We start from the raw sequence: 72,089 nt of genomic DNA on the forward strand, positions 1-72,089 counted from the left end.
ATACCTCATATTATATGCAAACATTAACTCAAAAAGGATAACTAGACCTAAATGTAAAATCTAAAGCTATAAAACTAGAAGAAAACATAGAAGAAAAATTTTTGTGATCTTGGGTAAGACAAAGATTTATAGGAAATGATAAAAAAACATGATCTACAAAAGAAAAAAATGGTAAGTTAGGTTTCATCAAAATTAAAAGCTTCTGCTTTTTGAAGAACATTGTTGAGAAAATGAAGACAAGCGACACACTGGGAGAAAATATTTGCAAAATATGTATCTGATAAAGAACGTGTATCCAGGATATATGAGGAACTCTTAAAACTCAGCGACAAGGGAACAACCAAATACAAATCTTTCACTAGTGTGGTACACTTATTACAATTAATGTTCCAATATTAATACATTGTTATTAACTGTAGTCCACAATTTACCTTAAGCCTCACTCTTTGGTATGGATCTTCCATGGATTTTGACTAAAGTATAATGTATAGATCCACCATTACAGTTTCAAACAGAATAGTTTCATCTGTGCTTCACCTCTCCATCTTTCCTTTCCCTCTTCTCCTCCTCAACCCCTGGCAACCACTCTTTTTACCATCACTGTAGTTTTGCCCCAACATTACATTTTGAGCCAGAGATTTCATCACATTTTTAGGCAGATCTCTTTGTTTTTCTTAAAATGAAGAAAGAATATGTTCATGAAATTTAAGTTATTTTGCATAGTTAGGAAATGGTCACAGATTGAATTTATTCAGTTAGTTGTAGAGTTTTTTTCAAGGACCAGGTTGCATTTCCTACTCCCATTAACCTAGAGTGAATACGTCGTGGGTCAACTCAAGCTGTAGGTGGAAGAAAGGTCCTTGGGGATAAATGAGCGTCCAGATAAACCCAGAAGTACCCAAGAGGGACACGGATTTCTCTTGTCTGTCACCAAATTGCAACCAGCAATAGTGTCACTTGACCACATTCTAGCCATTTGATGGAAAATAATTTTTCCTCATAGATCAGGAGTCCACATGGGATAAGATCAAAGTTAAAAGAGAAATTCCCGTTTAACTGATGAAAGCAAGATATTTTTGCTAAGCCTCAGTTTTACGGGAAACAAAAAGAGGAGCCCATGTAGAAGCAGAGTGAATTGTGTGACTGATGGTGTGGAAGAGCATGGCCAGATGAAAGCTTAAAAACATTAATACTTTTATAGTGCTTTATAGTTTTCTAAGTGTCTGTTCTCATATGTCCTTTGATACTAGTTATCTCTATCAGATGTGTTATAATATAGCTGTGTTTTAAGAGTTTGAAAATCTGTTTCTAAGAGTAATAGAGTGATCAGAAATGACCCTATAGTGAATATATAGTGGCGTTCCTCTTCTTTGCTTTAGTGAAATGCTTGAAAGTTTACTCTTTGTGCTGATAGTGTGATTTGCTATTCAAAGACTATTTTAGTCTCAGCAGAGATGGAGTTTGCACATGCATTTTATATAACTATGGCCAACTCCCATGGGGCGGGGTGGTGGGTAAAGTATACGATTCATAGTAAGAAGTTGCTGCCTTTGAAATCACTTCCTACCATAATACTGGCCCCTTCATTACAGTGGTAATGGAGAGAAAGAAAGAAAGGAAGGAAGGAAGGAAGGAAGGAAGGAAGGAAGAAGAAAGGAAGGAAGGAAGAAAGAAAGGAAGGAAGGAAGGAAGGAAGGAAGAAAGAAGAAAGGAAGGAAGGAAGGAAGGAAGAGAAAGAAAGAAAGAAAGGAAGGAAGGAAGGAAGAAAGAAAGGAAGGAAGGAAGGAAGGAAGAAAGAAGGAAGGAAGGAAGAAAGAAAGAAAGAAAGAAAGAAAGGAAGGAAGAAAGAAAGAAAGGAAGGAAGGAAGGAAGAAAGAAGAAAGGAAGGAAGGAAGGAAGGAAGAAAGAAAGAAAGAAAGAAAAAGGAAGGAAGAAAGAAAGAAAGGAAGGAAGGAAGGAAGAAAGAAGAAAGGAAGGAAGGAAGGAAGGAAGGAAGGAAGGAAGGAAGAAAGAAAAAAACCGAAATGGCCACTTCAAGGGGAAATTAGTGCTTAGTTTCTGAGACTGCTTTAATGAATGGAAACACTGGCAGGATTTTACACTTAAATTGCAAAATGAAGAATGATAAGGCTAGTGTGTTAGATCTATCTTCTGAATGGAAAACACTTAATGCAACATGTGATGAAAAAGCATCTAATGACTGAATACAGCCCTACAGTCAAATACGGTGTCTTTGAAGAAGGGTTTAAAAAATAAATGGGTATATGTAGGTAGGCATGTGTGTGTTATATCCATTTAATCAGTTGCTACTATCATTAAGCAAAGGACCACGCTTTCTGCATGCACCCTTAGCTTGCTAAAGATACTCCAATAAAGAGAAGGCACTGTTAGAAGAAAATTTCATATTTTATTAAAAGTGTCTGATGCAGTCCAAAATGAAGAAATGGATCTTTTCCTGGAAGAGGAAAACAAGACTTAAGACAAAGCATTATAGGTTGGTCTAAGAGTCCCCATTTTTTAGAGATCTGTTGAGTCATCTTCCAAAGAACATGTTTTCTGTCCTCCCCTCCCATTTCCTCTTTCAGAAAACTGTTCCATCCTGAAATGTACTGTTCATACAGAAAGTGCACCAAATAAAAATACACAGCTCACTGCTTTCTTTCAAAGGGCATAATACAGTGTAATCACCACACAGGGCAACAGAACACGGCCAAGCGCCGCGTAAGCCCCTCCTGCAATCCTTCCTCCTTCCCTTGCCCCCCAAATTCAGTTTTCTTTTATATTATCATTTCTTTGCTTTTCTTGACAATTCTACCATCAAAGCATGCATCCCTAGACATTATAGTTTTGTTTTGCCCTTGTTTTTTTGAATTTTGTAGAAGTGGAATCATACCGTTTATATTCTTTTGTATCTATGTCCTTTCATGCAACATTTTGAATGTGAAATTTATTCTTGTGGCTGTGAGTGGTGGTCTCTCACTTTCATTCCATTGTATACATATACCACAATTTTTCCTACCCATTCTACTGTAGGTGACTCCTGTATCCGGATGGCTTTCAGTTTTTGCTTCTGTGGGCGATGCTGCCCTGAATATTCTTGTGTCTTTTTATATACGTGTGCACGTATTTCAGTTGTACGTGCCTGTGGGTGGAACTTCCGGTCACTGGTGTGCCTATATGCAAATTTGGTCATGCCAAATAGCTTTCTGGAGTGGCTTTGTCAGCTTACATCTCTGTCAGTGGCGTATGAGAGCCTTCCTCCACATGGTTGCCAATATCTCGTAGGCACAAAAATATAGTTGTTGAACTATGTTTTCAAAAGCTTCACCACAGGGTTTCCCTAGTGGCACAGTGGTTGAGAATCCGCCTGCCAAAGTTCAAGCCCTGGTCTGGGAGGATCCCCATGCCGCGGAGCAACTAGGCCCGTGAGCCACAACTACTGAGCCCGCGCGTCTGGAGCCTGTGCTCGGCCACAAGAGAGGCCGCGATAGTGAGAGGCCCACGCACCGCGAAAAAGAGTGGCCCCTGCTTGCCGCAACTAGAGAGAGCCCTCGCACAGAAACTAAGACCCAACACAGCAAAAATAAATAAATTAATTAATAAACTCCTACTCCCAACATCTTCTTTAAAACAAAAAACAAAACAAAACAAAAGCCTCACCACAATGAATGGAATAAATAGCAGGTTGAAGAGATGAAGAATGTGTTGAAAGGTCAGACCGAGAAACTCTCCCAGAAAACAGTAAAGAGATGGAAACCATGAAAGAATAGCCCAGGGATACACGAGACAGGAGGAGGATGGCCAACATCTAAAGGAGTCCCAGAAAAGAAAGAAAAAAATCAAACGGACCATTTCAGAAAGTTTGTAGAGATAATCCCTCTGAATTAAGAAAAAATTACTACTCATGCCTCAGTTTTTTGAGAAAGCCAAGCTGTTAAGAATTGAATGGGAGGGGGAAGGGTAAGTTGGGGTGAGGTGAGAGAGTGGCATGGACATATATACACTACCAAATGTCAAATAGCTAGCTAGTGGGAAGCAGCCGCATAGCACAGGGAGATCAGCTTGGTGCTTTGTGACCACCTAGAGGGGTGGGATAGGGAGGGTGGGAGGGAGACGCAAGAGGGAGGGGATATGGGGATATACGTATATGTATAGCTGATTCACTTTGTTATACAGCAGAAAGTAACACAGCACTGTAAAGCAATTATACTCCAAGATATAAACATATAAACAGCTTATAAACATATAAAGATGTTAAAAAAAAGAACTGAGTGAACAAATAAACATATGCTAATAAGACTGATTTTCAGAATTTACGAAATACCTGGGACATTTAAAAGAATAAATCGCCTTATTCAGTGTGTGACTCTCAGCCTGTGTGTCTTTTCATTCGTACAAGTCCCGTAATGGTAGACTAGGCCTATCACCGCCCGCTGAGGTTGGCACTCTTCTGGTTCCCCAATTTTCCTGAATCCAACAATGATTCCTAGCTGTATAAAGATGGTTACCTGTCTGGCTTTGACTACGGATGTGTTTGTAGGCATTTTATAATAAATTCCCCCTAGGCTTGACCCATCTATTCTATCAAACATTAAACAATTTTTTTTTTCTTTCTTTCTTTTGGTGGCATTGCATGGCATGAGGGATCTTAGTTCCCTGACTAGGAATGGAACCCGTGCCCCCTGCAGTGAAAGCATGGACTCCTAACCACTGGACTGACAGGGAATTCCTAGATCAAACATTCTTAAGACATTTCAATTGACTTCTTTGATTTAATGACAGGTGTCAACATCAAAACAGTCCGAGATTTTATGATTTTGTGCTGTTTAGCAGAGATTGCAGAGAAACATTCTATCAAGTAAAATGTAGGTAGAAACTAGAGAAAAATGATTACTTGCTTTTATGAGTCTTCTCTGGACACATATACAATAACATATCCTACACAATTAAGATATGTATTAATGGTCATTTTCAGAACATACAAAAAGTCAATCCCCAAATGTTCATATTCTGTTTAGTCAGAAATGAAACACAATATACACTTGAATTGATCTGCTTTTCATTCCTTTCACTGTAACTGGCATTAGGAGAAAAAAAAAAGGGCAGCGAGACCTGCAAGGAAATCTATAACAATTAGACTCCAAGGTCTCATTCTATCATTATCTATTGTGAATAATTATCCACGTTTTACATATTTCATCTATTTTAAATCTTATCAATCATGTCAAACTGATTAAAATGGTCTAATTATGTTTTAGAAAATTTGGGGGGTATCATAGGATTAAGATATTTAATAAAACACATTTTGTGATTAAAGTCTCAGAAGAATCCCTTAAGTGTTAAGCCCTACTTCCCGAAACCCCTGTAACACACAGTTCACTCAGAAGCAGCAGTAAATCACTGAAGTGAACGTTTTCTTCATAATGTCACCAGAAAATAGCATAAGGAGTATTCTAACTACATGCCATGAAATTAAAACAACAGACCACGACTGATAGGAAATTATGGGTTTACCTTACTTTCGTGAAGATTTAAAAAAAAGTAATATTTATGGAGAAAGTAATGAATATTAAATCTTTCATACATCTGCAATGATTAAAGAATTCACTTATGCCAGCAACTCTGCAACATGGTAAGATTTCTGTTCAGTTTGAACAAAGAGACTCAGAGAAGTTAAATAGGGTCAGGCCACACAGAATGGTTAAGTTTGAAAGCAAATGAAGGCAATCACGTGAAAAGTATTCAAATATTTTAAGAGGTCCTGTTATTGGAAACATCCGGAGTTTGTAGCTAAGACCTCCACACTGAAGTGTGGTCCATGGACCAGAAGCGTCAGCGTCTCGTTGGTGCGATCTCAGGCCCCAAACCAATCCTACTGAATTAAAATCCTATTTTTAAAGAAGATCCTCAGGTGATTCACCTGCACATTCAGGTTTTAGAAGCACTACCATTGTGGGGAATTATAATTTTGAAAACTTAAGGCTAATAAGATACTCCAATGACTGGAAGGAAATCAACAGAGTTCATGTATTTTTGTGTAGAGATCATGGCAAATCCTCTCTAGAGTGGGTGTTCCTTAAGAGTGAGGGTTGTATTTGATTCTTTTGTGCATCCTAAGCATCCAGTATAATGCCTGGCTCACATCTGATGCAGTGAGAGTGAATGAACAAATGCTGTTAAAATAAAAATAGAGCAGTCAAGTCAGTGATGTTACAGTATTTGTTAAAAAGGTTGGTTCAATGGGCAAGTACAAGGACATTCAATAGGCACACATGAAAAGCAGAATATGTGCACATGAAACATTTTTGCCCAAACACATAGTGGAAACAAACTGTCATTTGCTTAATTAGGACGGAAGCACACAAAAAGTTCTAAGCATCACTCTGCTTTGCCTGATGACTTGATAACCGTGTCGTTTAAAGAGCAAATGTGACACTGGGATGCATAAATATTTTCATTATGCTAAGCCATATTGTTGGTTTATTATGCTGGTCAAATTTTACTAGAATTCTGCACTCATTGACCAAGGAAGCACCTAGAATATATAGTGGGTTAAAGACAAAAATCACTTTAGGAAATTAAGAGATTTAGATAACAGTTCAGAGAATGCTAAAAGATAAAAACATTAGTTAAGCCTAAAGCCTGCAGTGCAATCCTATTTGGAGTTGGTCAAATGTCACACATTATGGGCACAGTCCCCACAAGCCTGCTCTCACTTCAGAACCAGCTGCAAGCTCCGAGGCTCCCAGGCCACCAACTGGTTACAAATTTGGGGGCGTTACCACTTTCCCCTCAGGTTCCATACTTCGCTAGAACAACTCATAGAACTTAGGAAAGCGTTATACATTCCACTAGAGTTTTATCATAAAGGATACAAATCAGGAACAGACAAAAGAAGAGACCTGTGGGGCAAGGAGCATCACCCTCCTGGCACATCCGTGGGTACCTACAATCAGGGAAGCAATCCCAAACCTTGGTCTCCGGAGGTTATATTGGGTCTCACTATGTAGCCATGATTGACTGAATCACTGATCTTGCGATTGAACTCAGTCTTATCTCCAAACCCCTTACCTTCCCCAAAGGTTGGGCCGATATCCTGAGGCTCAAAACCCTAATCCTATAGTCACACGGTGAGACTTTCCAGCAAGGCCAGCCCCGACCCTGGAACCACCAAGACTAACAATTCCTATCATGGGAAACTCCAAGGACTAGAAGCTCCCTCCAGAAATCGAGGACAAAGGTTGGCCAAATTCTTTACTATACAACATGCCTTGCTGAGGATTCTGGCCAGGCTGGCTTACCTCTAGGTCAGATCTTGACACAGTGATCCACAAAGAGTTGGCTACATTCTTCTGCTATTGTTATTTTGTTGCACTGTTCCAGGGATTGAATCCGGGCCCTCGGCAGTGAAAGCGCAGAGTCCTAACCACTGGACCACCAGGGAACTCCTGCAATTAATATTTTAAATTCCCTTATTATTACTTTTTTTGGTTGCTGGGATGACATATTCATGAAAGGTCATATTTTAAATCTGGCACAAAGTACACATCCCAATGTTGATTTCCTTCACTACAGAAATTATTCTGTATTTTAGACTACTACTATTCCATGGATACAAATAAGTGAGATGAAGTTTACCTCCTTCTGATGGCAGGTCAACAAGGGAAATGGAGTGTAAAGGGTTAGCCTGACAAACTGATTTTTTTTTTCTTTTTTTTGCGGTACATGGGGGTCTCTCACAGCTGTGGCCTCTCCCGTTGCGGAGCGCAGGCTCCGGACGCGCAGGCTCAGCGACCATGGCTCACTGGCCAAGCCGCTCCGCGGCATGTGGGATCCTCCCGGACTGGGGCACGAACCCGTGTCCCCTGCATTGGCAGGCGGACTCTCAACCACTGCGCCACCAGGGAATCCCTGACAAACTGATTTTTAAACAGTGCTAAATTGTTTAAAATTGGGGATGGCGTAGGTGGGATGCGGAGCTCGTAACAGGCAAAAACATTAGAAAAGTATGGGGATAAAAAGATGACTTGATAAGTTAAATTTATATTTTATCAAGGATTCAGGAAAATTAACTTTTTTTTAAACAGCACAAATCCTTACTGTCTTAGAGTTTAAGGCAGTAGTATGAAGTGCAAATTAACATTCCTTTCACTTTAAAATATGAAAACTTTAAAAATGATTATCATTTGGGGGAAAAAACACCCACAGTATTTAATTTAACATATGACACATGAAGACCAGGCAGAATTTCTTGGGCTAGATCCTTAAATTATCATGGGCTCTGCTGCACCCACATATGCACAAAACAGGTTTAGGTCACCATCAGAATACAGTGGAATTTTAAGAATGAGATTACATATTCCAAGTATACTATACTCACAAAATATGTGATATTACTAAGAGCATGGATATTAAGCTGTTTTAACCAACATTTACACTGAAAATGAAGATTAATAGGATTTTTTTAATACAGTGGAAGCAATTCCAAAACTTACTGCTAAAAAATCAGGGCCAAAGTCTTTCTGAATTTAGAGTTAGAACTGTGCAAGCGGGCTTCCCTGGTGGCACAGTGGTTGAGAGTCCACCTACTGATGCGGGGGACATGGGTTCGTGCCCCGGTCCGGGAGGATCCCACATGCCGCGGAGCGGCTGGGCCCGTGAGCCATGGCCGCTGAGCCTGCGCGTCCGGAGCCTGTGCTCTGCAACGGGAGAGGCCACAACAGTGAGAGGCCTGCGTACCGCAAAAAAAAAAAAAACCAAAACAACAAAAAAAACCAACTGTGCAAGCAACATATTGTGTGAATTTGCTAAATCTACTTGTTTTTTAATTTATCCAATTTCATCTTCAAGCTGTCAAATTAAATTTCATTTTTAAGAAACACTATGATAATTTTATTATTTTATAGTAATTTAAGACATCAATTATTTTCCCTTCAATTTATTTTTATTTTACTTTTTAAGATTTTTTTGATGTGGACCATTTTTAAAGTCTTCATTGAATTTGTTACTCTATTGCTTCTGTTTTATGTTTTGGTTTTCTGGCCACGAGGCATGTGGGATCTTAGCTCCCTGACCAGGGATTGAACCTGCACACCCTGCATTGGAAGGTGAAGTCTTAACCACTGGACCGCCAGGGAAGTCCCTCCCTTCAATTTAAAAATCCAAATCATGAAATCTTTTAGCACCTTTGATGGATAATAGGAAATCTGGCTTGTGATACATACTTACAGGATACAGGATGATGACTATTTTTACTCTATTGCCTATATTCCACAGAAAATGTAAAGCACATTTTCTCTAATAAATACTTTTAAATGATCAGAGAAAAGCCTAAGTTGTAAAGTTTATGTACACTGTACTTCCCATCTTCGTAACAAAATCCAACCTTCACTACCCCAATTCCATCACATTCTTTTAAAGAAAAAAATCAGAGAATAATTTTTATTTATAATGAAGTTATTCTCTCTAGACTTAAACCATCAGTTCACTCTTACAACAGAGAATCAATTTAAATAACACCACCAAAATGGAACGGAAAAAAGAAAACAATCTGCGTTTACATATCAATTTCTTTGATATGTCATAATGATATCCATTTTTTCTTGCAACATGGTCCATTTCCAGTGACATTCTCAACAGAGTGTAAGCGTCACAGTCCTTCATCTTGACGTTTTATTCTAAGGTGTGCCGGGTGCGGCTCTTTTGATTGCTTTGGAAGTTAAACAGTCCAACAAAGATTCTGAAGAAAGGGTGACTTCACATGTAATCCATCCACAAATGACAGCATGCCTTCAGAGCCTCTGGTTTTTATAAAAGTCCCTTTGGAAAGTTAATTGATTGATGAATTAATTCTACGTTATAAAGCGAATCACTGCCTAGACAGTCTGTGCCAACGTCCCCGACCTCCTCACTTCCACTGTTTTGTTTATCACATCATACAGCGATGGGAGTCTTATTTTGTCCATATTTTTGCTGTAAACATTGAGAAATATACCAAGGACAACTAACAAACCAGACCATACATACCTAAGGGAAAAAAAATAAGGAAAAAAGATTAATGTCAGAGTCACAATTTGTCATTAACCACAGAATTTGATGACATCAACAGTATTTGTTTTATTTTACAAATAATATTTAGATCACACTAGACAGAATTCTATATTTTTTTTTTTTTTTTTTTTTTTTGCGGTACGCGGGCCTCTCACGGCTGTGGCCTCTCCCGTTGCAGAGCACAGGCTCCGGACGCACAGGCTCAATGGCCATGGCTCACAGGCCCAGCCACTTCGCGGCACGTGGGATCTTCCCGGAACGGGGCACGAACCCGTGTCCCCTGCATCGGCAGGCGGACTCTCAACCACTGCACCACCAGGGAAGCCCAGAATTCTATATTTTTAATGTTAAGTATATATGTAGGAAAAGCACTTTACAAGATACTAAATGTAGTTCATTTCTTTGAGGATAATAGCAAATTTGAAGTCCAACTCCTACCAAAAGTCTCAGGAGTATGTTTAAAGCCCTGGATATGTAAACCTGCCAATGGCCTACTTAGCCCCTGCAGAAAGAGAGGCTAATTTATAGAAAACAGACAGAGTTTTCTAAAATCACTGGATGCTCAAGTCCTTTATTTATGGCACAGTATTTGCATATAACCTATGCACAACTTTGTGTCTACTTTAAATCATCTCTAAATTATTACAATACTTAACACATGTAGATGTCATGTAAATAGGTACCAGGTAGTCATTGTAGTAATCAATGCCAATTCTCCTACTTTCTCAGGATGCGTCCCTTTTTATCTCTCTGTATTATACCCCAGCTAGTTGGACTGCTGAATTGAATTCCTAAGAAGGCCATTGGCAGGTTTACATATCCGGGGCTTTAAACATACTCCTGAGGCTTTTGGTAGGAGTTGGACTTCAAATTTTACTTTATGGAACTTCCTGGAATTTTTTTTCTGACTATTTTTGCTCTGTAGTTGGTTGATTCAATCTGCAGATGCAGAACCCATGGATACAGAAGACCGACTATACATTGCTGAAAGTTTATTTGTGGTTACCTTTAAGCTCATACAGCTGACCCCTGAACAACGCAGGTTTGAATTGCACAGGTCCAGTTACACGTGGATTTTTTCAATAAATATACAGTCAGCCCTCTGTGTGCAGATGTGGAACCCGCAGACATAAAGAGCTGACTGAAAGGGACTTGAGCATCCTTGGATTTTGGTATACGTGCGGGTCCTGGAACTGGCACCCCATGGATTCCAAGGGATGACTGTACATTGATAATTTCTAAGTCTGAATCTTCTCAATTACCAACGAATATAAGTTGAAATGATGCTAATTTCAAATACATACTAGACAGTAAAGAAAACAGTCAATGCTTCCACCGAAAACCACAAACTAAGAAAACCATTAGGGTGCAACTCTAACTCAAATCCTTTGTGGGAAAAGACAGCAAATAAACTTAACAATTTTAAAAACCATGTATGTACATACATAAAATTTATATATTTGCACCAGGGCAAGGGGAGTCCCTTAATCTCACCACATCACTCACATTCATTTATACTGGAAACAGGGTCGCATGTGCATTGGGACTGGTTAGGCAATTTAAGTATACAAAATGATTTCTTCAAAATAATTACATACATTTCTGAAACAGAAGACACATCAATAAATCTGGGTCAAGATGAAAAGGATTCTTTACAAAGAAATTAAGGCTGTTTAAGAGTAGACGTGAAACAAAAGTATCTAAAGGTAGAGAAACTTGTCGAAGTAAAAAGTACTTACTGAAACGTGAATGGTTTGGCAAAGAATATAAATGAAAGTACAATGGTCATTCCTTTTCTCCCTGTTGTCACTGTAGGGAGAAAAAGGGTGGTTTTAGAATGCGCCTATTGTCTTGGTAATATTTCGGAAATAATTTATTTAACAAATATTTACAGAGCCTACTGTGTGCCAAGATCTACGTGAGGTGCCAAGGAAACAAAGGAAAGCGAAAAAAGAAGAAAATCAAACAGAAAGTCACTGCTTCTGGTACCATGGAATTTATAGGCTAGCAGGGTTACAGACATTAAATAATAGAGTTACATTTAAAGTACAACTGTAATAAGTGCTTGATGGAGGCCATGAGGCTACGGAGGCACGTCATCCTTTAGGGAGACATACTTAGTCTGACAGGAAAGAAAGGACTTTTCCAAGGAAGATGCGATTGGATTCCGTATCTTTAAAAGCAGCAATCTAAAGGACATCCTAGTGGTGGGCATCTATGGGTAAGACCATGAGACATCTTTCCAGTCCTCTGTACACTGTCCTTCAAGGATTATGGCCTGAAGCTTTCCTCCCTCGTCTCACCCAGGTGCAGAGAGGAACTCTGCACGTGGCTCCGGTACACCTTTCCACCACTAGACTGTGTGCTTTACTCAGTTCCTTGTCCTCATTTCCACAGACTCTGTAGTTCCTGGCACTTAATCTTCAAAGTGTGAATTAATGAATGAATACCAGATGAAGAAACTGTTTTGGAAACTGTTAGAGCCCGATTCCCCAAATCTATTTTTCCTACTACTTTAGTAAAAAGACCCCTACTTTTAACTGGGGTACCTTCCCAGCCTCTCCTACAGTCAGGTGTGGTCACGGGACTAAGTTTGGACAACGAAGTGTGAGCAGAAGTGCTGTCTCTAGGAGTGTGATTTGTAGGAACTTTCCATAAAGAGAAGGATGTGTCTTTCATCTTCTCTCCACCTACCCCGTCTGGAATGAGGACGAGGATGGCAGAGCAGAAAGAGGGACTGGATTCCTAAGGAGCTGGAGCTACCATGCCAGCTTGGGAGGCACATGGCATACGGTTAAGAGGACAGGTCTGGAGCTAGACGGCCTCAGTTGAAATACTGATTTTGCAACTTACTAGCTGGCTGATCACTTGGCAAGCCACTTAACCACCCTGTGCCTCAGTTTACCCATTTGTAAAATGGAACAATAACAGCACCTACTTTATGGGATCATTGTGAGGTTAAGATGAATAATATATGTAAAATAGCTAAAATGGTACCTGGTACATAATAAGGGCTATGGACATGTTAGCTGTTATATTACCATCTCTGGATTTGTTTCACGTGAGAGAGAAAGACACCTGCCTGCACCTTCAACACAAGGATTGCATCTCACATTTCTTTATACCAATCACAGGGCTCATCAACACATACAGACTGATATCAGACTCTTTTTGAACAGCTACTATCTTACAAACAAAACTGAAACCCAAGCTAAGTGTATGCATTTGCGATCTTTCTTGACAGCATAAGCTGACTTGGAAGGTTGCTGATATGGCCCAATCTACAATTAAATTCCCTCTACTTACCATTAGGGACATAAACTTTAAAAAGCAGAGTCATATGTGAGCAAATAAAGAGAACAGTTAGGAAGAAATATACTTTTACAGAGGGGGCATTTATTCATTTGTTTCATTTCCTCTGTGGTATTAAAATAAATATTCCTCTAAAACCGTGAAAAATCAAAATCAGGTAAATGAGTAAGGTGTAAACGCCTTATGGATGTAAATTCTACAGATCTCTGACAGAGATGATCTTGTCCAACCCAATCTCTTCACAAAAGAGAGAAACGAGGCCCAGGGAAGAGGAGAGACTTACTCTCCAGGTCTCGTATCATTAAACGTCAGGGCTGGGACTGGGCTGCACCTTCTCTCACACCCCAGCCTAGCGTTCCTCATGGCAGGTCACACGGCTTCCCATCCTGATGGGCTTCACCCAGGGCTCTCTCCAGATGGGAGATACTGAGAGCATTTGTCATGTGGACCATTCTTTTGGCAAACAGTATGAGGCAGCAATTGGAGTCATCTGCTCCCCTCACTGGGCCTCACCTGCAGCCCTGCACCTGCTCCCCTCACTCCTCCAAAGCAAAGCAAGTAACAACCTCCATTTCTCTGACATGCCAAGCAAAGTCCTTGCACAGAGCACGTGCATAATAATTATTAGTGAAAAGGGAAGCTCATCTGGTTGAGGTTCTAGAAAGTGTACAAACGAAAGGCCCCAAAACCTTTGCTTAAAATATACCTGTCATGTTTTAAGTGTAACAAAACTGTAATTTTCCATTATAAATTAAAAGTGATTAAATACAGTATTTTTCCTGGAAGGTATGCATCCCATCATACTTTTTAATAAAAACATCTTTTAATGTACTTAAAGTTACTATCTAGATAAATGCATATATCTGATTTTAAAATTAAACCTTCAGGGCTTCCCTGGTGGCGCAGTGGTTGAGAGTCCGCCTGCCCATGCAGGGGACACGGGTTCGTGCCCCGGTCTGGGAAGATCCCACATGCCGTGGAGCGGCTGGGCCCGTGAACCATGGCCGCTGAGCCTGCGCGTCCGGAGCCTGTGCTCCGCAACGGGAGAGGCCACAGCAGTGAGAGGCCTGCGTACCGCAAAAAAAAAAATTAAACCTTCAAATAAGAAATTCAGATCAAACATCATTTTCTTTAGAATTTTAAAGAAATACCATAAGCCAAGGAATAAATTGGTGAAATGTGACAATATTCTTTCTTTCTTTCAAAAAAAATTTCTTTTTGGCTGTGCTGTGCGGCTTCAGTGATCTTAGTTCCCGACCAGGGACTGAACTTGGGTCCCGGCAGTGAAAGCACCGAGTCCTAACCACTGGACCACCAGGGAATTCCCGACAATTTTCTTTTTAATGAAGAGCAGATGCTGCCCTTACCTTGTGAAAAAGAATATCAAAGAAAATTTAAATGCTTATTTCATAATCTAAGCAAGTATATCGGTCTTACCTGTTACAGCAAAAAGTGCACCAAAAATTTTAATCAAAGCCAGAACAAAAGAGATTCCAAAATACCCAGTGAGGGAAAAAAGGAAAGCATAACCATAGGTCCGAACTGGATCCTGCAAATATAAAAAGCCTGTTAGAAAAATGCAAAACAAACCCTGAGGTATTACAAATGAAAGAAAACGACAGATTTTAATCAACTTTCTGAGCAATAATAAGCCATTCAACAATGCAGTCAAGCAGAGATTCTGATTTAATGGAAAAATGAGGATGAAATGAAAAATCCCCAACTTCTACGTTATGAATAGTTTAAAAATTAACTTATAGGAAAGAGCGAGGATAAAGAATTTAAATATAAATTATTTCATTTCTGAAATAATTTCTGATTTACATATATTGTATTAAAGGAGTTATCAAATTACATAAAACAGTCTTTTTGGACAAGGGGAATTAGAAATACAGAGGAAACTAATTAATGGAAGATGTTTATTTTTAAAAATGTGATTAGCGTTTACCTTTGAACAAAATGTGACTGCAGGGCCTAATCCACTAGTGCATGTCAATCCCAATAAAATGTACACAAAACCGATTGAATACGAATACAAAACCTAGAGTAGAGAAAAACAGAGTGGAAAAAAGTGCTATTTAACCAAAGGTGTAAAATGAAGGTTTTCAATATATGGCTCAATGTCTTTATTTCATTAAATCTGTAGAGGAAACCATTTTAAAAGTCACAGTATTGTTTCAATATGGCCTAATTTTCTGGAAATGATGGTTGATTCTGTTTATAAGTTTACACATTATTTTAGGTACAACATAACACAGCAGTACTAATCCTTTCATAAATGGTTACCTAATTATTCATTTTTTGCCTCGTTTAATTACTGAATTCAAACCAGATTTTAATGTTGGTGGTCCTAAAAACATACACAAAACAAAGATACTCTAAAACTACTTATTAGACATGAAAAAACCCAAACATTAAGTTTGCAAGTACATTAAAATACAATGAAAATAAGCAGTATATGACATACCTATTGCTTAATTTCCCAATTTTCCTACCAATCTTTCTATTACACTCCTTATAAGCAGAATCAGTGTCATCATCAAACTTAAATACCTGCTATGTGTCAGGTACTGTGCTAATAACGCTCTATATGGATTATTCCATTTATTTCTCACAACCAACCTAAGAGACAGGCACTCTTAATCATCATTCCCCAATGTGCGGATGGAAAAACTAAAACTTAGCGATATTAAGTCACTTTCCTAAACAGGAGAGCTAGTAGAGAACTAAGGCTATCTTAGTCCAGAGCCTACATCTTAACCACTGTATTACATTCTTTCTACCTACTTACAATTCCTTAATTCTCTGATCGTTATCTTATCTAGGGAGAGTGGTGATGATGATCAAGAAAACTCCTGACCAAGATTAAAGTTCCTATGTTCTTAGGGACACTGTAAAGATGCCCCACTCTGTTGACTAAGTAACCAGTCCTACATATCCTTACTGCTGTGTGCTCTGTCTGTCTAGCAAGGTGATGGGCTACAAAACTAATGCAAACACAGCATAACAACCTTCCTATATACAAACACCAGCCAGCTAGGAGATATATTGGAAGAAAAGGCATTATTTGCAGTAATAACGGCAAAAAGATGAAACACCTAACAATAACTTCAATGAAAAATAACTGGAGTTATACAAAGAAAACTTTAAAATCTAAGGGACATTTAAAAGTAACGCTTGAATAAAAGGAAAGTCATACCTTATTCTTGGACTGAAAGAATCAAGTGTATAGATGCCATTCTCCCTAAATTAATTTATAATTCAATGCCATACCAATCACAATAGCAATGGGTTTCTAGTTTATTTGGGGATAGGAACACCCAAGAATAACTACTGGTAGTAACATTCTGAAAAACAAAAGGAACAAAGGTGGCTAGTCCTAACAGATGGTAAATGTATGGTGATAAAGCTGCTGTCATTATATGGTTCTGGTGCAGAAATAAGCTTGAAAGAATAAAACTGTGAACCCTGCATTAGAATAAGATAGGATAAAAGAAGGTATTTAAAATAAAAATTAGAAAAGTGAATTATTCAATAAATGATGTTGGGCAAAGTGGATAGCCATACGGAAGAAAATTTTTTTAAAGTTTTGGTTGGATCAAAGATTTAATAAATAAGGAAATTATAAAACTAGTAGGCAATGGGCATAACATTCTTAAATGTTAGCGTTGGAAAAGCCCTTTTCAATCATAATACATAGCTAGAAGTCATGAAGGAAAAGATAAGCTAAACTACATGTAAATTACAAACTTCTAAATGGAAAATAATGCCAAATACAAAGAGAGAAGAAAAATGATGTAACAAAGCATTTTTTTTAACACGCCCCAAACTCCATAAATCAAAGAGGAAAAAATTTATCAAATGCTTGCAATAAGGTATCAGCAGTGATAATGGTATTTTACTTTTTACCTTCCTATAATATTTGAACGTACTACTTTTATGAAAATAATGATGATAAACTAGTTTAAAATTGCAATGCCAGTCTTCAATACCATAATTATGTCATAAAATTAAGTATATCGTCATTTTTGAGTCTGTCTGATGTGAAGAAAAAGCACTAGAGTATTTACCATTTCCGAATTAGAAGCATTATGAAGTTTCATAGCTTTCTCTTGGACATTTCCAATGACAGCATCTGCACATAGTGCCAGGGAGATGAGGATCACACCTTCAAGAAGGCAGAAGAAAAAGTAACCTCATTTACACATATGAACGATAATCAAGACTTATCAGAAATTTAATTGGGCTAAAAAACCAAAATCAGACCTTAAATCACATTTGCTCAGCAAAGTTGAGTATTTTTATCCACAACCAGTTGTAACAGGCATGTAGGTGATGTTATTAAAAAAAAAACAAACAAAAAAACCCCAACTAATACTAATAAATTGCATTAATGCTGTCACCTTGTTGTGTTTCACAATCATGTCAAATAATATTTCTGCTTTTAAGCAGATTATATGTTTGAAAGAAACACTGTATTAAACAAATACAGAAGAGATTCTTAGATCTAGTCAGTTAATTCAAACAATCAAAGGAAGAGGGAAAGCGTAAAAATAGTACCCATATTATTAAAATATTTAATTTAAAACACATAAACATAATGCAGCTGTTAAGGCCTCTTCTTTGAGTATGGGTCTGTACCAAAATTCTGCACTTGCCTTTGTGCAAGCTGCATTCAGAACACACAGTCTCTATGATTTCCAAGTTGTTTTTAAAAAGTGCACCGAAAGCTTAGGAACTTGTGAAACAATCAGGGTATACAGTCCTTTCATATTTTTAAGCTTCCCCCCAATTTTTACCCACACTTAATTCAACAGTGATTTTATTGACTTGTCAAAGTGTTTAAAATTAACTTAGTTTTCACAGAAAGAATTCTCTCTTCAAACTCATTTTTGAATAACTTAAGTAACATTTAATTATTGTATAATTAAAATAACACATACAACTGAGATGAACAAATCTGGAATTCAACACACTCATACAAATGTGCATGTGTACCTGAGAAGCACGCTACTACCTGCAAGTATATAGGACACTGGCCACCGGTCATGGTGCTTTACCAAAGAAAAACAAAAAAACAAACAAAAAACCGCAACCTTGGTTATATCTGTGAGTCTGGTAGGATTTGAAGTTTTCTCTATTTTTAAAAACTATATAAGCAATCAAAGGTAGCAGAGGGCTTCCCTGGTGGCGCACTGGTTGGGAGTCCGCCTGCCGATGCAGGGGACACGGGTTCGTGCCCCGGTCCGGGAAGATCCCACATGCCGCGGAGCGGCTGGGCCCGTGAGCCATGGCCGCTGAGCCTGCGTGTCCGGAGCCTGTGCTCCGCAACGGGAGAGGCCACAGCAGTGAGAGGCCCACGTACCGCGGAAAAAAAAAATGGGTAGCAGAAAAATAAATGTACATGTGTATGCACTTAATTGAGAATTTTCAAGTTTTCATACTTATTCTTCAATTTGACTTTTTATCATCTAGCTTTGGTATTTATTACCTAAATATACATTTTTATTCACCAAACTTGATTCTGAATGCTCTTTTCCTTGTTTCAAATATCAAATCTGTCCTCGAAAGAAAAAGACATGCTATTATCCAAGACTTGGAAAACAACGTCCCATCTCCTAAAAGGCTATTCAAAGACATCCCAAAACTGTTCTGAACAATGGCAACAGCATGAAAATACCTGAATTGCATCTGAATTACCTCAATATTTTAAAGGAGGACATTTATTTGAATAAGTAAATTCTGATATATTCACTTCATACATCCGAAGTTTTATTTATGTCTGCCTTAAGTAACCATCTTAATAGCTAATTTAATCTCCTTCAGACAATACACTCATAGATCAGGGACTGTGATAAGTGCTCATCAATTATTCTCAATGATGAGGAATCGTTAGGTTCTCATGCCCTTAAAAACATCCCCACGGAACTCAGAAAGGGTGAGCACTTGAGTTATACTGAGAAGTTACAGACCACCAAAACCAGCTGTCTCCGTCACTGTCATCACCCTCACCCCACCACGTGCCAAGTGCTTTCACGTTCATTATTCCAGCACCTCATTCTATCCTTCCACTACCTTTGTGTGAGGCAAGCTATTATCATTATCTTTGTTTTACGGTGAAGCACTCCTCTAAAACAGCTTTTCCCCTCAGTTTTCAAATATAATCTTCCTTTTGCAGTTGCTGACACGAAAACGAAGTGTTCCTGAAAAACCTAAACCATGTTAGAAACATCTGCAACTCTAAGCTTTCTCACTGAAGTAAGGATCACTCGTACTCCGGATGATCAAAGCTGAAAGAACAGACCTAATAGGTTCTATCAGCATCGTCTATAAAAGGCTGGTTTAAAGGGCTGCTCTAAGATGCTGATCTGAATCCATTAACTTAGCATGATTAACCAGGTTAGTAAGAAACATAGACTAACAACTGGTCAGGAACATTTTGATTCTTAGAAAGAACAGCAAAGTTGACGTAAATGATTTTCTTCATTACTTCGTACTTTTTTTCTCACAAATAATTATAGTTTGTACTGCTGATATATGTATATATATATATAACATATGCTGCTCTTTTTGTTGTTATTTTGTTTTGCTCTGTTTTTCTCCCTGTTCTCTCAGAGTTCCTTTGAAAGAAATATTTTTGTCAGGTATCAGGCTAGGAAATGGGATGAAACTAAAATAATCTTATGAGTGACACTCAATAGTTTAAGAATGACAATACTGTATATATAATAAGCAATCTCTCTGTAAGGTCTTTAGACTAAAAACGAGATTCCAACACTATTTTTATTCTTATTTATTTCTAAACATACTTTAATACCTATTCTCCTCGTGAAAGATCTAAATTTAATTTACAAAATTCCACATGGCACACCATGAGGAAAAGTGTTTATGGTGGAAGCTTTATGCACTTTAAGGTTATGATCACATTTATATTACGCAGTTCAATATTAAAGAACAGCATAATTTTCTTTTTTTAAGCTAAAACAATGAAAAGTAAGTTTGCAAGTTTCATTTTTTTTAAGAAAATGAGAATAACAATTACTACTGTGATCCTCCTATAACTCATGTGTATATTTCCAATTCAGCTCGTAAGAAATTGGTCTGTCATGTACTTGATAATGGGAGATTCTATCTAGGCACACAGCCTCTTGTCATGTCAAAATACTATACAAGGGTACTAAAAACAACTGTTATGTTTCCAGAGTTGTGATATTTTTACTACATCTTATATGGAAAGTCCAAAAGCTTTATGTTAGATATGAGAATCACAGATGCCACACCATCATTTAAAACCGTCATGAAACTAAAAATTCTTACTCTAAACCGAAACACCTACAAAATCTAGGAATACAAGTAAATTCCTTACCTGTCAGGTTGAAATTTGGTGCAACCGTGCTGTCGGCCAGGGTAAACCATATCAGGCCGAGGCTCATGCATAAGGCAGCAGACACATCAGCAACATTGTAATGCTTTCCTGTGCAAAATAAATGTAAGCCAACCTGATTATGCAATTACCCACTCAGCACAGTTTTAGATCTATGTGTTTCAACAAGTAGAGCAGGGACTGCCTTTTATATCCAATGTCAAAAATGATCACGAGCGCTTAGGTCAAGGCATGAGACAGTCACAGAAGGGCTTTGAAAATCAAAATTACCCCGCGAGCACCAAAATGTCCTTATAAGTTAGATACGAGATCCTTCTTATGATAGTGAGTAAATATGAACATTTAAAAAGTTTGTGGAAACTAGTGCCTCTTTTACTTTATGTATAACATAAGGCTATGAATTTTCTTATACTTCGTAAGTTTACCAAGAAACCAGCGTAGTCATTCAGGCTGTATATGTTTGCAAATACTACGGTCAGATACCTTCTAGGTTGCTGAGGATTACCTTATTTTAGCACATCCAAGTTTAAATAATGAAATCACGTAGCGTAACTTTTTGGAAGGACTGTTAAGGAGATATCATACAGGCCAAGTCAGTTACGACGTGAAATGTGATTTTTCATAGGAAATTGGGATCATTGTTTTTTCCTGCGTGAACAGTTATCCTGAAATTATATGTGAAGTAGTTGACATACACATTTTCATTTTAAAAGGCTCTTTTGGGAAGGCTTATAATGCATAAAATGAAGTCAGGCTTTATAAGAACTTTGGTGATTATCAAAACGTGAATATTCCTCATGACAGTCAGATGAACAAAACAAAAACTTGTTCCACTGCTTGTCGCTATCACTGCCTCCCCTTTTACTCCTATTTTCACATAGCTTGTAATTTAGTTGGGATCCTAGGGAGTCAACAGTCAGCAGAGCTGGTTAACAAACACTTGCTCAGCTTAAGCTTTACTTCAACATGGGAATCGTCCATTTGTATAATGGAGGTGGAGAGCAGAGCCCTGGAGAGTAGAAAAATGAAAGAACTGAAAAAAAGAGCTTTCCAGGTACTTCTGAGCTAGGCCTTCAATATGTAAATACAATATTTCTGGAAATGTAGTAGGTTCCAGATTAAAAGAATAAAACAAAATACTATTTTTATTTTTCCCCATCTCCAAATTACTGATTTCAGATCCTGAGATATATCACAGAAGTATCGGTGTTTTTATAATAGCTTTTTTTTTTAATGAGATATCACTCAGAAGTGTTACAATATCTAGACTGTTCATTAAAGATATTAATTGAAGTTTAATGTTTTTCCTAATGCTAGATGCCATAACATATCCTATTAATTTCAAACAGTATGAAAATATATCATTACTATACCTTGAATTAAAACTCCTCCTAGCATAACAGGAATCAATTTGCAGCACTTGAAGATGACTTGGGTAGGATAATTCAGGTAGCCCAAGGAAGTGTTTGATAACCCCATAGTACCCACAGTTAGAAAAGCTATTATCATGTAGGTTTTTCCTGGTATTCTGTAAAAGACAATTTTTAAAATCTTCATTTTGGGACCCAATTCATACTACTGTAAGAGAATGTGTTTACAATGTGTAAATTTCTAATTACTCTTCTAATTTCTGTTTAATATTTCTATAAATATCGGTAAAATATCACTATTCTTAAAGTTACAACAGTGTTAACTTGTATAAAAGAATGTTGGTGAAAATAACAATTTACCTTTATTTAATCAATTGTAAGTGAGAACTCTCAACTGTCTGAAAAAGTAGTACATTAGAGAGTTACTTAGACCCTTACTGAAAGTATAAATGCTATTACATTTAGGGTTTTTTAACAGTAGTTATAGCTACATATAAAAACCATCTTGACTAAATTTAGAAAAAAAGAATTGATTAAAAAAAAATTGGCTTCTATAATGGGAAAAGGCACCTTAGTTAATTAACTTCTAAATTGTTGTTGTTTCCTAACATTCCATCTAGCATTAGGAAAAATACATCTATCTATTCTGCTAGAATAACCTGAGCAGAATTTCTCTAGAAAAAGAACAAGGTGGTTTAAAACTCCAGACATGGTTTTTATTACCATAATGTCTTATGATTCATCTCTAATGCTGTAATTCTATAAAATGTTAAAACAATCAACTTTCAGATGAGGAATCTGACTCTCCTCACGATCCCAAATTTTCTACCTTGGGCTCTAACTGGATTTCCTAAAGGAGATTCTTAATTTGGTATCTTCATAATTCTGAGCTGGTCTTGTGAGCATATGCTCACAAGATACTTAATGGTCTAAGACAATAATCTTGTACATTGGTGCACTATTCATATAATTAAATTATGTTGCATTTTTAGATCTAGTTTCCATTTTGGGATTTGTGTTCATGTTTAAATCAAGGTGACAAAATTCCACATTTTTTATACGGCTAGATATAAGGCAAAATAATTTACTAGATAAGTTCAATTAAAATGCATCATTTCCACTTACGTTTCAATTTTGAGACCTTTGCTTACACTTTACTAACACAGTGGTCATCATTTAAAATCCATGTGGAAATAACTGGGCATGCCCGTTATGCATCAGTGTACACAGACACTGGTTTTTATGCTGTCCGTGGGGTTTAACTCTCAGTGGGGTATCAGTGAAGGAGGACAGCACCACTTCTCCAGGTAATGATAAAAGTCAGAAGAGGCAAATTTCCTCATCCATAAATTGCAAACAGTGGCCAGAAAATAAAAATTCGGGTCAGAAGAATCACAAGATTAAAAAAGCAACACAGTAAAGGAAGAAAGAAAACCAGCCTGGAACTCAGGAAACCTAAATTCAAAAGGTTCCAACTCTGAGTGCAGCCTGGGGCACGAGCTCATGGAAATCCCAGCTCTCCTCCAGGTCTGCTTTCTCACTGGTGAAATGAGATTAGATTTCATCATCCTGCCTCTAGGACTCTCACTGTTTCTATTTGAATACCCCAATTGCTTACTACTTTAGATATGATGGGAAAGTCGTAACTTTGATAAGCCCCTTAGCTTTTCAATTTGGTACAGATCTCCTTTATTAAAAACTCACATACAGTGATTAACACAGAAGTTACAAGATGATCTTTGGTGAAATATATACTTTGGAGTAATATACTTTGGAGTATATTTAGGGTATCCTAGTCTATGATGGGCTGTATCACACATCACCATATGATGAAACAGAGAGAATTTAAGAAACTTCCCTGAGGTATTGACAGAATAGGGGGCAGTAACATGACTCAAATCCATGTTTTCTGACCCCAAATTCTGTACTCTTCAAGTACATGGATATTCATATAAATATAGGAAGAGAGAAAAACCTAAGCAAAGAATTTGACTTATTAAAGGTCTAAAGAGCAGTGTCACTTAAATAAATTCAGATATATATACACTCAAATAAATTCAGAAATAGGGGATTGGGCATATTTTCATTGTAATACACTTATACTTTTTCTAAAAAAGTTTTTAATGTGCCTTGGAATGAAAAGTTTTCAACTTCTAATTACATTTATTATAGGTCTATAAATTCTTCTACCTAATTCCTTCACTCATGTTTCAATCAAACACAAATGACTTTAAATATGTTATGGTTATGTGGTTTAAAGGTTGGGAAAAACATGACTGGAGGCTCACTCCCCATCTTTTGGTAGCTGAGAGGGAGTTGTATCTTTTTAAAATTTAACAGTTAGGAGATGCATCATCTTTGTGTTCTTTTCATTTAATAAATACAGCATTGGGTTCTTTTATTTTAGAAGCAATCAGAGGTCCAGCAGTTTGCAATACATAATGAATATATATGGAAGCCAGGCTTCCATATATATTAGTCCTGACAGACACATTTAATTACTTTCTATTCTACCACCTATGGCTAAGCTAAGTCTTGTAGAGTTTCAGAACATGAAAATAATAAAGAAGATCTCCTCAGATTCAAACGTTTTTAACACTGCTGCTATAATAATTTATTGGCAATAGAGAGGTTGAGAGGTAAAATTAGATGCATGAAGAAATACTGGTGTTACTGATTTAAATATTTAAAATTTTATAGTTATTTTCATACAAACATCAGAAACATTTAAGAAAAAAGTAGCTATGAAAAATTTTTATTTTCACTGAAGGATTAAACATTTATATCAATGAAGAATGTCAACATTATAGCTCCTTATTACATTTAAACTATTCAATATATACATGAAATATTCACATATTAGGGTCTGATACGACAGGATAACCACACTTAAATTTACCAAGAAAATGTTATATTCAAATTGCCAACCACCTTCTGATAGGAGTCTAGGTTTTAATTGCATATTGCTCAATATGCCATTAACAATATTTCAAGATATTTCTCAAACCTAGGTGGTCGTTAATTTAAAAGCTACTGTCTATATAAACTCTTTTAGTTTTGACAAAAAGGAACATAATAAAATTTCTCTAATGGTCAAGAATGCAATTCCTACTGCTGGCCATTACAAACGTGAGGATGTTAAGTGGAATATATCCCACAAAACAAAACATTAACTATGCATTTCAAAAACCACTATAAAAATAGGTATTGATATTTCATATCACCATTCTTATGTAGTACCATCATAAATTTTTCAGTAATCACACCTACTTCCATTATAAAAACATACATGTACAACTGAATACTTTCTCCTATTTTAAGAAGATCTTATTATTGAGTCTAAACAACATTTTTTTTTTTTTTGGCTGCGCTGCGTGGCATGTGGGATCTTAGTTCCCCCACCAGGGATCGAACCCGGCCCCTGACAGTGGAAGTCCGGAGTCCTAACCACTGGACCGCCAACAAATGCCCTAAACATTTTTAAATCTGATAACATTACACTTTTTTCAATGTATAATGGAAATACCATATTTAATATTTTTAATAAGTTGATAATACTGATAAAAATTCTTGGGTATTAAATGTTTTATTAATGGGAAATGTATATTTCATGTATAACATATTCCATGTGCGCAAAAAATAAAACAATAAAAATGAACTACTACTCGTGTACTTAACTGCCAAAAAATAAAAACAAATAAACCACATACCTTCTCCTTTTGTCCTGAATAAGCTGAAGCTCTATTAGGCCAAATATGGAGTAAAATGCAAACTGCACTAAAGTAAGGTACCAGCCATAGGGCTTAAAACCCTCCACTGAAAATATTAATTCCTGTCAAGAGAGACATGAACACTGTTTAAGTCCCAGGGGCAGACCAATTACCTCACAGCACATTCCTATAAGCACAGCATTTTAATAGAAACCAAGCTTCACCCCCAACAATAAAATGCACAAAAAAACATCCAAACTGTAAGGCTTCTGAGAGGTAAAATTAGAGAAGTTAGGAGGCCTTTCCAAAGAAGTGACAGTAGATATCCAGGTGTGACAATCAGCAGAACAGAAAGCAGGGGAGGAAGAACTAGGAAGCAACCCCCTCCTATGCTTTTTTCTTTTTTTAAAAGACCAAAATTAAAAGAGTCGCCCAGAACAATGAGGAAGGCAGCTGATCCAAGGACTCATGGACTCTTATAAAAGCATATTTCATTAGAAGTCTATTATCTCAGGCCTGTTTTCCAATATTAAGATAATCAATAATTAATGCTATTTTTTAGAATTCTTGTACCATAGACTACATAAAACTTCTCCTTATAGAGAAATGGTTACTCTCCTTAAAAATGTTATATCATGAAAACAGTTTTTGTTAATTGTTAAAAAGCCATTCTTTTTTTTTTTTTTTTTGCGGTACGAGGGCCTCTCAGTGTTGTGGCCTCTCCCGTTGCGGAGCACAGGCTCCGTACGCGCAGGCTCAGCAGCCATGGCTCATGGGCCCAGCCGCTCTGCAGCACGTGGGATCTTCCCGGACCGGGACACGAACCCGTGTCCCCTGCATCGGCAGGCGGACTCTCAACCACTGCGCCACCAGGGAAGCCCTAAAAAGCCATTCTTAATCTCATTAATTAGTATTCTAATAAAGCTATCTGGCTTAACTGAATGCATCAAACTATCCACCAAATATATATATTTCAGCTGTATTTGAAATAAATTTTAAAAAGATGAAATTGATGGATAAACTTATGTTCGAAGAAAAACTAAACACAGCCTCTAAAAAGATCCTGAACTGAGTTTGTACATTTAGGATGCTGTGTAATTCCACAAATTTAGATTTCACGTTCAAGTAACTCTGTAAGTTATTTAGGACATTTCTGGTTTATAAACTATAAAACATAAAAATAGCTTTATTAATACCCTGGCACTCACGTAAATATTGCACTTTCTATATTGCTAAATTTACTACAAAACCCCATTTTCTTTAACTTATTTTAATATCCAATTAGTAGCAATGCCAGTTCTCACCAAAGTGATGTTACAATTATAATCGGTTTATCTTATTTTAAAAGAAACTTTGCACATATTAGTTGTAAATTAAAATCTCTGATCATTTATCAAATAGAAAAAATTTAATGAAATTTGTAAATTTCTAATTCATATTCCATTAAAATGGCTAACTTTGCCCCCAAGCTATTTGGTAACAATGGTATTTCGAAGGACAAAAGAAAAAATTTCTCAATAAGAGATCCTAACATTTGATAAAAGTTACTATTTTGTATTGTTCTTCATTGTAGTATCTGAATTCTTATATCATCTTCTAGTACAAAAGTCAATTATAAATACTAAGATTTTAAAATTCATGTTGTTTTACACTAATGCACCCTAGAGCATTTTCAGAAGCTAAGGAATAGTCACAATTCTGTCTTCTCCTTTATACTTAGTTTTATATTTCATCTCTATAAAACAAAGGAGAAGCATTCAACAATTTTTAAGATCACTCTGATTATAAATAATATCAGAGATATTATCTATGTTTTCAGAAAACACATCACTTTCCTTTTCTTCAACTATAAAGATTTTCTCATGTTAGGGAGTTGCATAAAAAAGCAAAGTTGGTAACAGCTGAAAATACCCACTGATGAGTTGACAATTGGTAATTAACGGTCCCCATGCACACATTCTGTTTACACTAGCCTGGGTCCTCATCCATCCAGCTCTTGTCTTTGAAGGTCAGGAATTTCCTGGTCAAGTGTTTACAACTATCCCATAAAACAATGCAAATACAAGACAAACTGGCAATGTTAGAAATGTTTTGCATAGGCAAAATCACAGAAAAATAAGGTTCTGGCAAAGTTGAATTAGAAGAGGAAACCAACAAGAATGAGAACACAACAGATGCTTCAAGAAAAGGATGATTCAAGTATTATAGGATTGAAGAGACACCCTTGGAAAAATAGAAAACATCCTGATACACTTTTGCAAAATGACCTGTTAATGAGCTCCAGGAACCAAGAGTGAACTAGAATGTGGCTTTTGTGCTAACATTCAATTTCATGTAAGAATTATGTTCCAAAATACCAATCAATACTTCAACCATTTTCTTTTAAAAAGCACATGGTGGGGCTTCCCTGGTGGCGCAGTGGTTGAGGATCCGCCTGCCAATGCAGGGGACACGGGTTTGAGCCCTGGTCTGGGAAGATCCCACATGCTGCGGAGCAACTAAGCCCATGTGCCACAACAACTGAGCCTGCGCTCTAGAGCCCACGAGCCACAGCTACTGAGCCTGTGTGCAACTACTGAAGCCTGTGCGCCTAGAGCTCATGCTCTGCCACAAGAGAAGCCACCGCAATGAGAAGACTGCGCACCGCAACGAAGAGTAGCCCCTGCTCGCTGCAACTAGAGGAAGCCCATGCGGAGCAACGAAGACCCAACGTGGCCAAAAATAAATAAATAAACAAAAATAAATTTATATATTTAAAAAACCCCACATGGTCACAATTACCTACATTTTGCAAAACATAACACTTCGTATTTTTTCATAATTTTAATTTTTTAAGATTGTCTCTTGCTTCCCTTCCCCCATGTAAAATATTTCACTCTAAAATTTGGATCCCTGTTTTCAGTCAATTTAATCCTAAGTAAGTAGCTCTTTCCTACTACTATACTAAGAAACTCAAATTTGTGAATAAACTTGCTATCTTATAAAGGAAAGTATCTTGGACAAAACTATTAGTAGTGCCCAAGTTGAGCTCATTTATTATCAATAATTAACACATTATAAACAAATGACTAATTTTTTACCTGTATATATCCATAAATTAGGTAAAATACCAAAACTCCAGCAACACATATGAAAAATTGAGTAAGTTTGTTAAATCTGCTGAGATTTATGCCAAGCACTACAATATCATCTATCGACTTGATGTGTGGTGACATTGCTTGGGTTTTGGACGGGACAGTGATAGAAATATATTTCCTGGAGCTGTTGAACTTGAGATCCATTTTTCTTATTTTGCAGCATTCAGTGCTTCCAAAGTTATCTTTGTTGGTTTCCTCCCCTTTGTTCAGTCTTTCTTTTGCCTGCTGAGCCAAGCCCTAAAGAAGGAAATAAACAATTAAAGCAAAACATTTAGACCATCAAGTAAAGTGCTATGCTCCAAAAAATATCTCAAGTCACATTTGGAAAATTACACAGGTAAGAGTTATTCTCTCTGGATAGTAATATATTAATTCTCCTATTCAAGCTTCCCATCCACCAAAACAATATGCTTAGTCTCCAAACACGACTAAATTAAATATACACCATTCTTATTTCCACAGCAACAAACTAAAAGCTAACCCTGTATTTATTTCATCAAAGTAAACGTGCCTTTATTATGTTTCCATTTGCAGTGAGGATATAATTTTTAAAGCCCACAATAGTTTACGTATAATGTCTTCAACATTAAAGTCCATCTTTAATTGCAGAAAAGAGTAAAGAACAGCCCAAACTCCTACAGCTACCAAGACAAGTGTAAAATTTATTTACTAATAACATTTTAAAATAAAGTCAAACATCTGTAAGTTGTGCAAAAAGCTAGATTTAACCAAGATTATAGAAAGGATACTATGTTTTAGCAACAGCATCTCTTAGGCTAAAAGAAAACATTTTTTTCCTTTGGAGAAAAATCTCTGCAATTTAAAAAAGTCTTTGGTAGTTGTTCCATGGGTATAAAGTTTCAGTTACACCAGGTGAGTAAGTTCTAGAGACCATCTGTTGTAGAGGCCCTATGACACAGTGTCTGTGCTATGCACTTAAACATTTGTTAAGAGGGTAGATCTCATGTAAAGCACTCTTAACTACACACACACAAAGGGGACACAAGGACACTCCTGGTGGTGACAGATGTTTATCACCTTGTCTATGGAGATGGTATCACAGGTGTATGTATATGCCCAGACTCATCAAATTGTATCTATTAAACATGTGCATTTTTTGTATGTATCAATTATACCTCAATAAAGCTGTTTAGAAAAAAGAAATAAAGCTCTTGGGTTTGTAAAAAGCTGAAAAACACATCATTTTTTGTTAGTCTGTGAAAAACAATCATGAAGACTCCATAGATGACTATCAATTTCTCTTTGGATTAATAGAAACTGAAAACTAAATTCATGTAAAAGTTGAGGAAAGTGCAGAATTATGACAAACAGAACTTATTAAGGAAAACTTATCTTCCTAGAAAAGAATGTCTGTTACAATCCCAGTGGGAATTAAAATTTACACTCTAGTTGAGAGAAGAGGATAAGAATAATTTTGACAGTGAACTCTCTGGAAATCTTTAAAAAAAAAACCCCAAAACTGCCACATGGTGATTTAAAATGGCAAGAATTAGAGTCACCTCTTCATGATCGCTTCTAGTTTGCTGATTTACAGAGATTAAGTAGGTCTCCTTCTGTAATTTAAACTTGGGGTCAAGGCTCTGCCTACAGCTTGTAACTAACAATAATACACAGGCATCAAAGAACATTTGTTGTACATGATACCTGCCATATTTCTAAATAGAAAACGTGTAATTTCAAGAAGTTTTACTGTATTTCCTTTCCTTTGCCCATTTCTTCTTTTACACATTGTTCTTGTTGCCCATGCTACGTTTGATCAGTGTCATCTCTGTTAAGACTTTTTAAGTCACCCCGTAGGATCCCCTTGGAATATGACTTTCTTTATAAAGCATGCCTTAAAAGACCTTACCTAAATGTTGTTTGAAGGTAGAAGAAATAAAAAGGTTAGCAACTATTTTCCATACGTGTAGGCGTGGGTGTACTAATAAATGGGTGTACAAATGGGTGTACATTCTAATAAATCTGGCCCCATGTAGGTTTTTAAGCTTCCTCTCCCTCCCCTGCATTTAGAATGAAGTTTTATTAATCAGAACATCACTCGTCAGATCATGTGACTGGTGAAGAAAGACTCTGAGCTCTGATAGCCAATAACTGTGATCCTGAATGTCTGCCATATCCCTTCTATTTCAGGCATTAATGACTGATACCAACCATCATCTAAAGAAACTGGTCTAATGTCCTTGTGATGTAGGAAAAAATAAAAAGAAATCAAGCACAGAATTAAAATTAGCTTTCAAATTAAACGATTAACATTTTGCTTTAATTTACAAGTTCATGTAACCCTTGAAACTTAAAAAAACCCCACAGGTGTGAATCACTGCCTAAGGTCTCTTCCTAAAGTCAACACAGACGTTTAATTACTTGAAGTTACAGATAATTGCTAAAATGCAATAAAAAAGTAGCATTTCTAGCACATATTGAAATTTAAAAATAAAATGAGTGGTGACAATGTTGATTTAAAATACCAACTGAAGTAAAATTTAATTTCTTAACCTATTCTTTCCCAACCTTTTGAAGAAAAGTCTCCCACTACAAAAAGGTAGAACATAAGGAAAATATGTCACTACGATGTGGCACCTTGAAAAAAAAAAACTCGGTTCTGTATTTTGCCACACTCCGCATTACAATTAAAAGAATGTTGCCAGGTTAACTGGCGTAAAAGAATGTAGCTAGGTTAACTGGACTCTGAATATTAATCATGACCTGTGGCGTATAATTATAAAACACAGAAAAACAAGATTCCTTCCCATTTTTTTGAACACACTTCATTGCACAAAGTTCAAGAAACTGTGTGCTAATTTTTGAAGATCAGGTTTTTTTTCCTAAGGGAGAAAACTAAAATTAGGACTTTACAGGTAAATTAAGAAATTAAGTATTACAAATAACACCTATCTAAATTATTTTCAAAGGCTGCATCTCCCTCTTCCAAGTCCCAAACTAACCCAATAAGAAAACATTCATCCCCAAAACAGTTCTTGACGTCTGATATCCTACTGCAGAAGAAATGCATATGCCCAACATTAAAAAAAAAAAGTTAGAACGCCAAATCCTTCCACCTTCTTCCAACATTTCTTTAAGAAAATAAAACGGTGGGCAAGAGAGTTAAGCTGCAAAGACTGGAGGAATTTGAAGAACTACCAGTGGAAGTTCATGACAAGAACTTAACCCGATGAGAACAATCACCTTGCACTGCAAATGGACAGCGGAGTACCATACAGTACCCAGCTGAACGCAGATCCCAGACGTAGTTCTTCACTGAAAACGCTGTTGTGGGGGACCCAGGCGACTGACAGTTGTCCAGAGGCCCTGGGGATAGCCTACCAGACCCTCCCAGAGGTGGTCTCAGGCTTGCAAGCCTGCAAGTACCGGCCTGAGCGAGCTCTCGCCAGCCGCAGGGCGGAAGGGCGAGGACAAGCAGATGCTCCTCCCTGGAAACCGTGCCAGCAGGTTTCCGTTCTTTGTGAAAGGAAGTCACCCGCGCCCTGCCTCCCGACCTCATCCTCTCCCGCTCTCTCCTTAGGATGAAGATGGGCGGTATCAAGGTTCTCCGGGGGCTGGGGCGGGGGGGGGGGTCTGCGTCACAAACACGGCGAAAGGCCCGGGGGGGCACGTCCACTCCCGAGCCAGTGTGTCACCTGAAAGGGGGACCCCAGCCCAGGGGGCGCCTCAGCCAGACGGAGCGTCTCCCCCTCCCCAGGTCCGTCGCCATCACCTCCTGCTTCTCCTCCTCGCCCACTCCTGCACGTTCCACCGCAGCCGCCGAGGCCTCGCCAGGTGCTCGTATCCCCGGCGCCCGCGCGCCACTTCCGCCTATGTGTCCGTCGGCGCGTGCGCACTCGCGCGGCCCCGCCCCCTCGCCGGCCTCCGGTCTCTGGCGGAGGGGGCGCGGTCACGTCTCGCGCAGGCGCCTTCAGCTCCGGGGCGCTGGACCGGAGCCGATGAGGTGGGCCTGCGGTGCCGGGAGTGAGCTACTACGCGCGCTAAACGCCGCGTCGGGGCGGTGAGCGCCTGTCGGGTGGAGTGGTCTCATCTTCCGAAGCGTGCTCCTCGAGCCTGTGCAGCCCCCCAGGTTGCAGGGCCCGGTCCCCCGGTCCCCGTGGGCGCCCACGCAGGTGGCGCCTTCCCGTCCAGTGGGCGTGCGCTGGAATTTGAGGAGGCCCAGTGGAGAACGTTGAACCCGAGTATAGACACCGTTGGGGTTCCCTCTGCTTGATCCAAATGAGATGGGGTAAAGTCACAGTACCTTTCTCTGCTTCTATGTTTTACCTGCTTTCCGGGGAAGGTGAACCCAAGTAACGCTTGGGTTGCTTCTGACGTAATAATTCAGCTGGTGGCTACAGCATCCCCGGTCCTTTTCATGAATGTTTGGACAGTGCCACTTACTGCTCAGAACGTAAATCCCACGGCTCTACCAGCTCCCAAACTATACATTTACCCTACAGTTAGGGCTGCATCTACAATCACTGAGATGCAGTGATGTACAAACCGGGATGGGATCGGTGATGAATTGATTTGGGGGTAACGCTAAAATGATATGGAAGACAAAGATTACTATAAGGAAGGAAGCTTTTTGAGAGCATATGCTTTGGATTCCTGGGAAAGGAATGAATTGGAAGCACACCAGGCATCTCCTATTGTAAATGGTGGGTCTGGTTGGGCATTTTCATTTAATCCTTGTTAGGTCGAATTTTTCAAATGTTGACTACGGCTTAGAGAATTTAAACTTCCTAAAGAAATAGTAAATGGTAGCCTTCCAATGATGCCATGCTGTTGCCTGGATAACGTGGATTTAATGCTACTGCATTTATACAGCATGGGTCATGCCCGTAATCCATAAATTAGAAATAGAAGCTCTCTGCCCTCAAGGAGCTACAGGTACACAGGAAAAGGTAAATGTTAGCATAAAACAACTTACAGTACAAGAGGTGTTCTAAGGTATCATCTCCTTGTACCTGGATAATTACGGTAGTCTTCTGGCCCGCCTTTCTACTTCCCCTTTATTTCTCTACTTTCCAATTCCTTTCAGCAGCTGGAATGATCCTTTTAGAACCTGCCAGTACATACCATTCCTCTGCTCAGAACCCTTTACCATTTTACTCAGATTACAATTCAAAAGCCTCACCATGGCTTCTAAGAAAGAGCTCAGTCTGGATAAACCACATCTACAGCTGCTGTTCAGAGTTCATCAGACCCTGTCCAAGCACACCAAGCAGAACACTCAGGACCTACTGTTCCTTCTGCGGGGACCGCTGCCCTCCCAGGTACCCACGGAACGTGCCCTGTCACTTTCCTCCGTAGCTGCTCAAATGTAACTTGACCTGACAGTTCTTCCCAGACTGTCCATCTAGGAGAGCTAACCCTACACACACACGCGCACACACACACACACACACACACACACACACACAGTCCTCCCACTGCTTTATATGATCACTTTCCACACATTTGTTGTCTGTGTCTCCCTTACCTCTTTGGCTCTACTGGAATGTCCCATGAGAGCAGGACTTTTGTCTCATTTATTCACAGCGGTACTGCCGTCATCTAGAACAGAGCGCTCCAGTACACAGTCAGCACTCAGTAAATACTTGGTGAATGAATAAGTGCCAAATGAGTGTTAGGATAGTAATAAGGAAATTCAGAAGAAGTCACATGTTGCCTGGAGTGGTCTGTGAAAGCTTCCTTTAGACGATGGAATTTAAATGATGATGAGGATTCACACTGGGTGGGTGGGGGCTGTTTGGAAAGGGGGAAAGTGGGGGGGAAGGGTAGTCCGAGCAGAGTCAACCAAAGTAAACAGAGACACTAGACAAGGCAGTAATCAAATCTACAGTAGTTCTAGATGCTGACCTCTAAAAGTATAACCAAAATAGGAAACTGCTAATAGCACATCTCTGAAAATTCACTTTGCCTCATCAAGGCTAGTTTATCTTTCCCTCTTTACCAGCAAATCCCATCCTTCTTAGATTGTATCCATCAGATACTGTCAATTCCAGACTGACCAGGAAATATATTTAGAGAATAGTTGGAATTTGTTTTAAACCATGAAAAAGAAAATATCGAAAATAGCAGAGAATTAAATGTTTAAATAAAGCATAAGTGACACATGCATTTTAAGTTTTCTCATATACATGAAGGACAAAGAAAATAATAGGGCACAAAGAACCAGCTGGATTAAATGTCCCTGCAATTCCCGTTGCAAGTCTAAAGGTATTATGTATGAAGAAAGAAGAAAATCGAATAGTTTCACTTTCTAAAACTATCCCAATTTCAGCTATGACAGTGCTTCATTATAAAGTTATGTTTATTTAATTCTTTGCCATAATTTTTTTTTTTTTTTGTGGTATGTGGGCCTCTCACTGTTGTGGCTTCTCCCGTTTGCGGAGCACAGGCTCCGGACGCGCAGGCTCAGTGGCCATGGCTCACGGGCCCAGCCGCTCTGCGGCATGTGGGATCTTCCCGGACTGGGGCACGAACCCGTGTCCCCTGTATCGGCAGGCGGACTCTCAACCACTGCGCCACCAGGGAAGCCCAGCCATAATGTTTTAAACCACCACATAGATACATATATATATAAAACAAGAAATAAAATAAATTATATATATAAATATATAAGTGGGTACTAGTCATCAGTAATTTTTATAAACCTAATCATAAAGATTAGCATGACTATTGTCTTTTGATACTCAAAGAGTTTATTTATTATGGGAATTGCTCTTTAGGAATCCAGGGTAAACTTTTTATTAAATCAAATGAGTAGTACTTTAATTAAATATTATAAATATTTTTTAATATAAAGGTCAATGTAATGGACAATGTTGTGTCTCCCACAAAATTCATATGTTGAGTTCTAGCCTCCAGTGCCCTAGGATGTGACTGTATTTGAAGATAGGCTCATTAAAGAGGTAATTAAGTTAAAATGAAATAACGAGGGTGGACTCTAATCCAATCTGATTTGTGGCCCCATAAAAAGAGGAAATGTGGATACAGACATGTACAGAGGGGAGACCATGTGAAGACACAGCCAACACCTTGGTCTCGAACTTCTAGCCTCTGGAATTGTGAGGAAATAAATTCTGTTGTTTAAGCCACCCAATCTGGTATTTTGTTGTGGCAGTCCTGGCGAAGTAATACAGTCAGTGACATATTTTTACAGGTCACATATGAGCTGTATGAGAGATGATCTGGAGAAGTACTTGTTATAGAGGACGCATTTAACCAATACTGACTGGTACATTGCTGCCCATTTCCCCCTGTGATAACCCTTGTTGCCAAACAAAATTAAAGATGTGCAGCTATGAATTGGTTATAACTTCTAAGAAATTCATAGTCCTGTTGTGTCAAAAGCCTTTGGTGTCCTGACTCATATGCTCAGCATCCTTTCTAGTTTCTGACTCACTGGGGGGACAGTTTCACGCAAGCTTCCACTCTTCTCTCTGACAGCTTCTCTCCTCTGCGTTTTGCCAGGCTGCTCTGCTTTCTGCCCCGAGGCGCTTCTGACTTTGCCTACCCGAGGCCAGCAGTAGCTCTCTCAGCTCACACCATGCACAGCTTTGAAGTGTTGGTGAGTTAACACTCCTGGGTCAGCTTTCAATCAGGAGACAGTAGCCAATGGGTAAAGGTTCTTGTCTTTCAGCCTGTAACAAGATAGTTTTGTAAGACCATTCTCCATGCTTCTTCAGAGGTCCTGGTGAAACTGAGTTCTGGTTGCCCACAGCAGCAACTTCAATAACACACTCTGGTATCATCTTCTATCTCTTTCTCCCCATTCCCTTACTGCTTCTTACTAGGATTACCTCCCAAATGACCTGGCTGCACACAAGTAGTTGTCTTAGGTTAAGCTTTGGGGGAAAACCAAGCTACGAAGGTTGGTGTAAGAAGAAAGTCTCAAATGCAGCGTCTCAGTTCTCTGGAACTGGGTCGCTCAGCAGTCAGGTGGCGACAGGGGTACTTCCTGGTGTGCTATGGCATCAGGGCTACTAAGGCGCTTCCTACCTGTGGTGGATTGAATATGAAGATGAATCATTCATCTTCGTGGTTGCTGTGGCACTTGAATGGGAAAGGGACAATTGTACTTATAAGGCTGGGGGATTTTCCTGGCTTTTTTTTTTTTTTTAAACTTTCATGGTCAGCTAGCTGTCAACTCAGGGCTCACCATGAGAGCTAGAAAACCCCCATATCAATATTTAACTGTGGATATGAATGATTAATATTGGAATTGCAGTGCATGCATAGACTCATGTTACTGTTTTTAAAATTTAGCCTAAACATACTGTTGCAAAAATATCCATTACTGCATGCAGTAGGGTTAAAATAGACACACAGCAATGAAATCAATAAGGACAAATAAAGTCAAAATAATTTACAGTTATAAAGCAAGAATACGAGCATTCAGAACCATGACCAATTTGATTGATGGTATACTTTTTGACAACTTTATTGAAGAATAATTGACAATCTGCATGTTCTTAAGGTGCACAATTTGATGTTTTGATGTATGTAGATACATACAAACATCTCCAAAATCAAGGTAATGAGCATACCTAGTACCTCCAAAGGTTCCTCCTGTCCGTTTATATTCTGTCCCGCAGACCCAACCCTGCTGCTACCCTTTCTGCAAGCAACCATTAATTTGCTTTATATCACTATCCATTAGTCTGAAATTTTAAGAATTTTAAATAAGTGGAAACCTATCTTATATGCTTTTTTTGTCTGCCTTTTCCCACTGAGATTAATTATTTTGCTGTCCACCCATGTTGTTGTGTTTATCAATAGTTAATTCCTTTTTACTGCTAAGTAATATTCAGTTGCATGCAGTGTACACTTTATCATTCCACTTGTTCGTGGACTGTTCGGGTTGTTTGCAGGTTTGGCTGTTATTCATCAAGCTGCTTTTGAGCCTTCATGTACAAGTCTTTGTGTAGACAGAGGTTTCATTTCTCTTGGTTAAATACCTAGAAGTGGAATGGTTGGGTCATATAGTAGGTGTTTATTTAAATTTTTAAGAAACTGCTAAACTGTTGCAAAGTAGTTGTCCCATCTCATGTTCCCACCAGCAACACGTAAGAATTCTGGTTGCTCCCCATCCTTGCGAACACTTGGTGTGGTCACTCTTTTGAATTTTAGCCATTTTAGTAGGTGTGTAGTATTATCTCACTGTGGTTTTAATTTGCAATTTCCTAATGATTAGTGATATCAAACATCTTTTCATATGCTTATTGGCATCCTATATCATCCTGTATATCTTCTGTATTTCTTGGTGAAGTGTCTGCTCAAATATTTTGCCCATTAAAAGAATTGGTTTGCTTGTTTTCTTACTATTCATTTTGGGAGTTTTATATATATATATATATATATATATATATATATATATATATATATATAGTTTTATATATATATATAGTTATATATAGTTACAGTTATATGTATCTATATCTATATACATGCAAATCCTTTGATCAGAAATGAGATTTTGAAATATGTTCCTGAACATATGTTGAGGTTCCATGTTGAGGTTTCCTTTATCATTTTCTTTACAGCATCTTTTATAGAGTAGAAGTTCTTAATTTTAATGTGGTTCAATTTATAATTTTTTTGGTAGATATGCTTTTTGTGTCATATCTGATTAATCTTTGCCTAACCCGAAGTCACAAAGATTTTTCTTCTGTTTTCCTTGAGAAGTTTCATAGTTTAGGTTCTACATTTAGATCTGTGATCCCATTTTGAGTTAATTTTTGCTTTTTTGATGAAATTTTTAGTTCGCCTTTGTTTTTGCAAGTTATTTTTGTTGGATTTTGAATTTTAGGATGATAGATGTTTTCCATTCAATACTTTAAAGATGTTTCAGCAGAGGATCTTTCTGCTTGCATTGTTTCCAATGAGAAGTCTGCTGCTTAGGACCTACCAAAGGTGAACATTATTCTTGTGGAGTTTTGTTCTTATTGTTCATATGTCTTCAGGACATAGATTGTGACCATTTAACAGTTACAAGTATATTATTTTAAAGCAAGCTAAACTTAAATTCCTCAATAAAATTGATTGCTTGTATTTTCAAATGAAATCAATAGAAATGGCCCTCCAGAGACATACTTTTGGGTGTGTCCTTAGCCAGGGCACCACACTGTACATCTTCAGGACCTCTCACATTGATGTCTTAGGAGACAACCTTGCAGCAGTGGTTAGATGGCTACTCTGCATCTTTGGAATAAAACAGTCACCACTTAGCAGAACCTAGTGCCTGGCAAATCAGTCTTTTACCTATTCTAAGGGGAGAAATATTAAAGGAATTCTCTGTCAGGAAATTTTGCCCAAGATGCTTTTATGCAAATGATAAGTTTTGATCCATTGATACAATTAAATAAATTAAAAATTTATAGTTAGTATCGAAGCTTTCATTTGACCATAAGATACATTATTGTTTGTTTTTTAGATTTTTTTTTTACTGACTTCTGATAAGGTGCAAGCTTTTATTACAATATTAGCCTGATTTGTGGAAGTCACTCTAATATTTGGTTAGTTAAAATTGCAGTTGAGGCAATGTGTTATATTTAATACTAGAAAGTAGGTAAAAATCTCAACTCGCTTGCAAAATGCATAATGAAACTCTTCCAAGAAATTAATAGCATAATATATAGATATACTTAATATGTAAAATAATATTCATTCCTTGACATAGAAACTGCTTTCTAAATACATTATACTTTTGCATTTCAAAGAAACAAAGAATTAAAGAACCAGGAGGAAATTTGTTCTGTTCTATTTCTCTTTGTAACTAATATTGGACCAATTCATGACAGAAAGGTAGGTTTTTACCTATTTCTGTTTTCTCTGTACTCTAGAGAAGTTTCTACAGTTGAATAAATACAGTTAAATAAAACCTGGATAGGTAAATGATATGGCTGTTTTCTTTAATCTTTTAAGATATTGTATATAAGTTTTAAGGAAATTACTTCTTTCAGCTTAAAAGCTAAAGCCCTGAAACTGAAATATTGTAATCAATGACCAATAAATCAAGGATGTGGTTTAATGTGAAGGATTTTCTCTGTTCTTTGAATTAGTCTTAAGAATGAGATTTTGTCTTTTCTTATGACAAATGTGTTACTCAGCTATGTTTACCATGAATTGCTGGTTCTTTGGATCATGTCTATTATGCTGATGGTTGCCACCCTGATTACCCCATATCACAAAATTTTAGAGTCTTTCTACTGGAGTTCTTACTGGATTAGTGTTCAGTTAGAAGGTATAATCAAGTCCATAAATTGCTAATAGAACTGTTGGATTTAGAAAGTCTCTTTCCCCAATACCCTCTTAGCAAATCCCTCCCCACCTCTGAAATTCTCTTAATCAGTTTTCATTACAACTCTATAATATGTGACCATGATTCAGCTGCCTTTAGTTTAATTTCATCACAACAGCCTTTCATAAAATAAGCTTCTCATTTCTTTGGATATATATATATCCATTTATTTGATTATCTAATTCGAACAAAGGCTCTGTTACTCTGTTTATACTGTGTGTGATTATTTTAATGTGATTTAGGTCTTAACTGCAATGTAAATTCTTTTTGAAGTAGAATGGCTAGCTTTCATTCACTTAGACATTTAAATTATCTGCAATAGGACTAAAATGGAAAGAGAAATATTACTTAAAACATCTTGTAACAATAGTATACTGGATTCATCAGGGGAAAAAGGCTGGGGACCAACTACTTGGAGAAAAATTGTAGCATTTTGATTTATTCCTCTTTGGCATGCTATCATGTAGAAGATGGTGTTTTCCCTTACCTTTCCCCCCTAATTTTTTGTCTTAAGTTTGCTAGGAAGAATGGAATAAAAACAGTGTATTTTTCAGGCTTATGCGATAACAGGAGAAATTCCATTCACATGTGTGGCAATATAGGGACCAGGGAATAGCTGACACCACATGCACTTAAACATGAGACACAGGCTCTGTTTCCAAGGGCACGCTACTGAATATAACCTCGGTGAAGAAAACCCGATTCTGGGGAGATGTAGTGCACATTACCCTGCAAATAAGACTCAAATTATCTTAAAGCCATTTAAAAAAATAAAGTGGCATTCTCATATTATATTAAAGGTCATTATTCAAAAGAGTTTTGAGAATACCAAGAGTTGTACGCAAGCTGCATCTTCTCATTAAAATGGTTTGGGGGTAATACCCACTGATTATTATCCATTATTATTGCTATTGGTTCTGGGACGGAAGTACAGTGTCGTCATTCCTTAAAAGCCAGTGGATTGACACAGAATTTCCAGTTATCGGAAATAGTGAGAGTTATCTATTACATTGCCAAATTTGGTCTTTTGCTACCCGTTGGGAATTAACATTTGGTGTGCTGGAGTACCTTAATTCTTACCAAACATAACATCAGAGGTTTTAACTGCTTTGCACACATTTGAGGAGGCTAGGGTATTTGGACAGTCTGAGTAGCAAACTCAGTTTTGTATTGAATTAGCTGCATTAAGCCAGGTAATCCCTCTGAAACACATTCTGTTGAATAAGAGATGCCAATATGGAAAAGATTCATCCTCGCTTCTAATTTAAGTGTCCTGCTGGGATAAAGGGTTTTGTAGCAATACAGTCTGACAGCTGGTTAGTTAACAAACTTTCAGTACCAAAGTGATTGTAAATAGACTGAATTGGACTTGTGGTTTGGAAATAACACTTCTTACTAGCTGTGTGTTTTTATTAACTTCTATGTGAAACTACATGTACACACACATATATATCATGCTCTACCTGTGTGTGAGTGTTAAATGCTTTTGGTACAAGGTTAGAGTTGTTTAAAAGATCCGTTTTCACTCTGTGTAGTAGGTGATTGTTAGCAAGACACGGCTTTAAAACATTGCTTAAATTACTCCCTCATGTACTTGTGTGCTATAGCTACAGTATTGATGACCTTTGATCAAGTTGTTAGGGAACAAGGGTAGCAAAATGAATACTGCCTGGAAATCCAGAGATCTGAATTCTAGCAAGGCTCTGCCACTGTCACACTCTATAACTGAGAAGTAGCATCCTTCCCAAGAGCCCTCACCATTGTCCCCTTGCTGAGTAGGTTAACAATCCCATCTCGTGTGCTACCACAGTTTTTATACTCACTTCTGTTTGCTTCTATTAGAACACTAATCACAGTGTTTTCCAGTTTCCATGCTTCTCTCTCTCTCTCTCCTTTTACTGGTCTGTGAGCTCTAGGAAGGCAGTGACCATGTTTTCTGTTTACCTTTACTGTCTTATGTAGTACTTTCTGTATAGGGGGCACTTAACGCATATGAGCTGAACGAACAGATTTGTATGTGAGGGAGTTGGAATAGAGTATCTTGAATAACTCAATTCTGTTTGTAACTTGATAGTTGGTACAGTTATTTAATACAAATGGTCTGTAATAAATTTAGTTGAGTGAATGATTGCCAAAGCTACCATTGGGATTATACCAGATTACAAGTTCCCAGATTGACTGGGTTTGCCTTGGACATCTGAGGTGTGTTATTCATTGGTTTGTGACTTATTAAGAATAATTGGAATATTTCAGAGTCATTCAATCACATTATGAACCTCAACAACGGAAGAAACATTTTTTATGGCTGTTCACAAAAGAGTACAGTCTGAAGGTTATTTTGTCTTACCTTTAAAAATGGATTTCTGAGTATTAATCTCTTTAGATCTTGGAGCACATTAGTTACTGATATTGCTAAAATGGGCAGCGATGCCATACTTTTAAATTTTCTTGAAAGCTCCAATGAGAACATACATGCACAATGTAGTTCTGGATGGTTGAACTATCTAAAGGTATGCGAATTTAGAGGTAGTGATATTTAGTATAGGAATGTGATTTTGAGACTCAAACAAAAGGATTATTTTCGTCCTCCACTTTCATGTAAATGTAGGGGTGGGTCTTCATCTGGATCTGAACCTTGGAAGAAAGTCAGCAATTTGAGGATTGAACTCAACTTGAATTGTTTCCTTTTCTTTTGTGCTTAATTAATAGGCTATGCTTCAGACTACTGGTCAGAGAAAATGCCCCAGACATGTTTTATTCTGGTATTTCGGGATTCTTTATTTAAATATTTATATAATTTTAATTTTACTGTCTTCTTTAAGTTTTAATCTTCTTTATGATTATGAAATATATCCACATAGTTAAAAATTCAGAAGTTGCAGATGCATATGTGATGAAAAGTTGATCACATACCCCTGGTCTCATTTGGTTTAGTTTCCCCTCTCCTAAGACAGCCAATGTTAGCGGTATCTTAATATATTTCCAGATCAGTTTCCTATTCTGTTTTTTATTTTATGAAATCATGTAATTCTCAGTTTCCAGCAAGCTTCTTGAGAGCAGGGTTGATGTCTAATTATCACAGTGTTTTACCCAAGCAAATATGTGTTGAATATTTCAGTAAATCATAAGCTCAGCTAAGGCTATCTTACATGAATATTTATAATACTCATTATTAGTGGCAATACACTCCCTAATCGTGTTTCTCTTTCTGAACCTTCAGTCATTTGGTTTCACTAGGCTGGATTGTATCCTCTTCTACAGTTTTTTTTTTTACAAATTCTATAGTCCTTCAAATTTTGGATATACGTTTTAACCTCATTATTGTTTCATTCTCCTCCCCATTCTCTGTCTTTACATACCTTAATGCTTAATACCATATGGGTTACACCAAATTATCACAGTCTCTTATTATCCACTTTTGCAGATGTACAAAGAGTTCCCATATGCCCCACCCAGTTTCCCCTATATTAACATTTGCATTAGAGTGGTATAGTTATTACAATTGATGAACCAATATGGATACATTATCATTAACTAAAGTCCATAGTTTGCATTAGGAGTCACTCTTGGTGTCTGTGGACTTGGACAAATGTATAAAGACATATCCTGTATCCACCATTTAAAGCGCCTAACATAGCAGTTTCACTGCCCTAAAGATCCCCTGTGCTCCACCTACCTATCTATCCATCCTTCCCTCCCTCCCCCACGAACCCCTGGCAACCACTGATCTTCTACTGTCTTCATTGTTTTACTTTTTCCAGAAGTTGTATAGTTGGAATCATACAGTATGTAGCCGTTTCAGATTGACTTATTTTCTTTAGCAATATGCATTTAAAGTTCTTTCAGATCTTTTCATGGCTTGATAACTCATTTCTTTTTATCGCTGAATCATATTCTAGTGTATGAATGTACCACAGCTTGTTTATCCATTCACATTTTGAAGGCCATTTATGTTATTTTCTGAAGAATAATTTTTTCCCTTATGTGATGTTTAAAAGATTAAGTAAATGCAGAAGTAAAAACTGTAGCTAACATAGTTTATTATTTCCAGAAACAAAGGACATTAGAAAATATGCCTCATGGTGAAACATTCAATTAAAACCTCTTTAGCTCTGAAATCAATATTTCATCAATATATGACAGGATTTAGATTTTGAAAATAAACACACTCCTTTTGTAATCGTAAAAAATAATTTTTTAATTTCATTTTCTGTGTAATCAAAATCTCCAAGAGCATGAGAGTGTAGAGAGAAATCTTTTCTTATGGATGTTTATCTCATTATTACATCTCAAAAATTTTTTTAGTAGGAAAGTTTTTAATGTATATTTTGTTAAGGCTTATATTATAGAGTCCTAGAATGTACAAAGGGAGCTTAGAGTCCTCTGGTCCAATCGGTCGCCAATATCTGAATTTCTTCTCTGACATTGAAGGCAGGTGGTCTTAGAGCATATGTTTAAATGATAGGAAGCTTACTCTCTTACAGATCAATGGGTTTCATTTTTTTTAGGTAACTCTAATCATTAGAAAAGTCTTCCTTTTATTGAACTAAACTCTGTTTTCCCATAGTTTATACCCATTCATTCTAATTCTACTCCATGAATCAGAAAGAAGAAATTTAATCTTTTTTCCCAAGGATAGTCCTTTGAATATTCAAAAGAATAGAATCTTTAGCTTTATTATAGCTAAAGATAGCTATAATATCTCTCTGCATGTCGAACTTCCTGAGCTCCTTTTCATCTTAGATATCTTCCCCTGAATGGTTGTGCAGATGCCACTGTTCAAAACCATTTTGTGGACGCATGCCCAAGTTTTTCTCATTCATTCATTCGCTCTGTTTTTGAGTGCCTGCTACCTGACAGACTTTGTTAGATGCTGGGGATGTAATGGTAACCACTTCCCTGGCGGTCCCGTGGTTAAGACTTCGCGCTTCCACTGCAGGGGGCACGGGTTTAATCCTTGGTCAGGGAACTAAGGTCCCACATGCTGCGTGGACAAAAAAAAGATGAAATGTATTTCCAAGGGGTGAATACAGACCAACAAAAAAGTAAAATCAAGTAACAGTAAATTGTGATGAAGGAAAGAAACAAAGGGCCAAGACAGAAATGGATGGGGTGGGGAAGCAACTTCAGAAAGGTGTTGAGGGAGGACCAGCCTGAAGGAGAGAAATTCAAAGGAGGAACGATCCAGGTAATCGTGGTCATATGTGCTAGAGCTCTGAGGTGGAAAGGACTTCAAATTCTAGAAGCTGAAAGATCACTGGCATTAGAATGCAGTGAGAAGAGATGCATGTGATGGTTTTAAAATATGTCTGCGCATCTTTTCCTAAGATGGAGACTAATTTCCGTCCCTTAAATCTGGGCTGGACTTCGTGATTCTCTTCTAATGAATGGAACGTGGCAGAGGTGATGCTCTGTGACTTCTGAGGCATGGTCATAAAAAAAAAAATAGCTTCCACTTGGTTTGCTCTCCCTTGGATCGATCATTTGGAGAGAGGTCAGCTGCCATGTCATGAGCTAGGAGCCTGTGGAGAATCCCTTGTGGGAGGGAACTGAGACCCCCCCTCCCCTGCCCCCGAGCAAGCGCCAGGCTATGCCTGTGAAGGACCCATGAGAATGAGCCATTTTGGAAGTGGGTCCACCTGCCCCGTCAAGCCTCCAGTTGACTCAGCCGCAGTCAACATAGTATCCACCGCCTCCTGAGAGACCCCAAACCAGGACCACCCAGCTAATCCACTTCGGAGTTCGTGACCCCCAGAAACTTTAAGACATACCACATTTATTGCTGTTCTGAACCGCTAAGTTTTGAGATAATTTGTTGTGCAGATAACTGATAGAAAAGGGATGTGTGAGATAATTTGTTGTGCAGATAACTGATAGGAAAGGGATGTGTCAGGCAGATTGCTTTTGGCTTCAAATAACGTAAGACCCAGTGAAAAGCATCTTACGGTGAAGAGTTTATTGGCGCCCTTACTAAGAAGTGCACAGGTGGGGCTTGGTCAGTTCTGTGGTGCAGTCACATCCCCAGGTGCTGGGCACTTTCTGTTCTGCCCTCTGTACCAGGTCGGCGATGGCCCCTCACAGAACCACAAAATTGTGGCAGCAGTTTTCAGTCATTACCCGGACGAGAGAGGCATTTCCTCCTGTGTGTGTTTCTACAGATAAGGAATATCTCTCCCTCACAGTTGGTGGCCAGAACTGAATAAAATATCACACATAAACCAGTGTCTGGCAGATGAGATGGCAGGGGCTTTGGATGACACCTCGATTTCTGGCTTAAGCCACTAGCTGGAAGGTACTGTTTTTTTTTTTGTTTTTGTTTTTTCTTTTTTAGGTCATGTGGGGAAAATCAAGAGTTCCATTCGGTATATGTTAAATCTGAGATGTCTTTAAGACATACACACTGAGACGTCAGGGAGCAGTTGGCTATTTACATTTGGAGCAAAAAGAGATAAAAATGTAAGCGTCATCAGCAGAAAGATGGTTTTTGAATCCATGTAGTTGATGACTTGAGCACAGGGGAGTGGATGAGAGGTGACAGCAGGCCCACAGCCAAATCTGAAGAACCTCAACATCTCAGATCTGGGTGCAAGAGGAGCCAGTGAAGGGAAACCCGGGTAAGTAGGGGAGAGGAGGGCAGGCAGAAGATGGCATCCTGGAAGCCGCAAAGGCAGCACATTTCAAGGAGGGAGTGGTTAACTGTGTCCTTTTTGCCAAAAGGTTGAACTAAATGAGGATGCATAAGTGACCTTTGGGTTTAGCACAGGATGCTGAGGAAGGAGGTGGATTCATAAGAGGACAAAGGATTCATGGGGCCTGAGTGATTAGAGACAGCATGCAAATACAACTCCTTGGAGTTTGGCCCTGAGGCGGTAAGGGTAGCTATAAGGGGATGTAGGATCAGGAGATGGGGCTAAAGTCAGAAGACACCAGAGCACATCTCTATGCTAATGGGAACTTTCCCTCATAGAAGAAGAGGATGATTGACAATACAGGAGAAATGAGGGACCGCCCAAGGTGTAAAATCCCCGAGAACAGTGCACACATTTATGCACATTCCTATGTAACTTTAATTATTAGAGTACAAATAAAATATCCATTGTTTAGGGAGAGTAATTTAAGCAGTATGTTGGATCTATTAACTATTTCTCGGAGAAACAATTTGCAAAGTGGCTAAAAATCCAGACTGCTAGAGCCAGATTTCTGTGGTTTCAAATCAGCTGTGTGACCTTGAGGAATTTACTTAACCTCTCTGTGCTCCACCTTCCTAATTTTTATAAAATGGAGATAGTAGTAAAAGTACCCACCTCATAGGGTTGTCATCAAGGTCACCTTAGTTAATGTACATAAAGCATTTAAAGCAGTGCTTCGTCTATGGTAGATGCTCTGTATGCTAGGCACCTACTTGATAGTATTTGCTGGGTTTGGTTCTACTAAGTGATTTAGGCTAAAGGTACTGTTATCAGGAAAAAAATATTGATTTAAATTTTATTATTTTTACGTGATATGGGGGTTATGCATAGAAAAGTATCATTTTTAAGATGCAACCTCAAATAAAAAAGTGAAATTTACATTTTGAAAGATCGTTATCCTAGCATCATTAAAATCAATTGGTTAGTCTTTATTATTTTCTTCTTGTAGGAACTCTTGCCTTGAAATATAAAACTTGACAAAACATGATGACTAGACATTCATCAAAAGCATCCAAAGGATATTTGGGGGGAGGCAGTCAAGGTGCTAAATTAAACAACATAGTACAAAATGGGAGATGGATTCAAATCTTGTACTACGTGCACAGCACTTTCTTCCTCCCTTGCTGAATGTTAATTCCCACCCTAGAATGTCTAGCGGCTTGCAGGAGTCTGCAAAGATAGAACATTTATGGGAATTAATGCTCGGTGGGTATACAACACGGGGACCCCGAAGAACTAAAAAAGCATGAATAAATGTATTCCAATTACAGGCTAATGCAGGGAATGGGTTTATGGTGCTTAGAGGTCTGGATCAGCTCTCTGACAGCCTGCAGACATTAGGAGCCCCTCATGACTCGCCTGCGATGTGGGCATTATGGAGTGATTTTTACTTTACTGCCTTTTCCATCAGATCATCCCCTTTCTTTCACACACAAGGTTAATTCGCTTCTTGATCACATTATTTCCTCGCTGCTCTTTGACAATATAAAAATTCTGAGCGGACAGCTCAATCCCTCTTCCATCTCAGATTTGATTGTTATGGTATTACCTGGCGTCCCTCAGAGGCCTCCAGCAGCCTTTGCCGTACTTTATGACACTTAAATGGCTTGGCTACAATTTCTCCATCTATTCACGAAATGCTGTTAATAACTCATTTCCAAAGAGGCCCTTCTTCATGGCTTGGCATTAAAGGAATTTTTATTAGGTGCCAGGATAGGTGACACACAGCCCCAGTAACCAAAGAGTTAATTAATCTGTTGAAATTTATTGCCTTTTATACTGCACTCAGTGTGACAGTCCCTAAGAGAAACAGATACTATATTTACAACCCAGGTTGAAATATTCAGTAATATAGTCTGCATACTGACCTACTCCATCAGTGTATGCCTTCTGCTGGAACGTCCATTAATCACAGAAGATGGATTTGTATAATCTGTCTTCTTTCTTATTCTGAGATTCCAATAAATATTGAAATAATAATTTATTGATTACCTTGCAATATAAATGTGTGGTAAAGTCACCCAAGACATTTGCATGGTATGCGTTTTGGAAGTTCTTGGCATTCTGTGGGAATAAAACGCAAAGCTGTAATAGGAGTGACATGGAGCACTCTTGTAGGCAGAGCACCGAACTTCATTTCATATTGTGTGTAGGGAAATGACAAGGTAGTTTCTGGACTACCGAAGGTCGAAGCCACAGCCACGATAACTACATTCTCCAAAGTAAACATCGTCAGTATTTATTATCACATTTGCACCTTACCTTCTTTGTGTTTTACCCCCACATATTTTAGACCACAAATAATTTCTTTGTGCCACCTTTCACTTGTAAGACCACTTCTTTCCTTCACGTAATACAGGCAAAGATGAAAAGGGTATAGGTATGGTGGGTACTATCTTCCACTTAATTCCAGTAACATCTTCTGGGACCATTTTATAAATTCTCAGTCTGGATTGTATATTTCCTATGACTGTTGTTTGCATAGTCCTTTGGGTTCTTGCCCTAAATCTCAGTTCACTTCTACAATTTCCATGAGTTTTTTCTGTTACTTATGGGTCAATGATTTTGTCATAATTTAGGATCATGATAATTTTTGCATCAGATCTGATTTGGTCCAGAAACATTGGAGAAATATATGAAAGGTCTTATAGAACATTGAGATGTCCTTGTGAATCAAGCACAACTATTGTTAAAAACTCAGAAACTCTGAATGTCCTTGTGTCTGGATATATAATATTATGCTGTTTGGGTGAACATGAGCTGAACAGCCAGCACTTCTGTTCTGCACATGTACCAGCAGTATTATACCTTAGGGTTTGTCGTAGGTGCAGTTCTAGCTGAATTCAATCACATTCAGTTAATGTAGCCCTCTTCCAGTCTCCATAATAATTCATCTCAGTTTTGGGCAACTCTTTATGATCAGGATAACTCTGCAGAGTGGATGAAATTCTAATGTGTGAGGTTTGTTTTCTAGTGCTTTCCTGGCAAGGTTAACCAGATGGTGAAATGTAATAGCTTGGAAGATCCAGTTTTGATATACAGTCAATCATTTCTGAAATGATAATGAAAAAGCAAAAAGGATCAGAGCTTTTCAAATTCACTTTTTTTTTTTTTGCGGTACACGGGCCTGTCACTGTTGGGGCCTCTCCCGTTGCGGAGCACAGGCTCCGGACGCGCAGGTTCAGCGGCCATGGCTCAAGGGCCCAGTTGCTCTGTGGCATGTGGGATCTTCCCGGACTGGGGCACGAACCCGCGTCCCCTGCATCGGCAGGTGGACTCTCAACCACTGCGCCACCAGGGAAGCCCTCAAATTCACTTCTTTGGTCATGAAATTGAAAATATACTTTTTTGGAGGCAAAAGAAGTATCTCATCATAATTCCCCTGACATTTAAACCTCTTGGCTATATATTTCTAAAAGAAGACAAAGTATTTTGAAAATTTTGCCATACATTTTTATACAGAATATATCACATTTTTTCATGTGAAAAATTATGAAACTTTTTAATGTCACCTGAAAGCGTTTCTGATGTAGATTTCAAAATAAAATATATTTTCTTAAGTGTTTTTGGTAACAATAATACCAATTAAGTTGTGTATTTCTTCTATATTTTATTTTGATGAAACCTCAAATCAGTGATAACCAATATAATATAGAATCAAGTAGTTCCTGAACCTTATTCTGCTATAAAACTTGCTAATTTGGCACAGATATTATTCTTGAAGGTGGACAATATATAGTTTTTTCATCAGGTTTGATTTCTAGTGATTCGATTATTTTAATTATGGATTAATTATGGATATATATATATACTTAAGTATCTAACAAAAGAATTATGTTGATGCATTCGATTATTTCTTTAGTGATGCAGTTGGCTATGAGATGGCATATTACCACACAAGTATTGTACTGCTCTCCTTATTTTTTTGGTCCATTTTACTCATTGGTGTTAATAGCTGCTCCTTGTTCTGCTCATGTAAAGTCACATATTCTGATTCAAGCTCTCCCTGGTGTTTGGCTAATTGGACTATTCATTTGAAGTATACCATGTTTTATTACCTTATCTTCCATGGTATTTTACATTTTGGATTGACTGATTCTAATTCCTGTTTCACAGTAGTATAATTTCACAGTAGCACAACCTTGGGAATCCATTAAGTTTGGCCTTTAAAACACTGCTTTATTTTTCCCCACACAGCAGTGAAAAGCTGTGGCATTTTCCAGCACCCACATTGACTCCCTTTTTCTAACAATGCTACTTTCCCTTCCCTTCTTAATTTAAATCAATGCAACACAATATATATTTATTAAGCATCCATTACATGGCAAGTTCTGTGTCAGGTATGGACTTGAATTGGCATACGTGCTACTCTCAAGCGGTTCAAAGTTAAAGTCTGTCAATTGAGACAGAAAAGTAACACATGACGATTTTTAAAACCCTTCTTGCCCCCTTCTCACACAAAATCTTTAATTTCAGGAACTTGAAGTTGAATAATTTTGGAAGCTAACCTTTTATTTAGCTTCCGTCCAAGGGCAGGTACTTCATTAAGCACTTGAAATGGATTATTTTACTTAATCTGCACAAGGCTGCGTGGCAAGCACTATCATTGTATCATCCCCTTTTTACTGATGTGGAGGTGAGTTACAGAGAGGCCAGGGCACCTGCCCAGGCCATCCTTCTGGTGTACCACCTAGGGGGGATTGGAATGCGGCCACCGGAGTTCAGTGCTGGGGCACTTCACCACTCCCTCTCCCAGTTCTGCAGGATGAGACACAGGTTATTTAGAGTAGGAACTAACCACTCTTTTTGTCTATTTATTGCTCACCTCTGATTATTGAATCCTTTCCCCAGAAATTTACAATGCCCCTCCATCATATAACAAGTTCCCACATACATAGGAAACAATTTCTAGGCTCTGTTTTATTCCTACGTAATCTGTACTATTCTTTTGGTTTATCTGTTCCTACCCTATTCCTATGCTGTTTTAATGTCTATAATTTTATAACATTTTTAATATCTGATTGGGTGAGTCTTAAAATGTGTTTTCTCTTCTTAGCTCCTACGTCTTTAAAAATATTTTTTATTGTGAAATTTATTATGCACACAAAAGACTACATAAAAATTTATGTCCAGTGTAAAGAATAAAAATAAAAAGCCATCATGAACCTATTATTCAGGTCATGAAATAAAATATTGCTTTGATATAATTCTCATTAGATCCTCCTTGATTTCATTCTCCTCCCAACCTCTTCCTTCTTCCAGAGGTAACAGGGTCAAAGTTTTGGTGTTCATCTTTCCCTTGCTTGTCTTTATAGTTTTTCTATCTACATCAATAACATATTATTGTTTTATCTGTTTATGACACTTATAGAATGAAAACAAATTGTATATAATTGTCTAAGACTTGGTTATTTTTTCCATGTTGTGTTTTCGAGATTTATCCATGTTGATGTAAGTAGCTGTAGTTAATTTATTTTCACTGTTGAATAATTTTCCATTATATGAATACAGGCATACCTTATTTTATTGCAATTTGCTTTACTGCCCTTCCCAGACATTGTGTTTTTTTTATAAATGGAAGTTTTGTGACAACGCTGTGTTGAGCAAATCTATTGGTGTCATTTTTCCACACTTCACGTCTCTGTGTCACATTTTGGTGATTCTCATATTATTCCGAACTTTTTCATTATTATTCTATTTTTTATGGTGATCTGGGGTCAGTGATCTTTGATGTTACTACTGCGAAAAGATTACAACTTGCTGAAGGATCTGAGGATGGTTAACATGTTTAGCAATAAGATTTTAAAATTACAGTATGTATATTGTTTTTTTAGACACGATGCTATTGCACACTTAATAGACTATGATATAGTGCACACATAACTTTTAAATGCACTGGGAAACCAAAAAATTCATGTGACTCACTTTATTGCGATATTTGCTTTATTGCTGTGTTCTGGAACTGACCCCGCAGGATCTCCGAGGTATGCCTGTATAACAAATTATTTTTCTGTTCTACTGTTGATTGATATTACACCCATTTCAGATTTTGAAGTTATGAGCAATGCTGCTGTGACCATGCTTATACACACGTTCTGGTATGCATGTGCAACGGTTTCTCCCAAGTATACACTAATTAGTGGTGTTGCTGAATCACAGGGTAGGCACACATTCAAATTTATTAGGTATGTCAGACTGTTTTCCAGAGTAGTTATATCAGTCTATTTGCCTGTCAGCAGTATGTGGGAGTTTTTGTTACTCTACATTTTGCCAGCCCTGTGTTGTCTGACCTTAAATGTTTTTCTATTCATAGGTATAAAACAATATTACATTGTGGCTAAGTTTTGTTTCTCTGATTATTAGTAAATATATATATGTATATTTATATATATTCTATTGCTTTTTTCTTCTGTAAAGTGCCTGTCCACATCTTTTCATATTGTGTTGCTTGCCTTTTATACCTTGATTCATAGAAGTCCTTTGTATATTCTCAATATAAGTTCTTTTTCAGTTATGTGTGTATTACAAATATTTTCTCTTAGCTTGGAGCTTATCTTTTTACTCCTTGGTAAATTTTAGTCATCAGACTTATTCAATTTTAATGTAGCTCAATTTATAAATATTTTTCTTTGTAGACTATACTTTTTGTATCTTGTTTAAGAAATATTTCTTACTGTGGGTCGTAAAGATACTTTCTTGTATTACCTTTTAAATGTTTTATGCTTTTGTCTCTCACATTGATTTTCAATCAACCAATAACTAATTTGTGTGTGTGTGTGTGTGCATGTGAGTGTGCGTGTGTGTGATATGATACAGGAAATCTAATAACAGTTTTTAATAGGAATAACTAAAATGCCAGCACCTTTTTGAATAGCCCATCCTTTTCCCACTCATAAAAAGTTCCAGATCTGTTATAAATCATTATAATCCATTTTGCATGGATTTGTTTCTAGACTTTCTATTCTGTTCATGTCTATTTATCTGCTTATACCACAGGGTCTTAATTATATAGCTCAATGATAAGTCTTCAAGTCCACTAGCTTAAGACTCCTCCCCAACTTGGTGGCTATTTTGGGGCTTTTGTTCTACCAAATAAATTGTAAAATCAACTTGTAACTTTAACAGTAACAACAGCAATAACAAATCCAGTTGGGATTTGGATTGGATCCTTTATAGATTAATTGTGGGAAAACATACATTGTTATGTTACTGACTCTCTCAAGGAATATGGAATATCTATCTACTTAGGAATCTTAAATGTGTTTCAATAGAACTTTATAATTTTAACCCTAAAGAGCATACATATATTTTGTTGGATTTATTTCTAAAGTACAATTCATTTTTGTTTCTTGTATAATTTATTTTATTGACATGTTTTAAAAATCACAGTTTTTGATTGTTACTGGTACAAAGATTTGCAATTGAATTTCTGTATTGATATTTTTATCCACCAAAATTATTTAATTTATGTATTTGGAAGCCATATTATTAGTATTTACACAGGTTTGTACTTTTTATATCTTCTTGGTGAACTGAACTTCTTACCAATATTGAGCAACTTTTTAAATCTCTGGTATTGTGTTTATAGTCTGTTTTGTTTGGTGTTACTATGATTATGTCAGCCTTCTTTTAACTAATATTTGCTTGATATATCTTTTTTCCATTACTAGACTTTCTAATTTTCTGTGTCCTTATGTTTTAGGTATGTCTTTTTTATGCAGCATATAATATTTTGAATTTTAATCTTATTTGGCTGTCTTTGTCTTTGATTTGGAGAGTATAGTCCATTTACATTTATTGTACTGTTGATATATTAAATTGGATTAAGCCATCTTTTCCTTTCTATTTCTATTGTTGTAACTCCACTTCCTTGCCTTCTTTTTGATTAATTCCTTTTGTTTATTTTCATTCAATTATTTTCTCCTCAACATGTTTGGAAATTACTTATTCTATGTCTATTTTTTTAGTACATTACCTATTTTACCATGCATTCTTAACAAAGCCTAAAGTTAGTTAATAATTATTCTTTAATTCTGAATCATGTGAGCATCTTAGAATATATTAATGATCAACCCCTTCTAAAATTACATTCAATTGTTGACAAGTATTTTAGTTCTCGCTAAGTGTTATTATTATTTCTTCATTTTGTCAGTTTTTAAAATATTTTTTTCACATATTTTCTAATATTTTTGCTTATTGGTAATTCTTGTAGAGATTTTTTTCTAGGATTATTTCCCTTCTGTTCATAAATTTATAAAATTTTTCTTTATTGAAAGTCTTCTGGTGATAAACTCTCTACTTTTTTTGATTTTTTTTCCCCCAGATGTCTCTGAGTTTTATTTATTTATTTTATTGATGTATAATTGACACATAACATTATATTAGTTTCAGGTATACAACATAATGATTTAATATTTGTATACTGATAAGGTCTTTATTTATCCCTCATTTTTGAAAGATAGCTTGACTGGGTACAGAACTGTATGTTGACAGTAAAAGACAACATGCTCACAATGAATGAAAATGTAGTAAATCTCCAGAAAGAACTATAAACTATGAAAAGGAACTAAATGGAACATCTAGAACAGAAAAAATACAATATTTGGATTAAAAATATTCCCTTAAGGGTCTTAACAACATATATATGAATTAAAACATGTCAGCTTACTTGAAAACTGATTAGTATAAATTTTATCATCTGCAACTCAGAGAGGAAAAAAAAGAAAGAAAAAAAAATGAACAAGACTTTATGAGGCTGCTGTAGCCATCTTGAAGTAATAGATGGACACCTCCCCACCCCCAGTGTGGTTCAGATATCAAGACTGATGATACCCCCCCTGCCACACACACAGCAAGAGGATATGAAAAAGTTTATTACTCACATAACAAGCCTGTTTGGGAGAGCTGAGCAGGCCTCTGGAACTGATCTGAAAAAGACTAAAGAGAGTAAGGAAAGGTTAATGCTCTGAATCAGTTGCTGGTGTCTGTAGAGAAGCTTTCTTATCAGCTTTGCCATCTGTAGGACAGAAGGGGAAGAGGAAAGAACTTGGTTTAAAAGCTGTCAGCAGTTAAATGTTATAAAATGGAACATATTCATATTACAGAAACAATATCAAAATGTCTAAAATATATATAATTGGAGTTCAGGAGGCAGAGGAGAAAGAGGATGTGTCAGAAAAAAATGTTGGAAGATTTTTATGGTTAAAAATGTCCAGATTAGCTGAAGACTCATATAATATATGCAGGTTCAAGAAGCCTTAAAACTATGGACCAGTTCTTTCATGGGACAAATACTTAGGAGTGGGTGAACTAGTCATGTTGTATATCAGGCAGGGCTCAGTCAGGAGAAGAAACCATAGTAATTTAAGCTGTGGAAGTATAATACAAAGAATTATTAAGCTGCGATAGGAGAGGGAATATATTGATGTAAAGGGAACTCTAAAGGCTACTCTAGGACTGAGGAAGAATACCCACAGGATGATATAGTTGGAAGAGGGGGGCCTTTCCCAAAGCTGGAGCTAGATCTCACTGGAGAAGGTATCGTTGCAGCCTAGTGATTGGTGGAAAACTTCCCTGGGTTCCTGTGCCCAGAACTTGTCCATAGTTGCCAGGCAAGCGGGAAACAATGCTCTGGAATACAAATGAGCTGAAGATGTGGGGCAGGTACACAGAAGCAGTAGTGCCGTTGTGAGCACAAGGTCTTCAGAACATGGTGTCCACCTCAGGAGGGCCTTGGCTGTTGCTAAGGGGTTGCATGTTCTGGGCAAGCAGCCAGGACGTACACCACTGAATACTGTTGACGGGTTGTGAGGCAAGAATAAACAAAACAAAACAAAACACATCAGACCAGAACAGTGAAGCCCCTTGTTCCTGCAGTGTTTCTCTAGTGCTCTCTACTGACCAAGCTTAACATTGGCTCCCTGTAAAGGAGAAATGCTTAAAGAGTGCAGTCCACTATTGCAGAGCAGGTTCTGAAGGATGAGTTTGAAATTAAGAAGCAGTAAATTGATAACTAGCCTCTAAAGTATATGTTTAAATTTATAAAACATTGTTATGCTGTTTTCTGAAGTGTTTATACCAGTTTGCATTTACACAACAGTATGAATACAGTTCCAGGTGCTCAAGGTCCTCAATAATGCTTGGTATTGTCAGACTTTCAATTTTATCTATTCTAATGTATATGTAGTAGTATTGAATTCTGTTTTGATTTTCATTTCCCTATTAATAGTATTGTTACGTGCTTATTTACCATCCATATATTTGCTTTGGTGAAGTGTCAGTTCAATTTTTTTGGCCTATATTTTGAAATGGGTTGTTCATCTTCTTATTGTTAAATTGTAATTGTTTTTTAATATTCTGGATACAAGCCCTCTGTCAGTATATAGTTTGCAAGTATTTTCTCTCAGTATGTGCTTGTCTTTTCATTTGTTGTCTTTGGAAGAACAGGTGACTTTAATTTTAATAAAGTTTAATATATCAATTTTATAGGTTTATGCTTTGTAAATTCAAAAATATTTTCTCCCATGTGTTCTTCTAGACTTTATATAGTTTTAGCTTTTATATTAGATTATCTGGCACAATTTAAGTTCACTTCTGAAAGATAATGTTGCATTTGTTTATTTGTTCATGCAAATAGCTTCAATCATTCCAGCACCTTATGTTGAAAAAAATTTTCTCTCTTCATTTAATTGCCTTGGTGCCCTTACTGAAAATCAATTCACCATATATGTTTAAGACTATTTGCTAACATTTTGTTAAAGATTTTTGCATATATATTCATTAGGAATATTGGTCTGTCCTTTCCTTCTCATTTGTTACCTGGAGTTGTCAAATTGTGAGGTTTGAAAGCACAATCCTCTGTACTTCCAAGTCTTCCCAAGACTTCCAACACCATCTGAAAGTTTGAGGGATCCCCAGAATCAACTGCAGGTTTTATAATTGCTAGAACTCACATAACTCACTGAAAGCTATTACGCTCACAGTTAAGATTTATTAAAGGGAAAGGATACATTAAATCAGCTGAAAGAAGAGGTGTATAAGGCAATGTCTGGGAGGATTCCAAATGTGGAGCTTCCATTGCCCTCAGGATTTGTTACCCTCCTGATGTCAATGTCTGACAATTCACATGGATACTGACAACCAGGGAAGTTAACCCCATCTTTTGTTTTTGTATCTGCTTCTTTATATTTAAAGTGGCTTTCTTGTAGACATCATATAAATAGACCTCATTTTTAAAATCTAATCTGATAATCTCTACCTTTTATGTGGATTATTTAGACCATTTATATTTATTTTGATCATTGTTTCTGTTAGGTTTAAATGTGCCTTCTTTCTGTTTGTTTTCTATTTGATAGAGCTATACTTTTGCTCCTTTCCCCCTCTTATTTACCTTCTTTTGAATTAGTAGATATTTTTATGATTCTGTTCCTCACTAATATTGACTTATTACCTTATTGTGTGTGTGTGTGTGTGTGTGTGTGTGTGTGTGTGTGGCTGCTTTTGAGTTTACAGTATACATTTTTAATGTATCGCATTCTACCTTTAAATATATTACATTACTTTACATATAGTCTAAGAGTCTTACAACACTGTTACTTCCATTTATACTCTATAGTCCTTTGTACTACTGTTATACATTTTATTTCTACATATTATAAATCTCACAGTTCATTTTTATTTTTTTCATTAAACCATCAATTATCTTTTAAGGAGATTTAAAAAGAAACAAGAAAATGTCTTTTATATGTACCACATATTTATCATTTCCACTGTTCATTCCTTTGTTGAGATCCAAATTACCATGTGGTTTCACTTTATTTTTGCCTGAAGAAGTTCCTTTAACATTTCTTGTAGTGCAGAACTGCTGGTGATGATTTCACTCAGCTTCTGTTTGTCTGAAAATTATTTCTTTCATCTTTAGTTTTGAAAATTATTTTTAATGTGTATAGAATTCTGGAAAGTTTTTCTCTTAATACTTTAAAGATATCTCTCCATTGTCTTTGCCTTGCATCATTTCTGACAAGAAGTCTATTTTCATTCTTTCAGTAGTTCCTCTGTATATAATGCCTCTTTTTTCTCTAACTTCTTTTAAAAAAAAATTTATCACTGGTTTTCAGAAATTTGATTATGATGTACCCTGGCATACTGTTTTTCACTTTTCTTCTGCTTGTGCTTCGTTGAGCCTTGGATATGTTGGTTTTTAATTTTAATAATATTTGGCAATTTTTTGTTCATTATTTCTCCAAAAATATTACCTGTTTCCCTGTCTATTCTGGGATTCCATTTCCACAGATGTTAACACTGCTGAATATTGTTCCACAGATCACTGATGCTCTGTTAATTTTATTTATTTCTTTTTCTCTCTGTGGCTTTGGATAGTTTTTATTGCTATGTATTCAGGTTCAATAAATTTTTTTTCTCCAGTGTATAATCTGCTGTTAATCCCATCTAGTATATTTTCCATTTTAGCTAATCCCATCTAGTATAATCCCATCTAGTATATTTTCCATTTTACTTACTGTATTTTTCATCTCCAGAGGTTCCACTTGGGTCTTTTTTATATCCTTCATTTCTCTTTTTATCATGTTGTGGATCCCTCTACCTTCTTGCACATATAGAGCATATTTATGGTATCTGTTTTAAACTCATTTTATGCTATTCTGTCACCTGTGTCATTTCTGTGTTTTGTTGTATTGATTTTATTTTATTTTTGTTTACAGGTTCCATTTTCCTACTTCTTTACATGCATTATCATTTTTTAGAAATTAAAACAAATTGATCTTTATAGAATTTAATTTTTAAAACATCATGAAGCTCCTAAAAATTAAAGAATATCAGTAGAATGTTCTAACTCTGAAAAGGTGGAAATCATTGATCTGACCAAAATTGATATTAAAACATTAGATTCACATTGGAATGCCTCATTTATATCTATATTTTTCCTCTCATACTTCTTTACTCACAACATTTTAAAGAAGAAAAGGAATATAAATAATCTTTCTCAAATAATTCCCCCCTCCAGGTGGCCTCTACTGATACCATGGGGAAATAGAGACCCATTACTGCTAGCCAGTGATGAAATTTTTGGCTCCCCAGTCAGAAATTCTAACAGCATCCTGGCCTCATTACAGTCAAGTGAAGATGGAAGACTTGACTCGAACTGAGCATTTGCTAAGGGTGAATGTGAAACTGAGGGGTTTTTGTTGTTGTTGTTGTTGTTTTTTCTGTTGTGTTTAGCTAGAATAGAGTGGTGGTTGTATAAAAGTATTTTTACTAGGCTGTCACTTTCCCGATCCTTTGGCTAGAGAAGAAGAGCAGGGTTTTCTTGGCACTTTTGTTGTTGTTTGCTTGCACTTCTTGGCATTATTTCTGGTTTGCTGGCTTCTCCCTCACCTCGCCTTGATATATTAAGCAAAAGGAAAACCTATGGGCCTCTCTGGTACATTGCCCCTTAGGTCCCAAGCTGGTCTGCCTTCTTCTCTCTACATTTCAGACTCTTCGTATGTTTGCTTCATAAATAATGTTTAGGGTTTTATTTTAAGCTGCACCCAGTTGGAAGAATAGGAAGAAGTGTCTATTATATCTTATCCCAGAACCAGAAAGCATGATGGATAATTTTTTATTGGATATTGGACAATATGAATTTTGTGTTTGTTGATGTTTATTTTTTAAATCTTTTACTAAATATTCCTGGGATTTGTTCTGGGATGAAATTAAGTGACTTTGAAAGAGTTTTACTATTTCTAGGCTTACCTTCAAGGTTTTTGGGGTTGGTCCATATAAATCATTGCTCTGGGGTTAATTTGCCCTCACTCCTAATGCAATACCATCTTTAGGACTTTACCTAATGCCTTGTGTTTTGGGATGTCTTTCCCATTGGCTACTGAGAAGATGAACTAGTCCAAGCCCTCTTTGAGCCTCAGGGGATAGTTCTTCCTATTCCTTACAGGTGAGCCTTTCCCTGGCCTTGCCTAACATTCTCACACTTATCCACAGATCAGTTCTTAGACAAAATCTTTAGGGGTCCTTCGCTGATCTCTAGAGGGAGCTCTTTCTCTGTCTAGTTCCTTCTTTGATATCAGGCCCCAAATCCTAGCCTGCTTATTCTCCCTACTTTCTGCATAGTCTCCTTAACTCAGCAAGGGTATGGGGATCTGTTTGGGTGTCTCCTGCCTGTGCTGCAGCTTGGAAGTTTTCCCAGGCAGTAAGCTGGGAAAATTTTAATATTCACTTCCTGTGTTCCCTGTCATACAATGTTTAAAACTGCATATCACACGGTTTGTCTGGTTTTCTAGCTGTTTAAGGTAGAAGGTAAATCCCTCCTTCTTAATCCACCTGGTTGGAAGTAGAAATCCTTGCTTTTTGCACCATCACTTTTTCCCTTCTGGTTTCAGTTTTCTTTTTTTTCAGATAAAGTTTATCTTTTTTCAGTTTTCTTTTTTTTCAGATAAAGTTTATCTTTATTAGGCTACAACTCTTGGATGATATTTTAGGTGAATGTAAAATTTAGAGTTTCAATGATTTTACCATAACACTTTATGTCATTTCATTCCATGAGATTTTAGCGTTAATTGTTACTAATGTGATGTCTGCTGTCATGTGAACTTAGAAAGTATGACACAGGTCCACCATATTTCAAATGTCAAGGTAATTTATAACTTTGAAGATGTATTCTTGCCAATACAAGAATGAAAGTGATGAAAATTAAGAGATTGGTGGAGTGATCACAGTGTGAAAACACAGTCAGTGTGTCTTAGAGCTATTTAAGATAGTGTAAGGTTGTAAAAAACTGAAAGATAGGATAAGATGTAAAAATTTCTCTTCAAAAGATAGATATAAACATAAAATATGGGCTTCCCTGGTGGCGCAGTGGTTGAGAGTCCGCCTGCCGATGCAGGGGACACGGGTTCGTGCCCCGGTCCGGGAAGATCCCACATGCCGCGGAGCGGCTGGGCCCGTGAGCCATGGCCGCTGAGCCTGCGCGTCCGGAGCCTGTGCTCCGCAACGGGAGAGGCCACAACAGTGAGGGGCCCGCGTACCGCAAAAAAAAAAAAAAAAAAAAAAAAAAAAAAAAAAAAAACATAAAATATAATACTGTTATGATGAAAATTTGGACTTAAAGCCTGACATAATATTTATAAAGACTGAAACAAGCGGAGAGAAGATTTTCCAAATAGGAGGCCTCAAACAAATTTCTTTATATTTGTGACTCTTGACAGTTAAGTAAACATAAATTAAAATGCTTTGAAAAATCTTAAGAATAATAATCTTTCAAAAGAAATAACAAACAAAAAAGGACACAAATACTGTCCTGTAGAAAACAAAACAGCAAATAACTAGCAAAAGAAGCATAAAAACAGAAAAAACAAAACAAGAAGACAAATGAACAAATATAATATTTATAACAACAAAAATGAATTCATTAAAACACAAAGACTCAAATTGAATCAGACAATGAAAAGAAACAAAACAAAAAGAAATCAGGACTTCAAACATTAAAGTCAGACAAAGGCCAGATAATTACATGGAATAAAGAGAACCCCTTCACACTGCCAAAGCGAACAATTCACAATGATAAATGTAACATTAATCTTTATGTGCTGAATAATCTATTATTGAAATATACAAAGTAAAACTACTAAAATACAATGAAGAAATGATAAAAACATATTAGCCAGAGATTAGTCTATGTGGTCAAATAAATAAATAAAGGATCAGGAGAATATTATTGATAAGGTAATAGATACATATGGAACCGTGTAACCAACAAAAAGTAAGTGTAGCTGTTTCTATGCATTTGGGCATTCATAAAAATTGATAGTTTGTGAGGCCAGAAAGAAATATCGTAATAAATTCCCTCAAGAATAAATGTTTTGTCGTAAGAGTAAAAATGAAAATTAGTAACAAAGATTTAATTCCACTGACAACTACAACTTAATCACTTAAAAATCAGTTTTGACAGTGCTTCTTAAACTTCATTGTGCACGTAGATCACTTGGGGGATTTTGTTAAAGTGAAGATTACGATGTAGTAGGTCTGGGATAGTCTGCATTTCTGAAAAGATTCCTAATGTTACTGGTCCATGGACCATATTCGTAGTCTGATAAGGACGCTTAAAGTTGTATTTTTTCCCTGTGCTGCAGATTTTGAACTTTCCGTCCTCAATCATTGTGAGAACCAGTTCCTTAGAATAAATCTTTTTCTATATATGTACACATCCTGTTGATTCTCTTTCTCTGGAGAGTCCTGAATAATAAACTGTGCCACTCTCCATGCTATTTTGTCCTTGCCTGCACGGCTAGAAGCAAAGGTCTCCAAAGATGATGGAGCCACGTGATGCAAGGAGTTTGGATCCCTCAGTCACCACTGAAGTCAAAATTCCCAGCATCGTGTGACCTGTATCAGCCTTTGTACAGGCTAGAAATAAATGTTCTTTTGTTAAGTCACTGGGAAAAAAATATAGTTGTGCTCCTTTAATATAACACAATTCTAGTTTTAAAAAAGTCTCAATTCAATTTTTAATATGTTCAGTGTTGAAATCCAGATGTCCTAGCTTATTTGAAGTTAAAGCTCTCCCTCCTGTTCCTTTCATGACCTGGTGGCAGGGCCCAGAGGGGTGTAAACTGACTGCTTCTTTCTTATGGGGCTTTAAAAAAAAAAATTATTGGAGTATAGTCAATTTACAACGTTGTGTTATGGGGCTTTTGTACAGGAATCCCCCTCTCCTCCATCCTGTGCCTCACTGAAAATCTCTAACCTGCAGTTCTTTACACTGAGCTTTATTTCCCCCACAAAGTCACCCTTCTGCACAGCCACCTTTGTGATCTAGTGGCCACCGAGGTTGGCTACCTTTTGTCTGGGTGTCTTAGGTGAAACTAATAGTCTCAATTTTGTTAGCAGAATTAGCCTCCAGGATCTTTCTACTCTCCCCTCCAGGAGGATTTACTTAGGCAAGACCCAAGACATTGCTAGCCTGGCTCTGTTTCTTCAGTGGGCCTCATCTGGTCCATGGGAAAAACCTCATGCGTCCTTTGACCAGACATATCCTGGGAGGTCCGGCTATTCCCAGTGGAACATTTCTATTGTCCATCCTCAGAGTAGATAACCAGTCACTGATTCTCACTTTTTAGATTTCTCAGGCTTCCATCAGACACGAGCTCATTGTGCCCCCTCATCTCCAAATGGCCGCACGATAGGTCTCTTCCCTGGCTCTACAGTACAGAGCAAGCACACTTACTTTCTTCCCTTTGGGCAAGGACACAGCACAGCTTTCTCAGGAAAACCTCTCTCGCAGTTCAGATTTAACCCAGTTTCTTGAATGTTTTAGACTTTTTCATCTAAGTTTTCAACCGTCACTTTACAAGTTCTACATAAGGATCTGCTAATGCATTTTCAGATGTTGGCATGGTTGGCACAGGGCTTCCGCATACAGTCAGGCTGTGCATAGTGGACCTGCAGGAGCGCCATTCACCTCCTGGTCACTGTGGATTTATGCAGTGATGGTGATGGTTTCTCATAATGATTTTTCTAAATGCATTTTGTATAATTAAGGAAAAGAAAAGGTTGCCCTTTTCCTAATTGTACAAAATCCTTTTCTTATCTAGTGGCAACTTATTTTGTCATCAACTATCTTGGGTTTTCAGAAAAAACTGAGAAGTGCCGTGTTTTTAGGAGTATTTTGAAAACTTGAGTATTTAAGTTTATAAAATGTAATGAGGGTAACATATCTATTGGATTCCATGTTATTATCCCTTGAATACCAGTGCAATTTCATCTTTGTTGGTTTTTTAATCATTCCTTTGCTCATTCTGACTGAGAGCTTTTTAATTTTAGAAAAGTAAATATGAAATAGAAGTATTTGAATTTCAGTTATTGTTTGTCTTCATATATCGTCAAATCAGGCTGTTCAGTTCCTTTGGTTGCTTTATATTTGTTATCAATATTTCAAAGCACGTGTGTCTACAAATCTTAATAGATTTATTATTCTAGGCTTTATTCTTTTGAAATATGGAGTCTATAAGATGGCTATTATGCACACAAATTTATAATTTTATAAGTTAGGCAAAGAACATTTTATAAGGGCCTTTTTTTGAGAGTTTATTTTCTCTTCAAATTTTCAGGAATATAATTTTATTTTTGTCCAAAATATAAGGACCTAAAGGGAGGCTTAAATTATTTAAATTATCCCAATTAAGGAAAATATTGTTCAGTTTGTAAATTTGATGATTTAATCTTGTAGTTCCCTTCATAATACTTGTAAGGCTTAGCAAGATCATGAAGAGAAATTGCATTTCATTCTAGAACCTGTGGTAGAAATCTCTAGAGTTTATCTTTGTAATTTCTCATTCTTCCTTGTAAGGACCAGCAATGCTCATTCCACTTTCTATGAATAATTTTAGTTGACAATCAAAATATATTAACCCCAGGTGACCTCAGAGCAATGAAACCCTTTGTTTCTTATTCAGAAGGCTGTTTGGCAAACACATTTAAATCACTTATACACCACAAAAATTCTTACAGATGAAAAGCTCAATGGCCTCTCCTACAAAATAATTCCTAGATATTTTAACCTATTATTTCTGAATTATATTGCCTTTTATCATGCTGATAAAAGTATAGTAAATTTTCATTGTGTAAGACCCAATCTTAGAGTTGATTGTGAGGACAATTCTATTCTGATTCAAGAGTAAAAATCAAATTTCCCTCCACCTTTGGCCAGAAGAGGGAAGCAGCTGACTGCTTCTGAAGTATATTTGTAATAATTCCAATAAACTTTTTTACTTCAAATTAATTACCACTCAACAATTCAATAGTTAAAATAATGCATATCTCTTAAATGCTACTTTGTAAAATTATCAGTAATGTATATTCTCTTCATTCATTTACTCCTTGAAATTTTTGGTTTGTCTTAGACTCTGTGTGTTTGTGAAATTTAATGAATGCTTTCCATTTCATGGTCAATCTCTGCTTTAAGTCCATTTACCAATGGATTTGCAGATCAATAACAAAACAATTGGAAGATCCATCTTACTGTTTAGGGTGTAAACTTTTGCCTTTGATGTAAGAGTATTAATATTTCTTAATTGCTCTACACAATTAAATGCAAGCCAATGGCAACATAGGATGATATTTTTTTTACCTCAAATATTATTTCTATTACTGTAAGTTGAAAGAAATATCTTTTAAATTAGGAAGGAATCACTCCCTTAAATTGATCTCTTTTACTGTTCTGTTGTTGCTCTATATCTGATATATTTGGTAACACTTGAAGTTCATCTGTTTCCCTGAATTCGTTTGTATTCCAAAGGTTAGATGGAGTAGAGAGTTGAGGAAAAATTGTCTGGATGATTCAATTAAAAAAAACAAATTAAGCACCTATTATTGAGTAAACATATGAATTTACATATTTCTGTGTTTATTATTGCACGCGTTTCTTTTTTTTTTTTTTGAGTTGATATTAGCTGTGTTTGTACGTCTCACACTTTCACTATGACAACAAAATGCTAAAAATTTGATCCACTTGCCTCATGATACATTGTATTCAGTTAGACCTTACAGGTGACTCATCCTGAATTTGTTGTTCACTCTTTGTTCAGTTACGGACCCAGTTTTAGGAGGGTGATGCTATTATTCAGTTTCTTTACTGTTTCTTATTCTTGAGTATATTTGATTTTTCTATTTTTTCTTTTCACTCTGATTTAACTTCCAAATTAGGAATACTTTTATAGAGAGCCTAAAAGAAAAACATATACCTAAAGAAGCCTCAAAATATCATTAGCTCAAAATCTATACTCACTTTAAGTGAATAAACAATTTGAAGTACATTAAAGATGGCCCAAAACTTTGATATTCCTCTCCAACCGCAGTCCAGCTGCCCCAGCTCTCATTGGATGGAGCAGAGATAAGCTGTCTCTCCTGAACCTTGCTCAGATCACTAATTTGTGAGCAAAATATATGCTTTTTGTTTTTGACTTTAAGCCAAAAAGTTTCAGGGTGGTTTGCTGTACAGGGTGGTTTGTAACCAGCATTAGGGAAAAGAAGAAACTACTGCTAAATTTTAAGTCCCATACTCTACAACACCACTTCAGGACTGGAGTGTTGACTGCTTCCCTGCTCCTGGACAGTGTTGGTAAATGTAGAGTTTATACAACGTACCAAGTGGGTAATTGTGTCAGGACATCGTTTGTGTACCGTTTTTCCACTTAAGTGGGCAATAGTGTTGGAATGGATTTTAGAAACACTAATTAATAAAAAAAAATTGTATAATGATGCTCCGGGTTTGTTCACGGTAACTTTAATTAGGATACTACAACTAAAGCAAAGAGCAGTGAAAGTTTAATAATGCCATTTTTTCTTTTCTGTTTGAAAACAGTCCACAGACTAAAACTAGAAGACTTAAACTGAACTTTTTGATTCTTTTAGAAGGAAAATTCTCATTTTCACACTGATTTATTTTTATAAAACAATTCTCTTTAGGGAGCAAAATATATTTTCTCCTTAAGGCAGTTTTTCTAAGAACTTAGCAGGCATCAGAATCACCTGGAATCCTTGTGATAAAATGTAGACTGGGGGACCCAACCAGGACCCAACTACAGGGTTTCTAAGTCTTTAGGTCTGAGGAAAGGCCCAAGAATTTACATTTCTTTCAAATTCCTAGGCATTGGTGATGTTGTCAACTTTATGATGTCAAATATCCTCACTGTGTTGTACATTAGATTCTCAGACCTTATTCCTTACATAAGAGAGTATTTGTGCCCTTTTACTAAACTCTTCTTATTCCCCCCCACCTCCTCAGCCCCTGGCAGCCACTTTTCCACTCAGTTTTCTGAGTCTTTTTACCTCAACTGATGTTAAACTGAATATTAGCCTAAAACAGAAATGGTGCTTCAAAATCTAATTTCGATATCAAGAAATGTAAAATCATATTAATCAACTTGAGTGTAGTAAATATCAATGCATTTTTGTCTAATTCAAAACTACTTGGTGGGATTGAGGAACAGCACATCACAAAGTTACCACCCTCCCCAGAACATGATGCTTAGTTCAGACAGACGGCTTCCTAGTCCTTCTGTGATAGAGAAAATGATGGATAAATTAACGGGGACCAAAACCAGAGGCACAACTATTATATAAACAAATACAGTTGGCGCTCTGTATTGATGGGCCACAATTGTTCCCTAGCCACAGATTCAACCAATCACAGATGGAAAATATTCGAAAACAATTTCCAAAAAGCAAAACTTGACTTTTCCGCGCACTGGCAACTAGTTACATAGCATTTACATTATAGTAGGTATTGTAAGTAATCTGGAGATGATTTAAAACATATTGGAGGATGTGCATAGGTTATATTCAAGTACTACACCATTTTATATAAGGGACTTGAGCGTCTGAGGATTTTGGCATTTGAAAGGGGTCCTGGAACCAGTCCCCCTTGGATACCTACGGATGACTGTAATATGAAAATGCATGAAACAAACAAACAAAAATGGGCACCTGGAGTTAACATTAATCTCTTTACTATATATTAAACTGACATATTAGAAAAATCAAAAAATCATATAATCATAGATATACATATATATATGAAATATCTTGAATAACAAAAGCATCTTAATTTAGAAGTAAGCAATTTTTTAGGTAAATTTGGGAAGCTAGAAAATGGTTTAGAAATGACAAAATAGATCTGTATTTCAAAAAGCACATAAAGCCATATTGAGCAGGAAGAAATTTGAACAAAAAAGGAATTCAGTGTGATGAAAGACAGCCTATTGCTTTAATAGCCCAACAAAGCCAGAATCATCGTGAAGCATACAATCCTCAATGTGTTACTGTGACTTCAGTTGGAGCTGCTTAAATTTTTTACTAAAAATAACTAAACATGGGCACAATAACAACATCCTTTATAACCTTTTTGGCTCAAGCAATATTCACACATTCCTTGTTACCTTTTTGTGGATGGAATATGCTTAACCCTTGAAAACACAATAATGCTGTTTAACATTGCAAGAAGGACAGACAGTAATACTTCAAAATCATGACAACTATTTTTAAATGTAATTAATTTGATTAAAGCACCAAAACAAAGAAATCCCAGAAAAGAAGGGCAGAAACATTTTATTGTAACGTCCTTCACAAATTTAGACTGTAATCCAGTGCTTAAATAATGCTTGTGTCAAAATAGTGAACTGACTTTCTGCAAAGGGCGTCTTTGAACTGGTTTTTACTTGTGGAGCTGTTTTGTGTACTAAAGATTATCCGCTTGTCAAGATGCCATACTGAAACCCAGATGAGTAGCTGAGAAGCTCATTCTCCTTGCCCTCGGGACAGCTAAGCTTTACATTTTTGATGACAATGGAATGCAGTAGTTTATGTCAGGTGTGTGCGTGAGTGTGTGTGTGTGTGTGTTTTGTTCTAAAGCTTCTGTTTGAGGTTCACCTTACTTAATTATAAAGTAAGCATGAAGCAGGGGAACACCCTTTACAACTACCCTTCTCTTTTCATTTTTAAGGTTGTACATCTTGCAAAAAAGCCTGATTTTCTCTCCAGTTTAGTTCTAGAAATAGTTTATATAAAAATATTTCTAAAAAGTATCAAACCAGAAATATAAAATATTACACTAAGTTGTTTTGCTTGCTTCAAAGATGGAAACACTGTATTTCTTATTTTCTATTGCATTTTAGAATTTAGGAAAGCAAAGGGAATTCTGAAAGCTCTTCTACAGTTGTGCTATTAAATAACTATAAGTCTTGAGAAACAGATATTCTGTGTCCGTAAGTTCACTCAGAATTCCACTGACAAAAGCTTTACTTGCATGAAAAAGATGCTCTTGTTGATTAAGTTTGAAGTTTTGAGTTTACTATCATCAGAAGCTTAACTGATACTGTTGAATAAAACAAAGTGGTTTCTTAAAGCAACCTTGTTAAGTAATATATTTATAATGCTTAAGTAGTTAAGCAAAACATCTGTATCACAAACCTTGAGTATATATAACTCAGGTGGTTTTCTTCTGAGAATACACCCGTAATAGGGAGAAAACACAGTGGTGTAATAATAAAAAGGGCAGTCTCAAATCTGCCATCAATTGTATGATTTTGGTGAAGTTTCTACATATATATAGTAAAGAATTGGACTAGTTCTTTAAAATTCCATTTCTAAAAATTCTGTGAGTAAAAAAAGTAAACAGATCCATAGGAGAGAAAACAATCTAATACAATACAGGAGATTTGACTTTATTTCTCTCTTTCCCTAACTTCTCCACTTGCTTCTTTTCTTCTTTCTCCCTTCCTCTTCTTCCTTGCTTTCTCTCTTTGCATTCATTCTTTAGCTTAGGGATTCTGCCTTTAATAAAAGTGAATAAATTATATTAACATAGAGCATGAGAAAGTTACACTAGAAGCTTAAAAGAGGAGATGGAGAATGGTAAAGATACAGTTCAAAGAAGTGATTAGTACCTTGATTAGGACATGACATTCTTGGTAGAGCCATTTACTGTATTACCAACAAGACTGAGACAGGGAGCTTTGAGCTGAAAGATACAGACAAGGGAGTGTCAGAGAGGCCTTGCTGAGCAATGGAGATTGAACATTAGGTTTAGATATTTAGAAATGCCCAGACTGCAGCCATGGGACTATGAGACATGAAGAGCAGAAGGACCAATATGGCATCTATGTGATAACATACTAAGGGGATGATGAGATGGCAATAGAGCCAGTAGAGCAATGTTTTTTCTGCAGGGCTGAGCAGGGCACATGGATGTTCACGGGAGACCACAGAGTGTGGGAGAGGCTATGGAGAAGAGGAACGGGGTTCCTCCCGCAAAGGCATGCCAGTTTATGTTTTTCAAAGAACACAGTTCTAGCCAACCTCTGTCATCTAGATTCAGCCCATGGGCCTCCAATCTGCACCCTTGTTTTATGGTCACCTGAAGTTCATATTGAGCTGCCTGCCTTGAGAACTCACCAACAGCATAACCACGAAGGGAACAAAAATTCATCTCAGCACATGGTAAATGCTGAATTGGAGTGAGTTGGCATTTCTCCACAGGCTCTTCTAACCCAGAGACAACCTTTGAAGGAAAAGATACAGTAGGTATCTAGGAGAGCTCCAGTGTGTGTGAGAAGGCTTGGGGATTCTGTGCTCGCCTGTTGACTTCTCCTGGATCCAGGCACATACGATTCTAGTGTTCCCAGTTGCTCACCCAACTTTACTGCAACATCCATTGAAGACCTATTTGAAAGACTTAGTTCATATTCTAAATTGAAGTTAGAAAACGGTCAAGTTTTAAAACTCACTACAGACTGTTTATAATTATCAAAATACATTTCTTCCAGCTTTTACAGGGCTAGCAAAGTTTATGTATTGTTTAATAATTAGTTCTCATCTTATAGACTTTGGTTAAAAATATGCATATATAATTGTATAATTTATTAACATATATCTATGTTAGTAAATTATAAAAGTCCACTCGTATTTTTGCAATACAGTCTCTGTAATTATCTATTTGAATTGACATGTATGTTTCTTTTTCTTGCCCAATGACTTAGTGAAGGAAAGAACATTAATTTATTTATATGGGTTTGTTAGCTTCACTCTGATTAGAGGCACTGTATCTTAAAATGATGCATGACCTCACTAAATGAAAACACTTCTGATATGTATCATTAAATTTTATAGGAAATGTTTATCTTCTTACAAAAAGATTCATAGGCTTCTTAATACATTATTATTATTGTTATGGTAGTTATTCCAGTTGATTTAATCACTAAAAATTTATGCTTGTCTTAGAACAATATAGAAATAGAAAATATAATGTTAAAACTTTTCCAGGGTCATAATAGTCTTAAATTTCTATTTTATTTTATTGTATGAGATGTTTCATAAAATTGGCTTTAACTAATGACACCATTAACCAAAATCTTCCCTCAGTTATTTGTCTTTAAATTACTTAAATTGTGGTAAAATTAAATTTAACGCTTTAAACTTTATGTTAGGATTTACCTTCTACCAACAATTCTTCCTAGATATTACTATAATTATACCTCAGTCTCTATTTTATCACAATTCTTCTGGAGTTAAATTTCATAACCATGGCAGGTTTCCAGAAGGTGAGACTGAATACCTG

General features: G+C 36.9%; 1 protein-coding gene and 1 long non-coding RNA gene across 4 annotated transcripts; one reads left to right on the forward strand and one right to left on the reverse strand.

The window, feature by feature from the left end:
• Positions 1 to 8,543: 8,543 nt before the first annotated feature.
• On the reverse strand, positions 8,544 to 32,783 carry SLC35B3 (solute carrier family 35 member B3). 3 transcript variants are annotated; one of them, XM_079933551.1, is made up of 10 exons: positions 32,620 to 32,783; positions 28,907 to 29,200; positions 25,827 to 25,948; positions 22,120 to 22,274; positions 20,729 to 20,836; positions 17,433 to 17,530; positions 15,311 to 15,403; positions 14,800 to 14,911; positions 11,790 to 11,859; positions 8,544 to 10,026 (listed from the first exon to the last, which is right to left on the reverse strand). In XM_079933551.1, exons 2-10 carry the CDS (start codon positions 29,105 to 29,107, stop codon positions 9,876 to 9,878), a joined length of 1,110 nt encoding a protein of 369 aa, XP_079789677.1. In that variant the 5' UTR covers positions 29,108 to 29,200; positions 32,620 to 32,783; the 3' UTR covers positions 8,544 to 9,875. The 3 variants fall into 3 exon arrangements, with proteins under 3 accessions (XP_079789677.1, XP_079789676.1, XP_079789675.1); XM_079933550.1 differs by having other exon boundaries at positions 32,697 to 32,768; XM_079933549.1 differs by having other exon boundaries at positions 32,168 to 32,759.
• Positions 32,784 to 32,915: 132 nt separating this feature from the next.
• LOC307192984 lies at positions 32,916 to 48,824 on the forward strand. The gene is made up of 3 exons (XR_013830201.1): positions 32,916 to 33,212; positions 36,449 to 36,545; positions 46,609 to 48,824. It is a non-coding gene; the product is annotated as an uncharacterized lncRNA (long non-coding RNA).
• The last annotated feature ends 23,265 nt before the right edge of the window (positions 48,825 to 72,089 follow it).

The sequence above is a fragment of the Stenella coeruleoalba genome (genome assembly GCF_951394435.1).
Source record: "Stenella coeruleoalba genome assembly, chromosome: 10".
Classification (NCBI taxonomy): Eukaryota; Metazoa; Chordata; class Mammalia; order Artiodactyla; family Delphinidae; genus Stenella; species Stenella coeruleoalba.

What these genes read in the sequence shown, in the direction of transcription:
- SLC35B3 (XM_079933551.1), bottom strand. Translation starts at nt 29,107, where the DNA reads ATGGATCTCAAGTTCAACAGCTCCAGGAAATATATTTCTATCACTGTC. An exon ending in ATTCAGGACAAAAGGAGAAG is followed by an intron (nt 22,275 to 25,826) that starts GTATGTGGTTTA and finishes TGTCTTTTACAG; the next exon opens with AATACCAGGAAAAACCTACA. An exon ending in ATGCTTCTAATTCGGAAATG is followed by an intron (nt 15,404 to 17,432) that starts GTAAATACTCTA and finishes TCTCTACTCTAG; the next exon opens with GTTTTGTATTCGTATTCAAT.